Source organism: Lissotriton helveticus, chromosome 5_1 (assembly GCF_964261635.1).
Source record: "Lissotriton helveticus chromosome 5_1, aLisHel1.1, whole genome shotgun sequence".
NCBI classification, from domain to species: Eukaryota; Metazoa; Chordata; class Amphibia; order Caudata; family Salamandridae; genus Lissotriton; species Lissotriton helveticus.
This window is the reverse complement of record NC_136065.1, coordinates 407,326,771-407,398,859: the sequence shown is the minus strand read 5'-3', so window position 1 is coordinate 407,398,859 and position 72,089 is coordinate 407,326,771.

The following is a 72,089-nucleotide window of genomic DNA, read 5'->3' as shown; positions in this document are numbered from 1 at the left end:
CCATCCTTATTGCAATACAAATCACAACAGTCCTAGATCCAAGGCATGTTCATATCTAATGTAATTGATACAGCCATTCTGCACATGTGACATGTATCACAAAAGCATACAGGTCATTTTATGTACCAATTTTTTTAATAAAAATTGTCTTACTTATACGAAATAAAGCCCTAGTGCGCACAGAATGTTCTGTAGCACCTATATCCTTTGTTGTCGCCCTGACCTTCCAAAGTGCAGTCATAAAATAACAAATAAACTCTGCAGTCTGCGACAAGAACCCAAAGTAGCACCTAAGGAAAAAAACAGAAATTGAAATGAAAAAGTTTGTTGTTGGAATTACTATCCAGTGGAGTTCGTTCAGCGCTGGGGTAGCAGGTTCAAATTTAGGCAACTTTTTAAGCATTCTATCTGCAGAATTTTGTACTGTTTGCAGTTTCTGCATTAGATTCGCATGAAAGTACTAATGCAATGACTACTGTTTTCAGAAGGTCTAGAGGAATCAGATGTTTGATTTTCTTCAAGGTTTTTAAGATAAAAAAGGAGGAATACATTACTTTATTAACCTGGTACTTATAGGTTAATCTGCTGTCCAACAGGTCTCCTAGGTTCCTGACTTTATTCTTAGGGATGCGAAGAGTTCCCATCTCTTGGGGCCTGCATGAAGGGGTCCAGAAGGAGGTGTTATGGCTAAACAGCATCACCTCCATTTTAGCCAAATTTAATTAAAGGGAACAACAAGCAGACATGCCAACCCTCCCGATTTAGGCAGGAAACTACAGATTTCAAGGCTTGTCTTCCGCCTCCCGATTCCTACATGAAAAAACCTGATTCCTCTGCAGGCTTCAGCTGACAGGCCTAGTATTGTGTAACTCTGTGTATGCACTGCCAGTAACATGCTCCTGCAGGCCAGTGCACAACACTTGCAACACATTCTCTCTGCCTGCCATATAGCGCTTTCTCCATGATTCTGACAGGTAAGAAAAAAAAGAGTACATTTACATTTCTAATATCCGATCCTGCAGCAGTAGACTTGCAAAGCCCATGCATGACAGTAAACCAATTCAGGCCCCAATAGAAGTCAATGGAAGGAAATACATTCTCCTGATTTATTTATAGAAATCTCTCACTTTTCTCTTCTAAAATGTTGGCGTGTATGCAACAAGCTCCAAGAGGCCTTTGAGCAATGTGCAATTGCTCTTCTGATCAGTGGTACCTGAACCTGTACTGGACTCTGTCTGCCACTCTGTAAGTCTAAGTGCCTCCCCTAAGATCTTGGGGGACTTTAAAAGTGATCTCCTGTGGTGGATTTAGAATCAAAGGATTAAAGTCAGAACGTAGCATTTTTTACCAGGATGAACCTGGTTAGTGTTTCTGACCCATGCTCATCACAATCTGCATCAAATTGTGCTTATATCCTGTTCTACCACGACCAGTGACAATCATTGGCACGTCATGATGTTTGGCACTATTTCTACTTAAAGGTAAAAAAAATTCATGTCTCCAATTCCCTTTACTGAATTTTTGCTATCTTGATGTCATTTTGTTTATTAAACTTTGCCCTCATTTTCTAATTCGTTTTGGGACTATTATTGTTGTTTAAGGAATATTTCTTTACCTGCTTGCCTCAGTGGCTGCAGAGGTAACTCTTCCCATGTCAGACCCACGGGGGCCCCAGTCTTGGCTGTTCTCAACCTGTGCTTTGGATGGTAGGGCTGCCTTAGATTGCTTGTAGCCATTTTCTCTTCTTGTGCATCTCAGGCGGTGCATAGGTAATTCTGGGGGGATTTCCTCTTCCCATGCAGGCATTTTGGAAATGCCACATGCAGGGACAATTCTTTTACACACACTGTTTTATTTGGCTTATGGATGCAGACTATTCTGAGGCAAACAAAAGTTATGTTACTAAAATTTCGAATATATATTCAATAATGATTAAATGTATTGATATTTTTATCTCAATTCAAGATGTCTGAAACCAATTTGAAGTACAACAGATCCTGTTAGTTTTTTATAAAAAGCAGTCCATCTGGAGTCCAAGTGCATCTCAGCTGTTCTTGATAGATTGGTCTCATTACAGCAGTGGGGAGCCGAATAGGTGATTTGCCACACACATCCTCCTGATGAATGTGTTGTGGGGTGAGCCTTTTCAGAGGATCACCGGTGCAGGGGTTCGCCCTTTTGCGCACTGGTCCTTATGACTGATAAAGTAGAGATTGGCACGGAAGCTGTAATATTAAAGAGATAGTTTATTAGGACTCATTAGTGGAACTACATCGATATATAACCATCAGGCAATGTATGAGGCAGCACATGGAGTACAGAAACCATGGTGCTTTTATACACCTTTTACTGCAGAGTAAACATGGAGGTTCAAAAAGAGGCAGAACAAGTGTGCTCACAAATAGGCTTTTACATACAAGGGTATATGAGAATCACTTAGTCAACAGAGTAGGAGGAGTTACAATATTGCTGACATTAGTTAAAATAGCCTGACAGTAAAGTGTGTAACAGGTGCATCCCAGCAACTAAGGCCTCTCTGAGCATGCGCAGTGCTCAGGTTCAGTGCTGCAGGAGCTAAATATAGATGATGACTCAGGTGTAATAGAGAAGCAGGCAACAGAGAAGATGGGGAAGCACATGGCAAGCACATGGCTAACTAAATTGGATCTCAACAACAAAAGGTACCAGAGGGTCTCGAGGAGTGTGCCCAAAAGAAACAGAGAGCCAACCTTTCCCAGCAGACCAAAGTGATACAACACAGAAATTTCTCAACAGGATGAGGAGAGTACCCATCAGTCACCATACGGATCCGCCCTTCATCATTTGGGATTTTATCCGTCCCACCCGTCTGAGAAGCTCGGTGCCACACTGTGAGGTCAACCCGGTGGTAAGGGGGTTCCTCAAAGGGGAATGGCAGTGACAGTGTGGTAGACCACTCGATATAGGTAAGTGGCCCTGGATGTGGGACTGGGGTGTGCAGTGCTAGAAAAGGTGATAAAGTGAAAGAAACCCATAAAGTGTATGTTTAAAATTGGTTTGAATAGGCACTTGAAAAAAAGTTTATTCCGTGTTTGCCTAACATACCAACAGTATAAAAACAATATAACCTAAGGCCTTCTCATAAGGTAGACTGCTCTAGGTCAGAGTAGGTCGACTAGTTTCTGCAATAATGGGACTATAGTTCCCTTGCATTCTTCAGGACCAATATAAATAAAAACTACTGCACCAAGTGAATTAAAAAATAGTAGGTGAAAGATGACACCAGGGTAACAGTGCAAGTGCTAATAAGTCACCTGAACGCTCCCGGTGCCCTTACAGTCTGTGTTGATCACTAAGGAGAAAAAAGTGGGTTAGGTATGGTTAACAGTATAAATTGGGCTGACCAGAAAGTCCAGTTTATGTGGATCAATTCTTGCATCACATTAACTATGTTGACATATAGGCAATAAATGATCATATGGCCAGAATTAGAATTTATTCGGAAAGACAATTTCATAAGCCGAATATATCGTCGTCCTTACCTAGATCTGTAAGGATGACTAGCCTCACCCCACCTGGCAGCGGCTCAGGGGAAAGATGAAGCACCGCTCTATAAAACATGCAAGGAACACGTAAAAAACACAACACACACACCAGACATAAAGCATTTCCTCTGAAAGATTGCCGACGAAAAGTGGTATCTGTATCTATATCTCATGGATATTTATAGTATCCATCATTCGCGGAGCCAGGACTGTGTTTGAAGGCTGCTGTCGTTTTTTAGAAAAACGCGGCTCTGCGCGTGTAGGGGCAGCAAGCGCGAGATCTGAGCTCAGTTTCAGAGTTAAATAGCATAAAATAAAGTAAAGGGAAAGAACGCGGAAAAGCGCGTGCAACAGCGACATGCTTCTCCTACCTCTCCGTCGGTACTCCGTGCCGGCGTCCTGGCCGACTGGGGAGGTGACGAGAAGCGGGGTGGCGGAAGTATATAAGCCTCGCTCCTATCGTTCGCCGGGTCACATGGGGCGACTAGCGGACCTATAGGCATCTAGCAGAGTTAGACGGGCCCTCTCTTCTCATTGGCTGATGCGGCATAAATCGTGAGCGTACATTGGCCAAACCCGCGTGAAGTAGTCATGGTAACGCGGGTCCGCACCAAATGTAAACACAACTCGAGCCGTATCCCACAGGGCGGGTGAACTACAAAACGTCATAGAGATAGTCTAATATCTTTCAAAAGACGATGAATGAACTAGTTTTTTGTGACTGCCGCCTACTCAGGCGTCCACGGAGGAATTAGACACGATGGTTACTGCGGTTAGATCTAACCGTAGGTGCTTCTAGTGAGGCATAAGAGATACCTAACATTACTGTTTTTAGTGAAATAACCTAGACACAGTAATCCATCCATATTGCTAGGATCAGTATGGTCTGGTCCTGTTTATGGGGACTGCATCCCAAGTAGGGTCACGTGGTGATAAGGATGGACAAAATCAGCCACGAGCTGTGGCTTAGCCAAACTGGCTACATTTAAAAGGGAGAGAGATAGAATGACGACAAACTTATCATTCGTCATTACAAGCCAATAATGCGGGTTGGAACATCGGGGCCCTACACTATTATTATGGGCAGAGTCAAAAAGAGGACCAGGGGATATCATCGTTCAGACCCCCTCTGTGTGTCTTCAATCTCAGCACCCACCTTTGCTCTTTTTTCAGGAGGTACCTTGTCACATCAGCTGTGTGTTTCGGAATAAATGGTTGCTCCAAAATTGTCCATTGGAAATCCGTGGCTGAGTGCTTAGCTTCAAGAAAGTGAGCAGTTAACTTAGTGGCTTGTCTGGCACACCTGATGGTGCTTTTGTGTTCAGCTATGCGTATGCGGACCTTACGGGTAGTCATGCCCACATACCTGTAGCCACATGGACAAGTAATCAAGTAGATCACATGGTCACTGCTGCAACTCGTGAATTTGATTTGTTTCCACGGTCTGGCCGTGCCAATATCTATCTCCTGTGATTTACTGGTTTGTGCACAAGCCTGGCAATTCCCGCAGGGATGATGCCCCTGGACGGGCGGAAGGTTCCAAAGTGACCCTACCGGCCTTGGTGGTTCCTCATGTGGCCTCGTGTGTACCAATCTGTCTCTGAGATTTGGGCCTCTCTTAAAAGACACCAAAGGACGAGCAAGTGTAAGGCTTCCAGAGTTTAGGATAGGCCAGTGTTTCTTAACCAAGCTTTGAATGTTGTTAGAAAGACTCCCAAAAGTCTGGACAAAGGTGAGGCGTTTTAACTCGGGCTTCGGAGGTCTGGGTTCCAACAATGCCTCACGATTATTATTCATCGCCCTTTTCAAAGACCTCTTCACAAGTTATGGGGGGTATTTCCGGGCCACCAGTTGCATACTTAAGTCCTTTGCATGTTGTTTGAAGGCTGTTGTCGTGGAACAGTTCCTCTGAACCCGTAAAAATTGGCTGAAGGGTAGACTCTCTCTCAATGCTTTTGGATGATTGCTATTAAATAGCAGTAGAGAGTTCCTTGCGGTGGGTTTCCTATAGAGCTCTGAACGTAGTCCTTCCGGGCCAGCAGAGATCAATAAATCTAGGAACGCCAGTTGGTGGTGCCCGATTTCGATGGTGAATTTAAGATAGTTGTTTCTTCCATTCAACCACTCCAGAAATTCAAGGCAACTCGCACTTGACCCTCTCCACACCACAAAAATGTCGTCGATATACCTTTTCCAGGTCATTAGGTTATCGACGAAAGGATTCTCATTGTTCAACACGTGACTCTGTTCAAATGAATGAACATATAGGTTAGCCAGGCTGGGGGCATAAACGCTCCCCATGCTGGTACCCGATGTTTGCAAGTACACCTGTTCTTCAAATTGGAAAAAGTTCTGTTTCATGGCCATGGTGGCACAAGCCATTATGAATCTAACGGGAGTAATGCTGTCCAATTCCCTGGATTCTAAGAGTTGGTGCACTACGTCCAACGTCTCATCCTGAGGGATGGAGGTATATAGTGCCTCCACGTCAAAAGACACTAGGAGGTCCCTCTCTGTGTCGAATTCAATGGCAGGTAGTAGCCTCAATAAGTCGGTGGTGTCCTTGAGATAAGTGGGCATCTCCAGTACCAGAGGTTTCAGGAAGTGGTCCACGAAGCTTCGTCTGAGGGATGGATCACACCAGCTGAAGCCCTTTACTTGTGCACGGAATTTCCTAAAATGCCCTACTTTTATACCTTACCTAAGGTTCATAAAGAGCAACGACCGCCCCCTGGGCGCCCCATAATCTCGGGGATAGGATCAGCCTTGGAACCCCTTTCCACCTTCGTGGACCACTTCCTGAAACCTCTGGTACTGGAGATGCCCACTTATCTCAAGGACACCACCGACTTATTGAGGCTACTACCTGCCATTGAATTCGACACAGAGAGGGACCTCCTAGTGTCTTTTGACGTGGAGGCACTATATACCTCCATCCCTCAGGATGAGACGTTGGACGTAGTGCACCAACTCTTAGAATCCAGGGAATTGGACAGCATTACTCCCGTTAGATTCATAATGGCTTGTGCCACCATGGCCATGAAACAGAACTTTTTCCAATTTGAAGAACAGGTGTACTTGCAAACATCGGGTACCAGCATGGGGAGCGTTTATGCCCCCAGCCTGGCTAACCTATATGTTCATTCATTTGAACAGAGTCACGTGTTGAACAATGAGAATCCTTTCGTCGATAACCTAATGACCTGGAAAAGGTATATCGACGACATTTTTGTGGTGTGGAGAGGGTCAAGTGCGAGTTGCCTTGAATTTCTGGAGTGGTTGAATGGAAGAAACAACTATCTTAAATTCACCATCGAAATCGGGCACCACCAACTGGCGTTCCTAGATTTATTGATCTCTGCTGGCCCGGAAGGACTACGTTCAGAGCTCTATAGGAAACCCACCGCAAGGAACTCTCTACTGCTATTTAATAGCAATCATCCAAAAGCATTGAGAGAGAGTCTACCCTTCAGCCAATTTTTACGGGTTCAGAGGAACTGTTCCACGACAACAGCCTTCAAACAACATGCAAAGGACTTAAGTATGCAACTGGTGGCCCGGAAATACCCCCCTAAACTTGTGAAGAGGTCTTTGAAAAGGGCGATGAATAATAATCGTGAGGCATTGTTGGAACCCAGACCTCCGAAGCCCGAGTTAGAACGCCTCACCTTTGTCCAGACTTTTGGGAGTCTTTCTAACAACATTCAAAGCTTGGTTAAGAAACACTGGCCTATCCTAAACTCTGGAAGCCTTACACTTGCTCGTCCTTTGGTGTCTTTTAAGAGAGGCCCAAATCTCAGAGACAGATTGGTACACACGAGGCCACATGAGGAACCACCAAGGCCGGTAGGGTCACTTTGGAACCTTCCGCCCGTCCAGGGGCATCATACCTGCGGGAATTGCCAGGCTTGTGCACAAACCAGTAAATCACAGGAGATAGATATTGGCACGGCCAGACCGTGGAAACAAATCAAATTCACGAGTTGCAGCAGTGATCATGTGATCTACTTGATTACTTGTCCATGTGGCTACAGGTATGTGGGCATGACTACCCGTAAGGTCCGCATACGCATATCTGAACACAAAAGCACCATCAGGTGTGCCAGACAAGCCACTAAGTTAACTGCTCACTTTCTTGAAGCTAAGCACTCAGCCACGGATTTCCAATGGACAATTTTGGAGCAACCATTTATTCCGAAACACACAGCTGATGTGACAAGGTACCTCCTGAAAAAAGAGCAAAGGTGGGTGCTGAGATTGAAGACACACAGAGGGGGTCTGAACGATGATATCCCCTGGTCCTCTTTTTGACTCTGCCCATAATAATAGTGTAGGGCCCCGATGTTCCAACCCGCATTATTGGCTTGTAATGACGAATGATAAGTTTGTCGTCATTCTATCTCTCTCCCTTTTAAATGTAGCCAGTTTGGCTAAGCCACAGCTCGTGGCTGATTTTGTCCATCCTTATCACCACGTGACCCTACTTGGGATGCAGTCCCCATAAACAGGACCAGACCATACTGATCCTAGCAATATGGATGGATTACTGTGTCTAGGTTATTTCACTAAAAACAGTAATGTTAGGTATCTCTTATGCCTCACTAGAAGCACCTACGGTTAGATCTAACCGCAGTAACCATCGTGTCTAATTCCTCCGTGGACGCCTGAGTAGGCGGCAGTCACAAAAAACTAGTTCATTCATCGTCTTTTGAAAGATATTAGACTATCTCTATGACGTTTTGTAGTTCACCCGCCCTGTGGGATACGGCTCGAGTTGTGTTTACATTTGGTGCGGACCCGCGTTACCATGACTACTTCACGCGGGTTTGGCCAATGTACGCTCACGATTTATGCTGCATCAGCCAATGAGAAGAGAGGGCCCGTCTAACTCTGCTAGATGCCTATAGGTCCGCTAGTCGCCCCATGTGACCCGGCGACCGATAGGAGCGAGGCTTATATACTTCCGCCACCCCGCCTCTCGTCACCTCCCCAGTCGGCCAGGACGCCGGCACGGAGTACCGACGGAGAGGTAGGAGAAGCATGTCGCTGTTGCACGCGCTTTTCCGCGTTCTTTCCCTTTACTTTATTTTATGCTATTTAACTCTGAAACTGAGCTCAGATCTTGCGCTTGCTGCCCCTACACGCGCAGAGCCGCGTTTTTCTAAAAAACGACAGCAGCCTTCAAACACAGTCCTGGCTCCGCGAATGATGGATACTATAAATATCCATGAGATATAGATACAGATACCACTTTTCGTCGGCAATCTTTCAGAGGAAATGCTTTATGTCTGGTGTGTGTGTTGTGTTTTTTACGTGTTCCTTGCATGTTTTATAGAGCGGTGCTTCATCTTTCCCCTGAGCCGCTGCCAGGTGGGGTGAGGCTAGTCATCCTTACAGATCTAGGTAAGGACGACGATATATTCGGCTTATGAAATTGTCTTTCCGAATAAATTCTAATTCTGGCCATATGATCATTTATTGCCTATATGTCAACATAGTTAATGTGATGCAAGAATTGATCCACATAAACTGGACTTTCTGGTCAGCCCAATTTATACTGTTAACCATACCTAACCCACTTTTTTCTCCTTAGTGATCAACACAGACTGTAAGGGCACCGGGAGCGTTCAGGTGACTTATTAGCACTTGCACTGTTACCCTGGTGTCATCTTTCACCTACTATTTTTTAATTCACTTGGTGCAGTAGTTTTTATTTATATTGGTCCTGAAGAATGCAAGGGAACTATAGTCCCATTATTGCAGAAACTAGTCGACCTACTCTGACCTAGAGCAGTCTACCTTATGAGAAGGCCTTAGGTTATATTGTTTTTATACTGTTGGTATGTTAGGCAAACACGGAATAAACTTTTTTTCAAGTGCCTATTCAAACCAATTTTAAACATACACTTTATGGGTTTCTTTCACTTTATCACCTTTTCTAGCACTGCACACCCCAGTCCCACATCCAGGGCCACTTACCTATATCGAGTGGTCTACCACACTGTCACTGCCATTCCCCTTTGAGGAACCCCCTTACCACCGGGTTGACCTCACAGTGTGGCACCGAGCTTCTCAGACGGGTGGTACGGATAAAATCCCAAATGATGAAGGGCGGATCCGTATGGTGACTGATGGGTACTCTCCTCATCCTGTTGAGAAATTTCTGTGTTGTATCACTTTGGTCTGCTGGGAAAGGTTGGCTCTCTGTTTCTTTTGGGCACACTCCTCGAAACCCTCTGGTACCTTTTGTTGTTGATATGCTTGTTGGGGATTGTACCCAGAGCAAGGTCTGTAAATTTCCCCTAGGTCCCCCCCTACCGTAGTGTTTTGTTTGTTAACTAAATTGGATGCCACAAACAAAAATGGCTTCAGCTCATGCTAACAGTGATCTCTGCCAAGTTTCCACAGACAACCCTTTTAGCATTAGCTGAAGACATCTATGATTTGAAGGAACAAAAAAAACATCTTGCACGTCTATTTACATCATGTCATTAACTTCTTGGTCTAATACATATTGGGCGTTTACATTCTTACTGTTGAGTTTGGTAGGTATACAAGCAGTGACACAAAGGGAACAAAGCAGTGGACCACATTGTAGACATAAGCAACATAACAGTAGGATTGCAAACAATATACATAGAATCGTCAACAGTTTCCAGCCCCAGGTAACAAATAGTGTCCACAGCCAACCGGCTAAAGTCTATGTCCCAGTATCAGGGTGAATCTCAGCAGCGATTTTATGCAGTTTAGAGATTGCATCAAAAACTGAAGGGGCGTGATCAGGGATATAAACACAATTACTGCTCACGATGATGCGACATGCACCACCTCGATCAGCCAACACGACATCAAGGACCATTCTATTTTGGAGCGCCACAATCCTCGCAATTTGCAGTTCTTCTGTGATGTTTCCAAGTGCCATAGCTGTCTGGTTGGTCACAGCCATTACAACACGTGTCAAGCGTCTGATTTTCCTGCTGTTCAAAGCGACACCAACAAAGAAAAACAATCCCAAATTAAAGTCAACATATTGCTGCAGTCTGATCCACTTCATCATGATTTATTGTCCTCTTATATCGGTTCATGGAAATGTCATTAAACAGTTTATAGTCTTTATGATAGGATGCAGGAGCCAAAAACAAAGGTGGCAACAAAAAGGACACATAGCAAGTTCCTGACCATCCAATGGGTAGATGGTAGTATCCTTTATTTCCGCAGATGAAGTAAGTATTGTGTGAGGACATACAACTGCTGTTGTTAACCCCAGTAATGTTCAGTACCAGGGTACAGTCGCTCTTCCCCACAGGAATTCTTCCAACACTGTTCACACACAAGTCTGCTCGAGCTCTAGTAACAGTTATAACAGGAGGTCCATTACCCTTGGAGGTTCTGGTGTTTGAGAAAACATAGCGCATAGAAGAGTTTCTTCAGCGATACTCCTCCATTTCCCATATAGATCCATTAGCCTGTGGATCTCCTTCTTTATCAGGATAGCACACTTTATTAAGATACAAATTCAGTCTCCCTACTCCAACATCAGTAATATTAGCAACCTCAGAAGCCCACAGCAATGCGAACCAGGCTTGACAATAACCATTGTGTGAGAATGGGAGAGGAATAAAAGGTGTTCCTCCCTTTCTCTGATGAGCTGGCATCATTCCAAACACCCAACAGTTGGTGATGTTTGTAGCATTGTGGGTGTTGTGCAACATCTGAGTGAACGTAATATTGAGGTAGGACATTCTATGCTACTGCTCATGATAGGGAAGGTAGAAATAATGGTGCTCAATGGGGGCTGGAGTAGTGGCATTCAGCGTTTGTCGAACAGGAGCCACTTCCTCTACAACCCAAGCTATTACTGCCATAATAATAACGATGAAAGTAAACCCAGCAATGAACATAGCCTTCTTGTCGTAGATTCTCGCAGCAGTCAATGTCTTTTCCATAGGCATGTTTATCTTGACGTTGAAATAACAGACCCCCTCTCTCACCAGCTCAGTCTTTCACTAACCCAGGACGGTTGCTCAACCAGTCTTTTTCATCAATGCAGTCTCTCTCCGGGGTCGCAGATATTGAGATGCACCAGGGATCGTGTGGTCCGGGAAGACTTCCTCAGGTCCTGCAGGTGATATGGCTTGGCCTCTCTCTCTGTGTCCAGGATGTCTCGATGGTCGGTGAGTGCAGCGGGCTCCACCAGGGCAGACGGCACTTTCTTGCAGTGCGTGGAGTGGATCCAGTTCTTCCGATTGGTCACTCGGACTGCAGTTTTGGTCACCAGGAGCACCTGCTCAGGGCTGCGCCACCTCGATTCCAGGCTATTCGACCTCTGGAAAGCTTTCACCATAACCTGCTCTCCAAGCCGTCGATCTTGGCCCTCACCCTTCACCTGTCAGGAAGAGCTTCTCGAACCTGTTGATGAATAGAAAGCAAGCTTTTAGTCAACTGAGACAGGTAGTCACTACTCAAGACACAAGGTACATCCTGTATAGAGCGTGGGTTAGGAATACCCCAAATGTTCATGGGCCTTCCAAATACCACCTCATACGGTGTGAGGCCAGATCGGGTATGTGGCACCAATCTAATGGAAAGCAGGGCAAGGGGTAATGCATCAAGCCATTTCAGGGATGTGGAAGCCAGTATTTTAGCCAACTTAATCTTGAGGGTGGAATTGTACCGTTCCACTAACCCTGCTGATTGTGGGTGGAAAGAAGCATGGAACTTCTGCTTGATTCCCAATCCTTTCAAGACATACTCAATAACTTGCCTAAAGAAATGGGGTCCGTTGTCACTACACAAGAGTCGGCAATCGCCAAATCTGGGGAAGAACTCCTTTAGAAGCACCTTTGCTGTAGTAAGAGCTGTATTATCTTTCATAGGGTACACTTCTATCCACTTACTGAAGGCACATACCACTAATAGAACATACTTTAAGTTGTTACAGCATTCAAGCTGGATGTAATCCATTTGCAGAACCTCAAAAGGTGCGGTTGGTGTGGCAAACCCTCCTGTTAGAGTTTGTTTTCCCTTTCCAGGATTATACTGGAGACAAATCAGACAAGTCTGGACTATTTGTTTAGCTGTGCCGGAAATTTCTGGATGATCCCACACTTGCATAAGTAGCTTTGCTATTGAGGATGCTCCATGTGCTGGCCCATGTGCCATGTGAATCATAGGGTGTAAATAGGCTGTGGGCAATCTCCATTTGGTCATGTCTATATTTCTTCAACAGCCCACATTATCCAATGTTCCCTCCTTAGACCATAGGTCTAATTCTTCAGCAGAGGCAGATTGCTGCATATCTAGCACTTCTTGCCTGACATCATGCCAACGTTCAGCCTGTGACTTCACCACATACATAGTGTAGTGCTTCGCTGCAGTGCAGTCTCACGAGATGTGTGATCTGCGAAGGCATTGCCGTGTCCTATTTTATCAGTCCCTTTCTTATGTGCACTGCAGTTAACAATCGCTATTTTCTTAGGATATGTCAAAGCCGTAAGGAGATTATGCACGAATTCTCCATGCACTGTTTATGTCCCATGTGATGTAAGAAAGCCTCTTTCCTTCCAGAGTAGCCCAAAATCATGGGCCACTCCAAAGGCGTATCTTCTATCGGTGTAGATGTTAACAGACAAATCAGTGCTAAGCTCACACGCCTTCGTTAATGCTATCAACTCAGCTGGCTGAGCTACCTTCTGTGGGATGTGAGCAGTCTCAACTACTGTCTGAAGTGTTGTAATTGCATATGCAGCTGATGTCGTGCCATCTGGTAGTTTCAAACTAGACCCATCAACCCACAATTCCCCATCAACATTTGAAAGGGAGTGTTCTTGCAGGTCAACACGACCCTTTGTCTGCTCCTCAGTTAGGAATATACAGTCATGAGACTCCTGTGACTGGGACTGAGTAGCTGGGAATGGCAATAGAGTAGCCGGATTAAGAGTCAAACATCTTTTCAAGGTGATATGAGGGGCCAAAAGTGTCAATACATATCCTGTCAAACGAGCACTAGTTAAACGCTGCGTTTTGGTTTGGTTCAAAAGGGCATCAACTGCATGGGGCATCAACACAAGCAGTGTATTTGACAGCACTATTCCCTCGCTCTGACGTATGGTCACAGCTGCTGTTGCCACAGAAGGAAAACACCCAGGCAATGCATGAGGGACTGGATGAAGGACAGCTGAAAAATATGCACAAGGACGCTGCTTATCACAGTGTGTCTGGGTTAAGACTGAGAGAGCGCAGCCATCCCTCTTGTGTACATAGAGTGTGAAGGCCTTAGTGTAGTCTGGAGTACCAAATACTGGTGCAGAACATAAAGCTTGACGCAACTGTTGGAAAGTATTCTGGCATTCAGTAGTCCATGGGAGGGGCATTGGAGTGTCTTTAGTCAAAAGGGCCAACAAAGGTTTAACAATATGTGAAAAGCTAATAATTCACTGCCTACCGAAAGAAGTAAGGCCAATCGACGTACAAACCTCCTTCTGAGTATGGGGCACAGGCGTGTCTAAAGTAGCTTGAATGCGGTCTGGTGTGAGTGCACGTCCCTCCTTAGACAAGAGGTGACCTAAATAGGTAACCAGCTATCTACAATATTGCAATTTCTTCCTAGAAACCTTGTGATGGTGAGATGCAAGAAAGGAAAGCAATGACAGTGTTCCTTCTTCACACTGTTCAGGGGTATCTGCAGCCAACAAGATGTCATCGACATATTGTATGAGAGCCACCCCTTTTGGTACAGGGATAGAATCAAACTGTCTTTTCAATTCCTGGCTATAAATGCTAGGACTCTCTGTATACCCCTGTGGAGCTCTTCAAAATCTGAATGATCGATTGTTCAAAGTGAAGCGAACAAATAACTGCTGTCAGGATGAATAGGTATCGAGAAGAAAGCGTTCTTCAAATCAATTACACTGAATGTAGTGGCTGTCGAGGGAACCATAGTAAGAAGTGTTGTGATGTCAGAGACTACTGGGTATTGGGGCACTACAATCTTGTTAACCTCTCGCAAGTCAATAATAAACCTGTATATTTTAGTATTTATCGTTTTTCAAAATAGGAAGGATAGGACTATTGCAGATGTTGTAAGGGACTTCTTCCCCAACCCCTATTCCAATCAGATCTTGAACAATACGTATTAGTGCCTCTTCACCTTCCCGAGATATTTTATATTGAGGTAGTTGTGGTAATGAAGCACCTTCCTTTACTTGAATGTGAACTGGTGGGATAACCATTTGTCCCACATCAGTATCTGACGTAGCCCACAAGGTACCAGGTAGTGAAGCCAAAGCAGTATCTTCTTTAAGAAGACAAGCCCTCTCAGTAATAGGACAGGTGTCATTTAAAATAACGCACACACCTTCTGGGCAACAGTGTATCGTAACACAAAAGTGTTTGAGCATATCGAGAGCCACAATATTATCTGGTGTGTTAGGGGAAAGCAAGAATGGACATGCAGCAGTGAATTTATCAACATGAAATGCAAGTGACTGTGATAGTGGGATAAGCAAAGGTGTCCCATTGAATCCTATTGATGTTATTGTTAAGCCCTAGGAACCAATTGTTTAGACAGGGCACTACGAGTAGCTCCTGTGTCAACCAAAAACCGCTCAGTAGAACCAAAAATGTTTGCATTAACATAGGGACCCTTCTGATCTACTGGGATTTCAACTGTTTCCTTACCCCATCCTAGGCATTCCTATGCATAATTAGAATCCTTTAAATCATCAGACAAATAATCAGAAGTCTGATACTGATTTCGTCTGTTAAAAGTATTAGAAGAATTTTGAGTATGTGCTACTGCCTCAAACCCAGTACGTTTATCCATACCTCCCCTATTTCCTGAGTTCCCTGGGCGGCTTCTCATTTGCCCTATACCACGCTAATACTGCTGACCTTGCAAAAGTGGGCACTCAGAACGCCAAATGTCCAATCTCCTTACAATAAGCACACTGATCGGAAGGCAAAGTAGCTTGAGGGAAAGAGGGTGCGCCAGGACGAAACTGCACACGTCTGCTTCTACCACCACCTCTATAAGATCGACCATAGACCTGAGCTAACATCACCTTTGTTTTTAAATCCTTAGCCTTTTTATCCTCCTTGCCTTTTATCTCCAATTCCTGTTGTTCATAGTACTGGGCATATTCAAAAGGGAAACTGGGGAAGATGTAGTCCATGAACTCTCGCTGGCCTTTAGGTGACTAGTTATTCCTGGCAACATGTTCGCGACAAATTTGTCAACAAGCAAATGCTGCTTGCCCATGTCATCTGTCAATGACTGCCCACCAAAGTCATTAAATGTCTCCTTAAAACGCGTAAAGAAATCAGAAACTGACTCATCCGCCTTTTGCTTACAGGATGCTAAAATTGTCCAATCTACCTTTTTAGGAGGTATAAGGGTTTTCTATTCTATTCTATTCTATTCTATTTAAAACATTTATAGAGGGGGGCGTGGTCAAGATGGCGGCGGAGTAGGACGTCTCTGAGAGTCCCTCCGGCGCCGACTTCTGCTTAGCTTTGCCCAGCACCTGGAGCGCAGCCTGAGCGGCACCCCTACTGCTTCCCGAGCGCTCCGAAGCGGCGGTGAGCGTTCCGGTGAGGTGCGCCTGGTCACCGAGTGCTCGGGAGAGACGACTGACCGCCCGGCGATCCTAGGCCCTGAATCCCCGGCCTCGAGTGCGGAATCGGGCCGACCCACTGCACCGCATCAGGGGTGAGCGGCGGCGGAAGTGGGCCGCGTGGACACGGCTCCCCGGAGACCCCAGCTGGTGGATCCCCGTCTGGGGGCACTGCCTTGGACCCCGTGGGGGCTGCAATACCCGGGACCTTCCTGACGAGTGGGGACCGGGTGCCGCCTGCTGAGAGCGGCGACGATAGCGGAGGCCCCGTTCTCCCCCGCTCTTCGTTCCTACCCTGCTTTGTTGTTGGGCTGCACCGCTGGAGAGCCTGGCGAGGAGACGTCTCACTGTGGAGGGCACCCGGAGGAGCCTGCCGGCTGGCTAGCACCTGCACGTACGATTGCGGAGGAGGACACCGCCATCTCAGGACCCGACAGGTGGGTCTGCCTGGTGCTGGACTGGGGTCTCTTGGCGGAGGGGGTCGCTTGGCTCCCCTGGGGCCCGTCCTGGACTGTCTTGCCACTGGGGGCCGAGTAAACGGGCGGCCACGATATCGAGGCGGGAGGAACGGAGGAAGGAGCTGATTCCCGGCCTGGTGGTGCGGGCCCGGAGCCACGTGGGACAACTCTCCCCGTCCGCAGTAGGCCTCGCGGAACAGGGGCCCCTGGAGGTGCGGGGCCACGCGACAACAGCGCTGCCGACGAGGGGTGGCACAGTGTGTTTGGCCTGGACCTGATCGGCTACCTTTGGCGATACTTACTGAGAGGCCTGCTCTACACCTTGCATAGCTTCGTAACCTCCGCGGAGAAGTGCGCAGTTCATCGGGGGCCATCATGTCCACGTCCCTACATAAGGGGAAGCCAGGCAAGGAAGCTCCGCAGAGGGAGGCTCACCCACCAGCGTCCCCTGGGGCCGGTGCGTCCTCCGGACAGTCTGACGACGATGCTCCCGCCACCAAGGCCTTCATGAAGGAACTCTTTGGCGCTATCAAAGACGACATCTCAGAACTTCGTGCTCAACTAGCCTCTGACCTTCGCGAGGTGCGGAGAGATGTCGACGGCATTGGGGAAAGGTTGGCCACACTGGAAGATCACGACCTCAGCACGGCTAATGACTTGCACCAACTGCAGCAAGAGGTACTCCGGCTCACGGAACAGAACCTGGATCTCCAGGCCCACACCGAGGACTTAGAGAACCGCTCCCGCCGGAATAACATTCGCATCCGTGCGGTGCCATGGGATGGAGAGGCTGGAGACCTGGGAGGATATGTTGAAGAGCTCTTTCTACAGGTTCTGGGAGACGAGGACGTTACCGTCATCAGAATGGACAGAGTTCACAGAGTTGGCCTACCCCGGCGAGGGGGGGGCCGACCCCGACATCCTGGTATGCGTTCACGATTTTCAATTGAAGGAACGCATTCTCCGGAAGGCCCGGGACATCCCTTCTATACTGTTCCGTGATCATCGACCCCAGTTGTTTCACGATTTGGCGGCATCCACTCCCCAAAAGCGGCGGGAATTTCGACCTGTCACCGCTCGCCTCCGGGAACTTTCAATATCCTCCTCCTGGGGACATCCCTTCCGTCTCATCTTTCGATGGCAGAATAGGCTGGTGCAGGTGCGGTCACTTCAGGCTGCCAAGGACATCTTGGGCATGGACCACGCGGATCCGGAATCCATGGAGGAGGATGCACCATCGAGGCGGCGACATAGATCATCTTCCTGGCAAAGAGTGGGGCGGGACAGGAATTTGGGTCGGCCTGATCGCACAACCAGCATGCAGGAGCGGGGAGCGGCTGTCGCCTCCGTTACTTCTGTGACGGTGCCCTCAACGCAAAGTAGCTCTAGGGCGGCCTAGGCCTGGTTCTTGTCAGATGGCGCCGGAGGGGCCCCCCACCTTCAGGTACTGTGGGTAATTGTACTTTTTGGGAAGTCACCATGGACCGGCCACAAGAGGACTCAACCTTGGGCCCTTTTCCCCACGAGTGAGACAGCTGCGTTTCCACCGCGTGGAACCTTGGGGGTTCATCTGTCCACTTACGGGAGTTATCTTTGAGATGGGGGGGAGTTGGATGGGGGGGGGAGATTGCGGGGGAGGGTGGGTTGGGAGTTGGGGGTTCGGGGGGGGTGTTCGGTGGGGTGGTGATGACAGGAATGCTTGGATTGTCGTGCCTGATGACTTTGTATGGGAGCCCATTCCTTGCCCCGAGAGGTTGAGATTCTATAGTGGTTCGGGTCAAGCCCTTGCCTCTACTGGTCCTGCTCTGAAGGGGCTCTTGAGGCACCACGTGAGGAGAGATGGGGAGCAGGTTTTGGTGCGGCGGATGAGGAGGAGGTGTCATACTGGCGGTAGGGGCATCGGGGCTTGGGGAGAGGGGGGGACTCGGGCTGGGATGATGGATGATGCGGGGAGACGAATGGACGGGATGACTGCAAAGCGGGTGAATCTACTCTGTTGCAATGCCACTTAACTTAGCTACGTGGAATGTGAAGGGCTTGAACTCTCCGCAGAAGCGCCAGAAAGTTTGGAAATACCTGACTGACGATCAGCTAGATGTGGTGGGCCTTCAGGAAACTCACTTGGCGCGTAAGGACGAGCTCCGTCTTAAGCATAGGCACTTTCCCCTCATTTACAGGTCCTCGGCCCTCACCAAACACAGAGGGGTGGCCCTTCTGTTTCGAGCGGCCCTTCATTTTCAGCCGACAGGCATGCAAGGGGATAAGGAAGGCCGCTGGCTGATGGTCAAGGGATTGCTGTATGAGAGGCTGTGTACGTTTGCGGTGGTGTATGCTCCTAATTCAGGGCAGAATAGTTTTCTCCAGGATTTGCTGCGTAGAGTGGAGAACTTTGTTGAGGGGCATTTGATTTTCCTAGGAGATTTTAACTTGGTGTGGGACAAGACCCTGGACAGTTCCGGCACTCTTAGAGCAGACGCCGGCACGCTTTCCGCAGCCACGCAAAGGGGGTTGGGAGAATTGGGTCTGATTGATAGCTGGCGCGCGCTACACCCCACCTCCCGTGACTACACTTTCTTTTCTTCTGTCCACCGCTCTTATTCTCGCCTGGACCACATCTTTCTAAGCCAGGCCCTTCGGGGCGATGTCCGCGACTCCATGATATTTCCACTCTCTGTCTCAGACCACAGCCTATTGGTCCTGGGGTTGCGCTGGTCGGCGAAAGGGGACGGTATGCGCAAATGGTATTTCCCAGCTGCCTTAGTCCGAGATGACAGATCGTGTAAGGCATTGCGGGCGGCCATCCGGGACTTCCTGACTCTTAACCCCGTATCGGACACGTCCGTTTTCAACACTTGGGACGCTTGCAAGGGGTCCCTGAGGGGCACGTGCCTCTCCCTTAGCGCCAATCTTAACAAACTGCGGAGGGCTGAACGAGAGGGCCTGGAGGGGGAGCTTGCCACCCTGGAAGCGGCGCATAAATTGAACCCTTCCCGACTCACCCTTCGCCCCCTCACGGCAGTCCGGGGTAAACTGCGGGCCCATTACAATAATAGGGCGGAATTCACCCTGCTGCGGCTGCGGCACATCTCCTACGCTCACGGGGACAAGGTGGGGAGACACCTTGCCCGTCAGCTGCGAGATAAAAGGGAACAAGAGTATATTGGGGAATTGCGGAGCGAGACGGGAGACCCGATCCACCGGGATGAAGAGAAGGCGGCCTTGTTTGGCCGTTTTTATGCCACCCTTTATAAGAGCGACGACCTCGATCATGAGACGCAGAGGAGATATCTGGCAGGCTTGCCACTGCCTCAAGTCTCCGCTGCCCGGAATGAACTCCTGACGGCCCCCTTCTCCCGAGAAGAGGTACTCGATGCCATAAAAGCCCTGAAGCCTCACAAGGCGCCAGGCCCAGATGGGTACACCGCCCTTTTTTATCAGACCTTCTCCACTGAGATTTGTGACTACATGGTTGATCTCTTCAACGCGATGGCCGAGACGGGTGACATCTCTGGCTCTATGGCTGAGGCGGTAATCTCCGTCATCCCTAAGCCCGGGAAGGACCCCTCTAGTTGTGCCTCCTACAGGCCGATTGCCCTTTTGAATATCGATGCGAAACTGTATTCAGCAATCATTGCGCAACGCCTCCAGGACCTGATGCCGACCCTCATTCACCCCGATCAATCGGGCTTTATCACGGGACGGCAAACTCATGACAACCTGCGACGGGTGATTCACTTGATTGAAAAAGCCAACAGATTCCGCATCCCAGCTGTACTGGTGGGACTTGACGCGGAGAAGGCTTTCGATCGGTGGACTGGGGGTTTTTGTTCCGTACCCTGGCGGCCTTTGGGTTCTCGGCTAAATTTATCACAATGATCCGGGCGAACTACAGTACTCCACGCTCCAGAGTGACGGTTAACGGCCACTTGTCCCCCGCTTTTTCCCACTCCCGCGGTACCAGACAGGGCTGTCCCCTTTCCCCACTGCTCTTCGCGCTGAGCATTGAGCCACTTGCATTGGTGGTAAGGGAGCATGAGGGGATTCGGGGTCTCCCCTTTTCTGGGGAACAACACAAGATATCACTATTCGCGGATGATGTTCTGTTGTCCGTTGGGGATCCAGCCCGCTCGCTCCCTCATATCCACTCGGTCCTCTCCGGGTTTGAGGAGGTGGCCGGATTTAAGGTTAACTTTGGAAAGTCGTACATCCTTAACCTTACCCTCCCAAATGCTGAAATGGAGCGGGTGCGAGCTTTGACCCCTCTGTCCTGGGCGACCGGTTCCCTCTTGTATTTGGGGATCCACTTGACACCTACCGTAGGGGGTCTGTTCGCTGCTAACTTCCCCCCACTGCTGACTTCCGTGCGAGCTGATTTAGCCCGCTGGAAGCCCAAATACATCTCGTGGCTGGGCAGAATACATGCTCTCAAGATGGATCTCCTCCCCAAATTTCTTTACCTCTTTCAGGCCCTCCCCATTCCACTGGATCTAGATTTCTTTCTGCGCCTTAAGACTCTGATGCTCCGCTTCATTTGGCAGGACGGGCGAGCCCGTTTCTCTTTTTTTACTTTGCGTCGACTGCGCTCAGAGGGAGGGGTGGGCCTACCTGATATGCACCTGTACTATAAGGCGGCTCAATTACGAGACATTGTGGAATGGTCCCAGCAACTTTCAGAAAAACACTGGCTGCATATGGACAGGAGCGTTGCAGGTCGGTCCATATGGGACCTGGCCTGGAAGCCTAAAAGGGATAGGCCCAGGAACGCCTATATCAGTACCCCCACTAGCACGGTGTTGAAAGTGTGGGACACATTAGCTGGCGATGACCGTTGGACGACATTCCCGTCGCCCTTCACCCCCATTCATTTCAATCCGGTCTTCCCTCCGGCTATGCAGGAGGGTCCCTTCCGACTCTGGCGGGAGGGGGGCTGTAGAGCACTTACACATCTGATCCACGGTACTGTCCCACTTACCTTCGCCAACTGCATGAGAGACTATGGGGTTCCCCAGTCCGAGAAGTATCACCATCTCCAGCTTCTTCACTGGGCTACTTCTGCCGGGGTGGGGGAGGCGGCCATTAGGCCGCCGTCCACTTTTGAGGCCTTCCTCCTGCGCACCACCACCATGAAGGGGGCCATCTCCTTCTTCTATAAGTTGCTCCTCGATACAGCGGTCTCACCCCGCCCACGTTATATGGGACATTGGGAGGAACTACTCGGAAGAGACGTCGCCGATGCAGAGTGGAAGGGCCTCTGGCGTGACATCGCGAAACATAACCGCTCTGTGGCGCTACGGGGAGCCCATCTCAAAACGCTCATGGACTGGTATTTATACCCATCCAAATTGCACCGTATCTTCCCGGCTTCCTCGGAACGCTGCTGGAGAGGCTGTGGTTTCTTGGGGGATTTTCGCCACATCTGGTGGGACTGCCCGGTCATTCGCCCTTACTGGGACGAGATTCTGTCCCATATCAAAGACATACTTGGCTACCCAATATCTGATGCACTAGAACATGTCCTGCTCGGGCTTCAAGACCCTGCTCTTGAAAACCAGACCAGAGCTGACAAGCAGATTCTCTGGCTCTGCCTTGGGGCAGCTAAACTCACCCTTGCGGCGGCATGGAAGAAGCCAGCTGCCCCAGCGATTTCCCTTTGGCACGCTAGACTATGGAGACTTCTGAGTGTGGAACGAGTGGCGGACATCTTTCTGGGCAACTTCAAGAACTTCATCTTTCGCTGGGGCCCTCTGGTCCGCTTTCTTTCCCGGGGTTTGCCATCGGCAGTCTGCCCTTCCTCGGTACGCGCGCTCCACCTGTTCCAACTTTAATTGTGCAAAGTATGTATGCATGAATGAATGGCTGTCATCACCATGGGGGGGGGGAACGGGAGGGTGGGGAGGGCTCTGATACTTGGTTCTGTTGTGCGACACCCCTGGCATATTTGGAGGGACTCAGTGATTTATACATGTGATGCCTATTTCGGATTTGGCTGCCTCCCAAGGCAGGACTTACACTCATGATTCTGGATTTCTTTTCTGCTGCACTCTTTGAGACTATTCTACCTGCAAGATGCTGCCTCCTGTGTTATTTTGCCCATTAGTGGAAGTACTGCGGGGGTGTCGCTTGTTGTATTGTTTTCCTTTTTGTTCTCTGTTGCTATACAAAAAATGAAAATAAAAATTTTATAAAAAAAAAAAACATTTATAGAGCGCGACAGCTGCCCCACGCAAGGGGCGTCCCGGCGCTAACAGCAGAAGGTAGCAACACCACAGACGGCAGCCTACATATTGGGGAAAAGAAAAGTTTTAATAGCTTTCCTAAAATCAGTAAGATTGTTGCGGCCACGAATATGGGGGGGCAGAGAGTTCCAAAGAGTCGCTGCTCTGTACCGGAAGGAACGACCTCCGGCCCGGGTTTTCCTAACTGGAGGGACCGACAACAAATGTTGGCGCATGGAGCGGAGCTGACGAGAAGGAACATACAAAAAGAAGCAAATTTGTCAGAACATTGGGGGATGCGAGCTTTCGAATTTTGACGGCAATACAGAGAGTCTAAAACTCGATCCGCTGTGCCACTGGCAACCAGTGGAGGCGGCGGATGGTACTGGGCACTGAACAGACTCTGCGCATACCCACAAGAGCTCTGGCTGTGGCGTTCTGTACTCTCTGAAGCCTCTGTATTTCTGCCTTGTTCACCCCTAAATACAGAGAATTCACATAGTCAAGCCTAAATATAATCAATGCTTGAATAATGATCTGTCTAGTTGGGGCATCAAAGAAACCTAAAATGGGTTTAAGCCCACATAGTAGACCGAAACAGGTGCCTGCTACCTTCTTCGTCTGCGTCTGGAAACTGAGCGAGGAGTCTATCCACACCCCCAAATTCTTTACATCCTGTTTAGGAGGGGGGGTACCTAAATTCCTGGGCCACCAATGCTCGTTCCATAGCCCTTGGTCCCTTCCCACCAGCAACACCTCCGATTTGCTAGCATTCAGCTGGAGGCAGTTAGCTGTCATCCAATTAGCAACTGCCGCAAGATCACCATGAAACTTAGCAGCGTCGCCATCGGAGTTGCTCGAAAGTGGTACCACCAGCTGCGTATCGTCGGCATAGGAAACCACCCTCAGTCCTCTGCTCTTGGCCAATACAGCCAAAGGTTGTACATATAAAGTAAAGAGCAGAGGACTCAAGGAGGAACCCTGTGGTACAACTTAATTATGATAGCCTTTGGGAGGTCTAAAATCTCTTGTGACGGTTTCTGCGCGGGTGAACTTTCTGCATCTTTTCTCTCTATTTCAGTCCAAATATCTCCAAAAGTTGTTTGATAATCTATCCTACGAATCAATCTCCGCATATCAGGGGATAGGATAAGCCCAAAAAACATGTCAATATCAGGCAAAGTCATAGTCCAAGAACTAATAGCCCCTTCAACTCCTTCATAAAAAGCAGCCGGATTTTTCCACGGAACTGGCAAAGCAGCTTTAGGCGCCATGACATCCACTATATTCCAAGGAGTACAAACACAATTGTAAAAAAAAATCCCTTTGCATCTGCTGAATCTTTAATGTCACTCGTTCCCGCACCCCTAGGAGGAACATATAAAGGCGCAGCTTCACGCATTGGCTTCCCATGAACTACAGTATCCTTATCTGTCCCTGGAACTTCCTCCCTGTGGCACGAGGGTCTGAGATGTTTGTTCAGCTGCAGCAGCTGCCTTTTTCTCCTCTCGCAAACAGATCGCATCAGTTCATAGTTTAACCACACGTCTAATTAAATCGGCCATATGAGAAGGTAGAAAAAGACCATTGCTCAATTGTTTATGATCAGTTTTTTATATCAAAAGGCTCTAAGTCTGTGGAATGTTTCCTAAAATTTGCAATTACTTCTCTAGTAAATGACTCTGTAAAATATAACTGCTCTGACTCCGGCCATTGCTGAACATTTGCTATAATGTCTGGAGCAGAGGCATCACCACGAGCTGCTTTACGAGAAGCATATCTGAGAGAGGCCACACAGTCAGCAGTCAAAATTGAACAAGTGTGTTGTTTAGGGTCTAACTCTGTCCTTTCTGATCTGGGGAAGATTTATCATCATCAGAATCATACTCGGAAGCAGAAGGAGAAGTATATGGTGGTGGAGATCAATCTAGCAAAATTGAATTGTCCTGCGGATTATTAAATAGAGGATAGAGAGGGCGCCGGTCAGGGTATTGGCCATTTACCTGTAGATGGCGCTCCCTATCATCTTTCTCCTTTATTTCCTTCATTTCTTTATTTTTCATCTCTAGCGCTTTTACATAAATATTTCTGCGCTGTTCTAGTGCTTGTTCTCTCTTCACTCTCTCATGCGCTTCTTTCTCCCACATTCGTACACAGTCAAACATATCTTGTCTACTTTTGCGCTTAAACACACACTGTTCCACATACTGAATTTTTCTAATATCGAATGACCCATGTATTGGCCATCATAAATCAGGATCCTTCCTAGTATGTTTATTCCACAGTGCACTATACATTATGGAAGAAATAAAAATGTTTATGTACATGTGCCAATTTGATGTTCCCTCAGGGGGAGACGGGTGATTTCGTTCTAAATCTATATTGGTACCTCCAAGAAAGCAACACATCCTTCGAAGAGTGCTTGAAACAGGCATGGAAAAAATATTATAGTATATATAATATTATAACAAAGTAGTACTTAACGCAAATATTGTACCGTTCAAGAATTTAAAAATTAGAGAAAAATCTCCACATTGCCTGCCTATATAAATTGCAATTTATATATATTAACCCAAACCAAACCAGAATCTTGGCCAAGCAACTCAAAAAGTGTTGCATCTAACGACTTTACCAAACAAAAGTCTCTAGCTTCCAACTGCCAAGCTCTGAATCGACCAAATGGTCACTGTGAGACGAACGCCAAAAGGGATCTCACTCGGAGACTGGCGCCACCTAGAGGGTCAAATCGGGAAAATCGGAAAAGCACTTCAGCCTGCAAAGACAAGGGCCTCCTCATGCAGTGTACATCCTTAGCGAGATTCCAAACCTCCGTCAAGACCACACTGTCGGGCATCCGAGTCGCCGATGAGCCCGACGTTGGGGGCCAATTTGTGGGGGTGAGCCTTTTCAGAGGTTCACCGGTGCAGGGGTTTGCCCTTTTGCGCACTGGTCCTTTAGACTGATAAAGTACAGATTGGCACGGAAGCTGTAATATTAAAGAGATAGTTTATTAGGACTCATGAGTGGAACTACATCGATACATAACCCTCAGGCAATGTATGAGGCAACACATGGAGTACAGAGACCATGGTGCTTTTATACAGCTTTTACTGCAGAGTAAGCATGGAGGTTCAAAAAGAGGCGGTACAAGTGTGCACACAAATAGGCTTTTACATACAAGGGTATATGAGAATCACTTAGTCAACAGAGTGGGAGGAGTTACAATATTTCTGACATTAGTTAAAATAGCCTGACAGTAAAGTGTGTAACAGCTGCATCCCAGGAACTAAGGCCTCTCTGAGCATGCGCAGTGCTAAGGCTCAGTGCTGCAGGAGCTAAATATAGAGGATGACTCAGGCGTAATAGAGAAGCAGGCAACAGCGAAGATGGGGAAGCACATGGTAAGCACATGGATAACTAAAAGCGTAGCAATGTCTATTCCTGTTTTGGGATCTATGGGGACACCTCTCCCTCTTCCTTGACTGGCTGCACCTGGAGTGCCCTGAGCACCTCCTTGGGCATTCCCTTGATTAGGACCTACTGTTCTTCCGATTGCCTGCCCCCGCTCTATCTTTTATGTGTTTCGCCTTTGCACCAGCATTATCTGTTCCTTTATCCTCCTCTGCTTGGAATCCACCGCATCACTGCTATACCTGGCATACCGTAGAATTTCATCGACTGACCTCTTTTGCCAGCAGATCAAATGTTGCTGGATCATGAGGCTAATCTCCGGTCTGAGAAGAATTGGCCCATGTGTCGAGTGTATCCAACTCACTGTATTGCTTGAAGGCTTGCAAAAGCCTCTCATAATAATCATGTACTGATTCTTTAGGCTCCTGTTTCGTTCTATCTATCTTAACCCAATCGATGTCTTGTGGGGCTATTTTAGACTGCAGCCATGTGATCACCTGATCGTACTTTTTCATGACCAAGTCGAAGGACCATGAGTTACAGGGTCGCTCTCTGCCTCCTCATCAGGACACTCAATTGCGATTATACTTGCAGACCATAGATCACTAGGGACCACAATTTCAAACAGTGTATTCAAATCAATCCATAACACCTTCGAGATTTTAAGAAAGTGGTCAACTTGCTTGTACCATTCAGCAGGTTACTCCCTCAGCCTAGGAAAATCATTTATGAATGCAGCTAACTCACCTCAACTCCAAGGAACGTGCACAGGCACCTCTCGTAGTGGATACGCCTTAATTCCCAGTGTACCCCCTCCTGGAGGTGGCGTTTTCCCTGTCGCCTTCCTAACACTTTACTTCTTAGACCACCTTCCCTCCTACTTATCAAGCATACTCCAAGCCTGAATGCCTACAACCAATTCTCGGATTTATGTTTTCACTCCTGTCACTCTCTTTTCCTCCAGCTCCTGGTCATTGTAGTTGAGTTATGATTTTCTGTATCATTTTTGTTCGCAACAAATCTACATCATATCTCTGAGCTAGTTCTGACAACTTCTCATGTGGTCGTCTCGCTTTGCGGGTGACATCCTTCGCTATAAACAACAGGTCATCTGGCTCATAGATCTCTATTCTTTCCAAAGGTAAATTCCTACTGATAATCTTATTTACCTCACCACATCCAATAGTTTTGTCTTTACTTCAGCCTTAATCGTTCCCTGACTCGAGGTTCTGTTCTGACCTTCCCTACTGTTGTTATGATCTCTCAGCCAAGTCTCTAAGTCTGTAGCATCTAAAACATGCTGATTACCGGTAGCTTCCTGACGCCACACCTAATGGTCCTCCTCACTGGATTGTCCCACATCCTCAAGTCTGAGGTCGTGTTCACCATGGGTATAGATCGTATAGTACTGGAACCAACGCGTATTCCCAAATGATCAGCAGTAGCTGGTAAAGGGGCACTAGGTTCCACAGACACTAGAGATGGACCATGTCCAATTGTACTCCCTGGTCTTTCCAATCCAGTTCCTTCTGCTGATACAGGCTGTCGCTAACTACGGTTTCCACCTGACCTAGGGCCATACACTGAGACATGTCAGTCAGTCAATTCACTTTATTCAATACTTATGTAATAAGATCATAAAAGTACATGTAAACACAGTTAAAAACAGCCATACAAAATGTATTTCAAAAACCAGTTAAGACAGTAAAAAAGTTTGCAACGTAGCAGTTAAAAGACAGTTAATAAAAACCCAGCTGAAAAAAACAAGGTTTATAATTCATTCTTGGGTATTATGCAACTGCCTGATCTTCCGTGATTAAATTAAAAAAGACGCCACAGAATAGAAACCATAGGATCAGGCAAAGATTGTAAAAAGTACATTGCTACACGACATTGTTTAAAATAATATTTACACATCAGTGGCAATATAAATCTTTTGCGGGTTCCATATAAAATTTACAAAAGAAGAAAATGTGCAAATTTGATTGTGCAGAAACACCATCGCAGGGACAGAATGGTAAATTCCAACCGAATGGGCCAACATACAAGGAAAACAATTTTGTTGAAATCTGATTTTAAAAAATCTATGGCGTGAGTTTGTCACAGTGAATAAATATAAAGATGACCCTTCCCATGCCAGTGGTCCCTCTAAATTTAATTTAACCAATACTTTTATGTAGTTTGTCTTCAGTCTTTCATTGGCCCTTTGATTAAGGAAACAGGATTTTATCTCCCGTTTTGAAATATTGGAGCAATCACTGGGGGAAACAAATAAACACTCTAGACCAAGAGAAGAAAGAGTGGATTTAATGTAAGTGATCTATGGGATCCTATGGGCATATTCCAGAAATAGGCAGTCTTCAATTAACTTTTGGGTGACATGAATAGATTCCCTTCTCTAGATAGAGTGCCACAAGATGATTGGAGCCAGACTAATTGTATCAGTAAAAAATGGGACATCTAATTCTGCGTGGGAAATAAACTTGGAGCAGCTTACAGGGAGGCCTACTAATTATTTACCGGAAAATAAAAAGTCATCTATGGACTGGAGGGCTGAGGGGTTAGTATAACCCATATGCCTGCCCCGCAGGTTGCTACCGACACTGATTTGGCTGGGTAAACTTTTTTAACCATGTTAATGGATTTAGCACCCAGTTTTTTAATAAAAGAATGAAGATAAATAATACTTCTCTCAAGTGATAGGCCCTTTGTGGTAATCATATTGTACCTTGATAGTTGCCTATCAAATGTTACACCTAGGTAGGAAAATGTGTAGATATGGGCTACTTTCTGACAAGATATGTGGAAACGCCCTGGTGCACTCCCCCTGTCTCTCTTATCTGACACTGGCCGTGGCTGAAGAAAAAGCTGCCCGATAAAAAGTGTAATGGCCTCATCTATGCCCATTTCTTCCATTATCGTCCATAGGTGTTGGTGGCCACGCAGTCAAATGCTGCTGACAGGTCCATAAACGCCAAGTATAACTTGCCAGGTTTAGCTTGGGTATACTTGGTGATTAGGAGACTTAAATTAAGGCACTGGTACTGGGTGTCCATTTGCTTTTTGGATCGGGATCAGAACCTTGTTACTGGCTGCCCATACCTCGAGTCTATTCAGTAATACCCTACCCATAGGTTTTGTTGTGCTATCCATCAGCGAAATTGGCCTATATTTTTTGGCCTTGGATTTGCCTCCTTTCTTATGGATTGGGATTAAAATGCATTTCTTCCATGAGTCTGGTGGTCCCACCTTGTTAAAAACATTTGTCAGCACAGGTCCTCATAATTCCGGCTGGTCAATTAAAAAATCTATAGGGGTACCATCTGGTCTGGGCATTTTGTTGTTAGAGCACTGCATAAGGGCTTCTCTAATCTCATGGTGATTAAAAGTCAAAAGGGGTTTGGTGAGAGGGGATATAGGTACATTCTGTGCTATCACACCCTCAGCATTTGGATCGAATATTCGGGAAAGGTATGAAACCCAGGAATCCTCATCTACATGACAATCCAATGTTGGTGCTGTAGTTTGTTTGAGGAAAGGGGCATTTATGGTGCTCCAAAAGTCCCTGCCATTATATGAGATAGCGGCTAGATGGGGTTGTTCCCGCGCTTCTTCCTTTAGAGTTTTAATTCTGATCTTCCTGGCCTCTTTATATTGGAGGCGAAGAAGCTTAAATAAAACCGTATATCTAGGCGTAGATCTAGGGGCCTGGTGTGAAACTGCTAGAGACTTAGTACATGATCGATCAAACCATCTGGGACCTGATGTTTTAGCAGTAGGATTTTTTCTAGTGAGATGATTCCTGATCTCCGATAATTATGACTCAAATGCGGTAGTTACCTGAATTGGATTAGAGCTGTTTCTAGGCATGTTAGGTTGTTATTTTGCCTCTTTGCAACCACAATCGGAACAAGGGATTTTTTATCTGCTAAAGCCCATTTTAGAGTTATCCCATTGGTCCTTGTTATCACAGGTTTAACATGTCTTGACTGCTCCAAGTGGATTCCTACCCAGTGAGGTTCCGTAAAAATTATTACGACGTTCTGGGCATTTCCGACTATGGACGAGTTTGGTATCTACGAACCGTAAATGGCGAGTTCGGCAAGTGTGTGTATTTTCGCTACGCTACCTGCCAGGGTTCGTCTAATATTACGCGTTCTTCATCTGAACCCTCGGTTTCCATTTTAGATACGGCATCCATTTTGTTTCTTGCCCTCATGTAGTCAGCGAGCAGGTAACTGTTCGCCCTCTGACCCTCTAGTTCCCAAAGCCTTGCGGAAGACGCATATTCCTTTCATGCGTCTTTATGGCCGGAGGAATGACACAGCGAAGGCAGATGGCCCAGCTTGAGGGTAATCTGGTTGTACCGGTCTATTGTGACAGCCTTGCAGGCGATGGATCCAACTCTTTGATCCTACGATCATGCTTCCAATATTACCCCCACACTCTTTTCTCTACACGTGTCTGACTTCCTTGCAGCTGCTCTTGTCTCTTCTTCTTTGTCATTTACAACTCTAAATAGGTATGCCTAATGGTGAGAAGATGTACTTTTACAGTTGGGAACCGGCATTGCTATTGTAATTATGTTCCGGGATTCTGAACACATGAAAGCGACCTCTTTGAAGTTTACTGTGGGAACTGGATTGTAATCTTTTGTCCACATGTTATGCAATGGCAACATTATGTATAAAGGAGAGCGACCTACAAACACAATTTGAAGCAGACTCGCAGAACCTACATGTCCATGTACTTCTTATGACTCCTGTTTCCCTGCAGTAATAAAAGCTGATCTTTGACGCCGAAGGAAGTGTCCCGTGTCTCTGTAGTTTGTGCGCCGAAACAGGTATCCCATGAAGGTTATAGGTGTTGTTCCCTGGCACCGCTGGTACTGTTAAAAGTCCAGTCCTTCAGTTGGCGCCCAACGTGGGGCGACTTCAGCGGTACCGGTCCAAAGCCTGATGATCGTGAGGAACTTCGTGTGAAATCTCCGAGGGAAGGTGCACCCCGCTTCATCGATCCTGTTGTCGAAATAAGTGGCCCGAAGTTTTTCCCTGCGAAGATTCCCGCCTCCTGACGGCTGCGACGGACCGATGCCCTGACTGTCGACCTGTCTTCGACGCCCGGCACAGACCTTACGTACAAGCGAGACGATAGACGGGCCTTCCTGGTGACGCCATTGAAGTTCTGAGTTAAGTATTTGTGGGTCGCTCCCAGTCCTTAGTGGTTGTTCTAGCTTCTTGAAAGCTTTGTTGTAGCCTTTAAGGCTTTGTTGTAATAGCTCACTGAGCTTTGTTATAGCCTCCTCAGGCTTTGTTGTTAGCTCTCCGAGCTTTGTGATAGCCTTAAGGCTTTGTTGTATTGCATGGTTCCATTGCATTTGTGGTTCTTAGTATTGGTTCTTAGTATTATTTGACAGTTGCAATTGCCAAAAACCGAGGGTTTTGACTTACACGAGGTTTAATTACTTCGGTAATCCTTGAAGTTTGATACTAGGTTAGTGTGCACGATGCCTAGCCATAGTGGTTTGTTTCGTATTTTCCAATGTTGCGCAATGGATTCCCGGTTGGAGGACTCGTGTCCGATACCTCCAGTTGGAACTCCGATACATGATCTTTATAGTCGACATGGTGTGGGTCCTATAATATATAATGATTACTGGGTTCGCTATACAAAGAAAGACGGTGACCTTAGATGGCCACCACATGGAACTTTTGAACTTTCGATTTTAGATAATCTTGAGGCTAAATTATTTTTAAAGAAAGCTAGGCCAGCTATGTTTGATTCCTTTCGGATATGGCGTAAAGAGGCCAAGCAGAAAGAAATCAAACAACTTAAAAAGGATCAAAAGCAAGGGTTTGTTCCGATAATGCAAACTATACGAGAATGTAAACAGGACAAAGAAGAAAAGGAAATGGAAATCTCTACTAGATTGCATCACATGAAAATAGATAAATGTTACCCGGTTTTACCGAATAATCTAGAAAAGAAAGAAGAAGATTTGAAGGAGGATTCCTTGTTGTCATATTTGATGAAATCACCACCTCCTTATGTACAGGGTGCTACTGCTCCTGTAGCTGCTCCTGTTGTTCCTCCTGTTGTACCCCTTGTTGCTCCAGCGGCTGCGGGTCAGCCCGTTGTTAACCCTACGTTTGTTCCACCACCTGTCCTTGTTCCTACTGCCCCTATACCTGTACCTTCGCAGACTGTTGTTTCTGCTACTCCGACTACCTTGTCCGTTCCTACTATGCCTTCCTTCACCTCCAGTGTTGTTGCCCCTGTTTTTCTTTCCCCTTCTGTTCGTAAGCGTGTTCCTAACTCTGTTGCAACCCTTTATTCACCTCTTTCTGGTCCATTATTTTCGTCTAATTTATCTGAAACTCCTCAAAGACGGAGTCAGATCCCTAGTGGTAGGGAGAAAGAGACGTTAGTAACCATGGTACATAGGTGGATAAGACATCCTGCTAATTACACTCCACGTGTGGTCTTCGACACGTTTTCTCAGTTTAATGAGCCTACGCAGAGATTCGTATTTGAAGAGATGTGTAACTTTTTGAGGGAAGAATGGTATAATGATGATGTAGATAATGTACCGTCCGACATAATTGAACTTCAGAATCACTTTTTGAACGGTATGATTATAGGAGAAGATGTACGACGTGCCGTGGAACGCTTATTAGCGTTCAGACCCACAGCACATTCTCGGGTGTCATCAGATGATACCACTGAGAACTGGAAAGCGGTTCCTGGTCAGTATCCCATGAGAGAGGTTCCGCCACTTTGGGTGCCTGGTGACCCTGCTGCTAACCCTCCGGTTCTAGCCCATTTTCGAAGGGTATGGATACATCTTCCATGGAAACGATCGGAAGTTTTGCAAGTGAAGCAATCCTTACCCGATCCGCGTAAAAATCCGGCTGGTTATTATAAGGAGTTATCGCAACTGGTGGAAGCTTCTATTATGAACCTTGCCGATATCGACATGTTGTTTGGCAATGTTGTACCGCAACCAGTTTGGGCTAAAATTCGTCAAGCCGATCATGCAGTTGAATTAGGAGGTGATTGGGCTGCACTGATAACGGCTGATGGACTACAAGTTGGTGGGGCTAAGCCTGACCAGCTAATCTTAGATTTGCCTCAGAAAATACTTACGCTCATGAAAACTCTCATGCCAGCGATGAAGGTGAACTGGGATAAGTTATCAGCTTGTAAGCAAAAGAAAGACGAGAGTGTCTCGGATTTCTTTACAAGGTTTGAGGAAGCGTTTGTCGACCACAGCGGCCAGGACATGGGCGCTGAGGGAGGCCAGCGGTTATTCGTTGACAAATTCGTGTCGAATTTGTTGCCTGAGCTAAGCAACAAATTAAAGAATTCAGAGAGTGCGTGGGCAGTTTCAACCCCTGCGCAAATACTAGCAACGGCCCAGTATTATGAGAATAGGGAAAAAGAAGAAAGTGATCGTGTAGAAAAGAAAACGAAGGAGCTCAAAACGAAGGTTTTGTTGCAGCAAGCATACCCTCCACGATCAAACCAAAATGATTCACAACAGCAGTATCGACCACGAGCACAGCCTGATAGGATGCAGCCGCGTTCTGACAATTTTGATTATAGATCTTCACTTGGGTATAATCAGAGCGCATATTGTAGGAAAGAGGGACACCTAAAATATGATTGTCTTGCCTTACGGGACCGTCTGAATGGTGTGTCGACACGTGGAAACCATGGTGGTGGTCCTCAACAGGCACCACGTGGTAGAGGTCGTGGTTCATCCCACAATCAGATTGATCGTCATCAAAATCAATCGGATGCGAATAATTATTTTGACCAGCGGAATGCAGGGTCAGTTCGATCTGCACAATATAATGTGGATAATTATTACGTAGAGCATGAGACTGTTGCAAATGACCATTACTAGGACAGCCAACGACAAAGAGAGGGAGTAGTGTCAATTCCGGTCGATCAGAGTGGGCCTTACGTTGCAGTGGCTACATCGGGTGTAGTTGAGCCTTTTCTGTTAGACACTGGTGCGACGAAAAGTTCCATCATGCATTCGAAACTCCCTGGCGCACCTTTGTCTGGCTTAACGAACATTTCTGTTGGATTCTCCGGCGCCCCTGTTAGTAACCCAGTCTCTAATCCTTTGCCTCTTATGATTGGACCTTGTGAGCTAACGGCTCCACTGATTCTATCTACAGGTTGTGGTGAGAATCTTTTGGGCCTGGATTTGTTGAAACGATTATATGCAACATTGTATTGTTCCCCCGAGGGAGTGGAGCTTACATTGGGACGGAGAGTGATCTCTCCCATGTATTTGTCGGTCGATAAATTCCCACCGGAATTGAGTTCCCTCCCTGCGTCCTTATGGGCCACAGGTCCCAATGATGTGGGCCTATTAGACATTCCACCCTATGTGATTCAATTGAAACCAAATGCGCGATTACCACGTTTACCTCAATATCGTATTTCTCTTGAGGGCGAACGAGCACTGTTGGCAATCGTTCATGATCTCATTGGAAAAGGTGTTGTTGAAGAAACTCGTGGAAACGTGTGTAATAGCCCTGTATTGCCAATTCTGAAACGAACTGACCCAACTAAACCTCCTGTGTATCGTTTCGTTATAGATTTGAGAGAGGTAAATAAAATAGTGGTTCCACAATTTCCTGTGGTTCCTGACATTACGGCCTTACTAACAATGATTCCGGCATCTGCCTCCTGGTTCACAGTGATCGATCTAAAGAATGCTTTCTTTAGCATTCCGATTGCCGAGGAAAGCAGAGACCTATTCGGATTCTCATTAGGTGGTCGCAGTTTTAGGCTAAAACGCGCTCCACAGGGCTACTGTGAGAGTCTGTCAATCTACAGCCAAGCACTTAAAGGTCAACTTGATGCCTTTGTTTTACCGACGGGTGCAGCTTTGATTCAATACGTTGATGATCTTTTAGTGGCAGCTGATACAGAAGCTATTTGCAAAACGGTTACGGTATCATTGTTACACTATCTACATGACTTACACCACAAGGTATCGCCTTCCAAGCTACAGTATTGTTGTCAAGAAGTTACCTATCTAGGTCACTTATTGTCAAGAGAAGGGAGAAGGTTGACCCCAGAGAGAATTGCAGCGATTACCCAAATGACTGTGCCAAAAACCCAGAGAGATGTTCGTGCCTTTTTAGGTATTACGTCCTACTGCAGACAATGGATTCCAAATTTTTCATTGTTGGCAAAACCATTGATAGCTCTTACGTGCAAAGATATTCCATCCCCATTGCCTTGGTCTGAAGAGTGTCAGAAAAGTTTTTCGGAATTGCGTGATGCGTTGTGTTCGGCTCCTGTGTTGGGTACTCCTGACTACAGTAAGCCGTTTACACTATACGTTCATGAGAGGGATGGTTGTGCGTTGAGTGTTCTGACACAACCTTTTGGCGACAAACAACGCCCATGTGCCTATTTTTCTTCGACTTTAGACCCAGTAGCAAGAGCCTTGCCGAGTTGTTTAAGGTCTACAGCGGCAGCTGCGGCGTCCATTCGACAGTCCGCAGGTCTAGTCATGGATAATATGCTTACGGTAATGGTTCCGCATGCAGTTGACACTCTATTGAATCGAACGAAAACTCAACATCTGACGAGCGCAAGATTGTCTGGATATGAGTTGACGTTGCTGGCCAGTCATATACGGATAAAACGATGTAATGTGTTGAATCCAGCAACATTGCTGCCGATCGACACAGAATCAAGTGGTGAAGCAGTACATGACTGCTATCTCAGAACTGAGGAGGAAACTAAGGGTCGTATTGACCTAAAAGATACTCCATTGACAGATCCCGATGGTACTTTGTATGTGGATGGTTCCTGTTTTAAATTGCCGAACGGTGATGTGACAACTGCGTATGCTGTAGTAACATTGAAAACGATTGTGGAAAGCGCAAGATTAAGTCAGAATTCGGCTCAGGCTGCCGAGTTAATCGCATTGACGAGAGCGTGTGTGTTGTCTAAAGATAAACGGGTGAATGTGTTTACAGATAGCCAGTATGCGTTTGGTGTGGCACATAGTTTTGGGCGACTGTGGAGAGAGAGAGGATTTCTTACGTCGCATGGCACGAAGATTCAACATGGTCAGCTTGTAAATGATCTTTTAGATGCACTCACATTGCCTAAACAAGTGGCCATAGTCAAATGTAGTGCACATCAGAAAGTAACAGATGATGTGGGTCGTGGTAATGCATTTGCGGATGAAACGGCTAAAGAGACGGCTAAAGATTTGACGAACAGAATGTATGTTACGAGCTCAGTGAGATGGCCAACAGAGACTGGTATGTGTGAAGACACATTTGAAAGTGTGAAAGGAATACAGAATGAAGCCACTGAGACGGAAAGGACTAAATGGAGAGAGAGCACGGGAAGATTGGATGAGAATGGATGTTGGGTTGATTTATCAGAGAAGCAGAGATGGATGTTACCGGATGCGTATGTGCTCGCTGTTGTTACAATGGCTCATGGTATGGCGCACATCAACACGAAAGGCATATGCAAGTTGTTGTCTCATGTATGGAAGAATGATGGGATTACTAAATGTGCAGAGAGACTGGTTAAGAATTGTATGGTGTGTTTGATGCACAACCCTGGTAAGGGCACCCCCACTCCACCTGGCCATTTTGCCCCTCCTACGTACCCTTTCGAAGTTATTCAATTGGACTTTATCCACATGGAGAGATGTAATAATTTAAAGTTTGTTTTGGTTGTGGTGTGTGCATTCTCTAGGTGGATTGAGGCCTACCCCCTTAAGGATAATACGGCTTTATCCACGGCAAAAATTTTGCTCAAAGAGTATTTTCCCCGCTACGGAATGCCTCGGGTCGTATGGTCGGACAACGGAAGTGAGTTTGTTGGGAGTGTGATGAAGAGTGTGTGTCGCGGTTTAGGGATAGTACAAAAATTTCATAGTGCAAATCATCCACAATCAGCAGGCTTGGTGGAAGGATATAATGGCACTCTAAAACTGAAATTGGCTAAAATTCAGGCAACAACTGGTTTATCATGGCCCGACGCTTTGCCTCTGGCTCTCCTGTCGACCAGGGCAACTGTACACTCTCGAGTAGGGCTCAGCCCATATGAGATTGTGTTCGGCCGTCCTGCTAATGTATGGGGAGTCCCAAGACCTAAAGAATTTGATAGAATCGAATACCCTATGTTGATTGATTATCTCTATGATCTGACTGCTAAATTGAGTTTGATTCATCAACAGGTCTTTGAGTCTCTGCCGTCACAAACAGAGGGTCCTGGTCATCGGCTCCAACCAGGGGACTGGATCCTTGTCCGAAACTACAGACGAAAACGAAACCTTGAACCAAGATTTGTGGGCCCGTTTCAGGTGCAGCTGGCTACGAGGACGGCGGTTCGACTACACGGACGCCGGAACTGGGTACACGCTACCCACACCAAAAGAGTCCCGCTTCCTTTGCCGTCGGACACCTGAATGAGAAGAGGTCTTTCTTCATCTGAGACCGACACTCCACAACGTTTCGTTCCATTCAGTGAAGCTCGGCTTGTATCTGACATCGTTGTTAATTCCCCTCAAACAATTTCCTCCACGTCAACCTTGGAAAATTTGACTGTTGAACAATCACCTGAACAATTGAACACTCCTTTGCCGTTCAATCCACTGTTTGAAGATCAGACTCACCCTGGAAGTAGCCGATATTTTCTTCGTCCACGAACAAGCCACAAATAAAAAGATTTTTTTTTTGTTTCTAGGTTCTACATTGCTCTGAAAACAGTGGATATTATATATTGTGTATCTTTTTCTTTTTTCGTACAGCCAAGAACATTATTTAGCTAGAACCTACCATCCAGGTTGACCGTAAGGCCGTGCGGGTACTTCCTTCTGTTTAGCAGCTATCGACACAAGGTCGGTTTCTATTATCAATTTCTGGGAACTCCTGGGAATTGATAACCGCTACTCAGAACGAGGTGCGTCAAGAACGTCGCGGACGGTCGTTAGGGGATGGAATCATCATTGTCTGAGCTGTCGAAAAGAGAGGAAATTTTGGCGCAAAGATCTGCATTGCATAAAATATTTCATACGAAATGGTTTTCCTTACAGGTGGTCATACTATTCCTGACTATATCTATGTTGCTGGTGGGAGGAGTATATTATGGGTCCCAATTCTTATTGTCTTCTGCTACATCCACTCTCCCATCTCGTGATCTATACTTCGTTTCTACTGTCTCTCCACATTCCTTTTATCTACTGCCTCAACACGAACAAGTCAGACGTGCGGAATTCAGAAACAACTCTTTTATTCAACTCTTGCATCAGCATCAGTTGGTGGTAAACACTACCAACTGTTGGGTGTGTGGGTTAATGCCACATACCATGGATAAAGGTATTCCGTACTTAGTTCTGCCTTATAGTGCACAAGGGTCAGCTCGAGCATTACAAACTATGTTCCGTAGCGCACTAGATTCCTACCCCCATCGAGAACCACGCTCAGCAAACTCTGGTCCTGGCCCGTACCACAAGACTCTGGCGAGAGCTATTGCAGACTTAGATAGAGATATTTTTGACGCATCGCTCATCCCAGAGGAAGAGGTGCGAGCATATAAGGAACTAAGTGAGGCTGAGTACAGCTTATCAGTGGGTGAGAGGCAGCTTAAAAGCTCGCCACCGATATGGATTGTACCTCACCTTGGTAATTTCTGCTTGAAAGGTCTTGGTCGAAATCCGAGAGCTCAGTTTGGGGAGAGTGCTTGTACCGAGACGTATGTCTTACCGACGCTCTCCTCCCCTGTCTTCCTGCCTGCCACGGGTACTTACTTTGTATGTTATGATCGAGCCTATACGTGGTTACCTCATGACTTCTCGGGTACCTGCTATATTGCAAATCTTTTGCCTCCGACTTTCACTGTGGCCTCTGATTATCACAGAAATAGAATTGTGAGAGGTGTGGTTAGCAAAGAAGATACTTCCGGACAAGAAGCGGGAGACTTCTTTAAGGGTTTCCTACCGTTCTGGGGACCGATGGTTAATAGCAGGAACTTGAGGCAGTTAACTCGTGTAGTAGAATCAACTGCCAACATAACTGCAAATGCCCTTGGTAATTTGACAGCCGAACTCCAGGCGGATAGACTAATGACGTTGCAGAACCGTATGGTTCTAGATATCGTTCTAGCAGATAGAGGTGGGGTTTGTAAAGTCATCCATTCGAGCTGCTGCGTATTCATACCTGATAACGCCCCAACGGTTTATCAAGCCATCTCTAAATTGCACAAAATTTCGGAGTCCAAACACGTGGACGAAGGAAATTGGACGCTTCTGGGATGGTTTTGGGGTCTGATATCGACTTGGGGTTGGAAGATTCTGATGATCATAGGGGTCGTTGTAACATTTCTGTTCTCATGTTGTCTTTGTGTGCAATGTGGTCCTGCCTTATGTGGCCTTTGTGCTACGACGTGTATAAGGCAGCCCGTTGTCACCAAAGAGGCATTGAAGGATAGAATAATGTATCAACAACATCTGGATGATCTGATGAGTATCGAAATCGATTATGATTCCGACTAGTGCTTGCCTACATGAGGGCAAAAGGTCCGTCTGAGGTTCCGTAAAAATTATTACGACGTTCTGGGCATTTCCGACTATGGACGAGTTTGGTATCTACGAACCGTAAATGGCGAGTTCGGCAAGTGTGTGTATTTTCGCTACGCTACCTGCCAGGGTTCGTCTAATATTACGCGTTCTTCATCTGAACCCTCGGTTTCCATTTTAGATACGGCATCCATTTTGTTTCTTGCCCTCATGTAGTCAGCGAGCAGGTAACTGTTCGCCCTCTGACCCTCTAGTTCCCAAAGCCTTGCGGAAGACGCATATTCCTTTCATGCGTCTTTATGGCCGGAGGAATGACACAGCGAAGGCAGATGGCCCAGCTTGAGGGTAATCTGGTTGTACCGGTCTATTGTGACAGCCTTGCAGGCGATGGATCCAACTCTTTGATCCTACGATCATGCTTCCGATATTACCCCCACACTCTTTTCTCTACACGTGTCTGACTTCCTTGCAGCTGCTCTTGTCTCTTCTTCTTTGTCATTTACAACTCTAAATAGGTATGCCTAATGGTGAGAAGATGTACTTTTACAGTTGGGAACCGGCATTGCTATTGTAATTATGTTCCGGGATTCTGAACACATGAAAGCGACCTCTTTGAAGTTTACTGTGGGAACTGGATTGTAATCTTTTGTCCACATGTTATGCAATGGCAACATTATGTATAAAGGAGAGCGACCTACAAACACAATTTGAAGCAGACTCGCAGAACCTACATGTCCATGTACTTCTTATGACTCCTGTTTCCCTGCAGTAATAAAAGCTGATCTTTGACGCCGAAGGAAGTGTCCCGTGTCTCTGTAGTTTGTGCGCCGAAACAGGTATCCCATGAAGGTTATAGGTGTTGTTCCCTGGCACCGCTGGTACTGTTAAAAGTCCAGTCCTTCACCAGTCCAGTCCAGAGCTTGTACTACAAAAAAACACTGCCTAGCAACTTATTCTAATGTTATGTTATGTTATGTTATGTTAAAATGCGTTTATATAGCGCACGGCTACTCTAAAAGAGTGTCCCGGCGCTTTCCACAACAGCTACAGTGTAAAACATAACACAGAAAACAGATCCCAAAAGCAGGAAAAAGAAAAACCACCTAAACAGAAAGATTAAAAAGCCAGGTTTTCAGATTCCTTCTAAATTGAAGCAAATTGGGAGTGCTGCGAAGTACCAGTGGGAGCGAGTTCCACAACTGGGAGGCCTTGAGGCTAAAAGAACGCCCCCCCCCCGTACGAGCCTTCCTCACCCGTGGGACCACAACAGTAAAGAGGGATTCAGAGCGAAGAGAGCGGGCAGGACAATAAAACACCAATCTCTTCTGTAGATATCCCGCACCTGAGCCAAACAGAGCTTTGTGAACCAGCGTCAGGGCTTTAAACATAATCCGTTTACGGAACGGCAGCCAATGCAACGTCTGCAGCAGCCCAGAAGCCCGTGTTCGTCTATGCAGACCAAAGATCGCACGGGCTGCGGAGTTCTGTGCCACCTGCAGGCGCTGAACCAGATAGTCCGGTAAACCTAGAAAGAGAGCATTGGCATAATCGAGCCTAGACCCGATTAGCGCCTGCACTGTAATCCGTCTGTGCTCCGCAGATAGTAAAGGGAGAAACTTGCGGAGCATTTTCAGAATACCGAAACAGGTGCCGGCCAGGCCGAGAACATGCCCTCTCAACGAGAGCTTGTTGTCAAGCCTAACACCGAGGTTCTTGGCAACCTGGGAGGACTGCACCGGAGGGCACATAGCGGTGCGGTGCTGATTGTCACTGAAATTAATGAATAAACAAAAATACTTATCCCTCCCACATCAAAACACACCGTTTCAGAGAGGTAGATTTGGATAACAGAACAAGATCAACAAATATATCGAAAATCAATGACATCAAATGTGTTATGTTGAATCACATAAGGCATAATAATGAAAAATAAATAACGATAGCAGATGAACTAGGCACAACCAAAATAATACCACACAACCATTCATTCAAACCAACACACTCATTCATTCCCACATATCCTAAAATGCGCACAAATCCAACAGGACAAGCTAAAAGAATGACATCTAGTAAATAGTCCACCCTCCAACAGAAAAGTTGTCAATATTAGAGAGCCACAAAATCCTGGATCCCTAGGTAGTGGCGTCAACACAATGAATGGAATTGTTTTGGGAGGGAGACAAAGAGACACAGGAACTCCAGGGCCAATGCAGGTTTCGGTGTGTGACCCCACTATTGGGTCTCACCTTCTTCAGGGCGCAGTATGAAGGGAGACAAACAAGGAAGCGCTTGGACTACAATAAACGGGGATTGCATCTGGGTTGGAAGAAATGAAAATCCGGAAAGAAATGCAAAGAACCGGTATTCTGAAAGAGCAATAATTCATTGGGCAATTCCCATGATTAAAGGAAAGATGGTCCGGGGTATGGGATCGCCCGGTAGGACCCCTTGATGATAAATAGGGGGACCTGAATTCGGTCGAGTGCTACGAGCAGAACCCGCTAAAGGGGAAAATGTCCTGATGGACAAGTATAAAAGCTGGAATGCAGAAGCAAAACTGGGATCTGCTCCTATACCGGCAAACAGCGAGATAGCGTGGGGTCGCGTATGGGACCCCCATTTATCATCAAGGAGTCCTACCGGGAGATCCCATACCACGGTCCATCTTTCCTTAAATCATGGGAATCGCCTTCTAGGTCTGTTAGTGCGTTGAATTGATAGTATGTAGGAAGAGAGGTGGGGTGCTAACCCAAGGAGTGTTGGTAGGAATTAAATCGCTGTTGTCCCCGCAGTGTATTGTGGTGGGTTTATAAAAATACCCCTGTGGTAAGGCAAATATTTGTGTAAGCGGAAATGGTCCAGTCGGTATAAATGCTGGACCGTTTTGGTGGGAGTTAAAATTAACCACCACACAGTCGCCCTCAATGCATTTCTCCGAACCTCACACCCAGCCTACTCTTCTGGCCATTAAAATTTGTGACAACATCGCCCCCCTACCCCCGCATGTTTATTGATCCAGTGACTTGCTTTGGACATCAATTGGTCTGTGGTTTCCTTTTGGGTACTATGTAATTTGGGAACATTTGCCAGTATTACAACATAGAGGCAAGCTGCCGGGGGGAGTGTCAATTTCATTTGGTAGTCATTTTTGCCCCCTTTTTCCGATGCAGTCTTTCGGTCTTGTCTTGTTTAGGGTCTTGTAGGTGGCAGGGTCGTATCCTTAGATGTTCCTTGGAACGAAGTGCAACTATGATTGTCGCTGGTTGGTTTCAACGCCAAGTAGTTGGAATTTTCTGCAACAGGTTGGGCCTGAATAGTGGAGGGAACTAGTGGCGTACCCCCTGAAAGGAAATTAGTGTCCACTCTCAATAGACCCGGGTTACCTAAGCAATTAGTATGCAACCTAAATTATGGTGATTTTGATCTTCACCCGCTGAACGAAAAGTTGCTACGTTGGCATCGATTCTGGAGAGTCTGTCTATCAATGGTTGAAGTAAAACTGAAATTGACTGTTCAATCATTAAAATCAGGGAATCCAAGAAAGGTGAGGTGAGTGCAGTGGGATCTTGGGATGCAATAATGTTTGCTTTAGTTGGACTACCCCCTCCTTTTTTCCTCTTTGAGGGAGGTTCTGATGGTACCGGGGGGAGATTAGGACATTGACTGTGCGGTTAATCAGGCATTTGGGCCGAGTAGTGGTTAACTCTGGGATTGGGAATATGGTATCTGGTACAGCCACAATGAGGGGCACACTAGTTAAATGCTCAGTCAGATTGGCGGATGCCCCCATGTCCCCCATTGATAGCCTGCGTTCGACGGATTTTATCTCCTTATTCAATATCTCGGTGGCTCTTAAAAGGAAGGAGTCTAAGGTATTCGTGGACTTACCTCGGTGGGTTGATATGGCGATTTCCATTTCCCCATCAAGAAGTCAAGTTCTGGGCATCCTAAACTGCTTGGACTGCACATGTTAGAGGGGGGGCCTGCCCAGCCTCCTCAGGGCTCTGATGGGCGCAGACGGGCCGCACTGAGACAACAGAACCAATGGTGACAGGTACTGTAAGAGCTACTGATAACCATGAAGCAGCCTTGACTCCACTGTGTTCCGCACCTTCCAAGGCAGACCCTCCTGTCCCCCCCATCTGCTGCGGATATCCTTCCTACAATTCCCATACTAGGATAAGTCTAAGATGCTGACACACTCTCTGCGTTCCCTGTATTCACCAACTCTTGCCTACCCTCCTCTGAGTGTGGCTTATAAGGTGGAGGACCTTGGATAACAACCTATACAACAAGCTGTCATCCGTATCACTCTAATTTTTTCCACTTTCCCTTCAGTTCCTATTCTGAGAATCGCCCTCTCTTACCAGCGTTAGGTACAACCTTTCTCCTTCAATGATATCCACTCTCCATCTCCATCTCTTAAGCTGTGCGTCCAATTGTGCTTCCTGACATGCTCTCAAAGCTTTCTTCATCTTCCCTTGGTATCTTTCCCTATTCTTTGCATGTGCGGCCCACATCCATGCATCTAGTGCCTCAAACTGTGTTGGTCCAGGTAAGGTTGCAGCGAAAACATCATCCCTCTCAACTGGTGTAACACTTCCAATCGAAATGAACCATAGCGTGGAAATGCCAATTCCCCCACTTTCTCTGTTATTTTGTGCCAATTTTGAAGCCAAATTATAGTATGTCGCCATATAATGTGCTGGAGTATCCTCCGGTGGCGCTTCTTCGCCCACTCAAGTCACGCCTCCTTGTTCACCCCTGAACAGATCCCGCAATACCATATACATTGCATGATTCAATCACGAGTTATTCCGATTTTTACGATGAACACATTTTTTCCCCCTAACCACAACTTCCTGATGACTGCCAACCAATCTCAGCAAGATGTTACACCAACTGACCTATCGCAGCACTGCACCCTGTGATGTCACCTTTACTCTTCGCAACGGCTCATCCTCCTTCACAATTTCTCCGTACACATTCACTCACACAATCATCTTAAACTCCATAATTGTCTGCCATCTAAAAGATCGATAACATTCAGTCATCCAAGAACATTCACACATGTCAATCCTCGAACTGCGCTGGTCACCTGAATCAGTATAGTTTACCTCTGTTCACAAGGTTCACCAAACGATTCCCATACGTCCCATTCACACAAAGTTCCCTGTCTTCGGTGGAACTGTTGGTGAAGTCTCACAACAACTCCTCAATTCTTCGGTCATACAATCACAATAACGCAGTGTCTTCTACACCATTTATATATCCCGGGATCTTAGTCCACTTTGGGGCCTGAAACTCAAATCTCAATCCTTGGACCACGTCCGGCCCGAAGCCACATTCACTCAACTCTCACAACAACTCCACCAGACAACACACAATCACTTAATTCCCGCAATCTATCACACAACACATCCCTATTGATACTCACCCCTCCGTTCGCCGCTGTTCTCGCCGCACCATCAAGCTCCGTCAGTCTCCTCCAAATTCTGTCGCTCTCGTTTTCGATCATTGGACTCTATTTTAGGGCTCTGGGGTTCTAGGTCTCCTTTACTTGAATAATTCTGGATTGCCCCTCGATTCATGTGAGAATCATCCTACACTGCTGCCAACTGAAAGGAGGTTTTAGATCTCTTCTAGAATCGCAAGTCGATGGAACTTTTGCCCAGCATGAAAGCGTGGAAAGAAGAGAAATGATTAACAATTTCAGCCAGTTCTAAAGCAATTTCTCTAGATGCATAGTAACCACAGATCACTAAGTAAGATTAGTTAATTTATTACAAAGCCAAAAATAACTGGACAGAAGACACCTCATGATGAGGGTGTAGAAATACATTGGAGTCAATATAAAGCCAAATATGCGGATAAAGTTTAGTCGGTGCAGCATGCACAAGACAATTAACTCAAGAAATAAAATGCTGAGGATCAAGAAGCTAGAGTCCAAATTTCCCTGCAATGTGGGCTGATGAATGTAAAGCATCAATCTATCCCTACATTAATACTAACCTGACATCCCTACTTAAGCATTCTTCGGGAAAGGGTATAGTAGGTGTTAGCATATGGAGTCTGCCTTAGAAGTCTCCCACAACAATGGGTCAGGTAGCATGAAGCTACTGAGACAGAGCTCATTCTAAGATGATCTCTCTCCAAAGGCAGAGAAGAAGCAGGGCTCTCTCTCTACTTGTAACAGTCCAATATCACAGGTATCTTCCCAGGATTACTTTCGGTTCACGCCATCCCCTCTGATCACATTTCTCATCTGTAGTTTTCCACAGCACTGCGATGTTCCTGAACTGCAACATAATGACCTTGATTACCAGGCCTTCTCTGTTGTAAAAATACAACTGTCCTTCTTATCGGTCTTAGCTATCAATATATCCTCTTCTCTCCTTGCCTAACTTGTAAAACAAAAACATTGTTCTAACAAACAAGGGCGCTTCTTCCACCTGCAACACAAATGTGAGGAAGAACGTAATCCAGAGCACACATGAAATTCAAAGTGTTAATTCTAAATTTATAGGAAATCACCAACTCTATACTGATACTGTACTCTATATATAAATGTAAATTGATACTTGTATAGCGCACTACTCACCCGCAAGGGTCTCAAGGCGCTTGTACGAATACCGCGGTGGAACCCATCCTGGCTTTCCCTGTGAGGTGTCCACTCCTGGGCACCCCCAAGGTGGAGGCCAGGCATCCTTAGCGTTGTGGGGGCCGTTGTGGAGATTAAGCAAGCTATTGCCGAGAGTTGCAGAGTGGGACTCCATGATTGGAATAGGCACCGAGGCGAGAATTATCAGGTCCGTGGAATTTTTAGGCTCAAGACCCGCCGAGGCGGGGAATTGAACCCTGGTCCCGGGCTAGACCTCTGCATCAGGGTCTGCCGCTCTAACCATTGAATGTGGGTGGAAGTTGCACTCAAATTTATTGGAATAAACTGTTCGGTCGGTGTGTGGGCTGTGCTGGATAAATGCCTGCCATGCATTAATGTAAGAACTGAAAGTGGCCTAACCCCAAATGATGTCTGCTAGGACTCCAGCACGCAACTACAAATTATATTTTAAGCAATCAACAATTTTTTAATTCAATTTTCATAACAATCCTTATGTATCATCAATTTTACATCATAACTTTTTTGTACTTCATCTTTGTTGCAGTTTCTGTGCATATAAGATCAATTATACACATTAATACAATAGGGAACCACATTAGCTGAGCATCCAATGCATTTCGGGACTTCCTTGTCCCTTCGTCAGGGGTTCCTGTCAAAAAGAAACAAAACAAGGAAACGTATTTATCCAATGCCTCTAATGTTCACTAAACTAACAAAAATTACTGCATGCCATATTTAACATCACTCACGGATGTTTGTCCTAAGTCCAACGTCAGTCTCAAATGTATGTCCTATTCCAACACAATCATATATCACCTTGATGTACATGTGGCATTACTGCCCTATAACCAGTACACTTCATACTTATTAGCCCTGTCTCACCTCTTAAATGCAGCTTTTGATTAGCTCCTGTCACTGAACCTTATTCAAAAGGCCTTCAGATCTGAAATGAAATAATGCAAAAAAATATCCATGTGCTTAGAAAAGCGTATCCTTATTATACTCTTTTTAAAGGTGAAATTTCACTAAATGAGTGCTCACCTATTCCTGTATTCGCCACTGTACCATTAACCGGACCTGTCAAGAGCACATAAATACTCATGAGTTCTGTGCACATATCGAAAAATTGCTACCAAACTAACTGAAAGGCATTCATTGCTTTTAACAAAATACGAGTCTCACCTGCTCAAAAATATTCGAGCTCAGGCACGTCAGGAGTAAAGTTCTCCAAGCGTCTGCGAAACAAAAAGCACACCGCTGTTTTACAAAAAGTGCTTACGAACGCTTCCCGGGTAACTCGTGACCAAATATTATACAAAAAACGCTTACTGAATTGACCGCCCGATCCGGACTCTTCCTTTCACGTTCTACAATGGAGGTGGATGCACTTCCGTGTCATCCTCCTCCCTTAAGAACCAAAACTTCCGCTATTCCACCACTGAAAACAAACAACGGACTATGTTCCCGGCATATCTGTTGAAAACAAAACTTTATTCCACCTCGCTGTACCCTGCTTATCAGTCATCAATTGTCAGGCTAATACTGAAACGTCATAATAACTACTCAAAAATGAGCGTGAGGTTGAGTTCTTATATAAACTTGAATTCAACAATACAATATCAAGAAACGTAGTCTATTGTGCATCATTTTAAAAATATATATAAACAAACATAAAAGCTGTTTCATGCATTTGTAGTGTTTTTATCTAGGAGCCTGAATCGATATTTCTATTTTATGCCCTTGTCCGGTTATAATCAATAATATCCATACAACGGCATAGTAATCATATCCATAATTCAGTCGTAGCACATGCTGTCACATTAAGCAAGGCTACTTCCCCGGCCCCCTAGAAAGCACAACGAGTTCTCTAAACAAAACAAAACCTCCAGCAACCTGGGAAATCCCCCTTGCTTTTGTTTTGATTTCGTCCTAGAACTCCTGTAAAGCACTGCAAGAAAGGCCAGTTCTTAGTGACATCTTTATTGATGTCTTATGTCCAACCTTACGTCAAACCCGGCACCTTTCAGGTATAAATATACCAACGTTGCCTTAAGCAAATACACGGTGGTGGTTTTGGAGCAGAGAGGCTATCTACTTGCCCGAGAGCCCAGCTGATGCGAGAGCCCACGGACGCTGCCCCTCCTCTTTGACGCACTGAGAGAGACGCTGTCTTTTCTCCTGCCGAGAAATCCAGCTCCGGTGTTTCCAGATACCTTCGCGGGTTACTGGGATATCGAGTCCTGAGAGAGAGAGATACACGACCTCCTGCTTTCTATTTACCCAGGTACGGAGCTTACTAAACCCTTAAAGACAATTCTTGAGTCAGATTCTTGGCAAAACAAACTTAACTTAAACTGCTACTTACTTACTCCTTCCCACGTATTAGGCTTAGGTCAGGTACACCGGGGTAGGCGTATTTAGAATCACCAGTTGAGTACGATTAGTCAATGTATATATGTATGTATATATTTTATCTATTTTAAAGTATCATATGGCTAAGAAACCATATCAATGTTTTTACAGTATTATTTTATAATCCTCCTTTTACTGTACGCACTTTACTTTACTATGAGTATTGCAATTGTGGCAATTCATTTCTCTTGCATGAGGAAGAAGACTGCTCAATAAATTACACCTTTTATTGAAAACGCCCGTCTTGCTTTTCTCTGCATTCTGGTGAAACTAAGTACGCACATTTGACTGAGTGAAATAGCTGTCTTTTGTTTTCACACGACTCTAAAGATACACTCTTATTCTGGGAGAGCAAAGTTGTCATGTTTTATGGTTGTCAGAAGCTAATCCCTTCTTGTCTATCCAGGGAGGTTAAACTCTTCCTCGTTTATTCGAGAAAGTTTCTATTGACCTCTGAGCTAGCTGGCAAACCTTAAGTCTAATATAGTCAGTAGAGACCTAGTCGACCTCAGTCCTACGTCTACACTGCTGAATATATCATTCCAATGTGCAGAGCCTATTGGGAATATAGGAACTACACTACATGGCGCCCAACGTTTGGTAAGGCGATAAATCTAACGCAAGACGTTAGAGTAACTCAGTCGTGCTTTTTCACACAGACCCTTTTTCCCGTAAATACTCCAAAAGACGTCTGGAGTGGGTAAAAGGTTAAAAATCCGCCAGGACTTAGTAGGAAGAGATTTCTATGTATAGTTTTTGGTTTATTCAACGTTGAAGGCTACAGTGTTCCAAAATATTGTGCACCTAATCTTTGTTTCCTTGAAACTTGATCTGCAACAAAAACCTTTCTGTCAGTAAAAATGTCAGAAAGTGATGACGAAAGGGAGGCAGCTAGAATAGCAGCTCGACTCCTAGAGGATGACACTAGTCTCCTACAGACCGACCCGAATGCCATACTCATTCTGGTCAACATAAGAAAAACTATAACTCTTAAACTTATAGAGAATGGACTAACATCAAGAGGTGGAATAGTCGTATTCGTAATTGACGCCCATGAATATCGGCAGACAGAGGTATTCTATTCATGGATAAACTTTCCAGCAGCAAACGCTGTCACACACGAATTCCACTATTACAAAATAGAGGAACCTCCGGAAGAGTACACTCCTTTCGAGGAGGTGGAAATCCCATTAAAATACCAAGAGCACCTGCTCTGGTTTAAAGGCGCCCTAAAACATAATAATCACATCACCAGGCTCGGTCCACTAGGTAGACCAGGAGCAACGTGGCCGGTTCTAGCCAGCTACACACCACACCCAGACATTGATAAAATATCAAGCGAAGAACTCTTAGTTAAAATAAAAGAATTAACAAAGGCATATAGAGAGTTGGTTCAATTGGCAACGGAGGATATAACTTTCCTCCAGAAATTGAAAGAAACAGATATAGCAGAACAGCCATTTGAATTTGCCAGAATCATAGAAAAATCCTATGAAGAACTAGGAAGAGATAGTTTGGGTGGGAAACCAGTAAAACCCCAACTAACTGAAAATCCTGAAAAAATATTTATTAAAAATAATCTAAACTCTCCAAAAAAGAGCTGGGATGGAAATAAACAATCCACTCCCAAAGAAAAAAGATTCCAGTCCAGGGGAAGGTCTCCTCGGCGGAGAGAAAGGTCTCCGAACCAAGGACACAAGTCTCCCCAGAGGGAGCCCTCTGAGAAAAGATACAACCTTAGAAATAGGGATAATTTAAAGAAACCTGATAGATATCAAGATATTGATACACGTCCCTCTCGATCTTTTCAGAATTCCTCGCAGAAATCGGAAAGAAGAGGACGGTCAGAAAACAGGGAAGAGCACGTCAAGTCCAAAGACAAGGAACCTGCTCATCAAAGTAAAAAATTACAATTTCCAAAAAAGAAGGTAGCCAGTATTAAAATAATCAAACATGCCGAGGATACTGAGGACACAGCTGAAAAACGGAGAGTGGGCCCAGACAGTGCTAGACAGCGCAGCAGAAGTGACCATAGCTTGCAAGATCCTGATGAATCATCTGGAGACAGTGGACACGAATGAATACATTCAAGTGGAAACTGCAGATACCAGAGTTAGCAAACCCCATAAAATATACGAAATAACATTACGTACAGAGGGAGATAAGACTAGGAAAGTAAGTCTATTTTGGGATAACCTTTCCAAAGGCTATGACATCCTTTTAGCAGAAAAGACTGGCCACCAGAGTTTGTCAGGGAGTGCCCTCATGGCGAAGAAATGATTATGCCTGCCTTCTCAAATCATATTCCAATTCATAAAAAATATACACTTGCAAGAAAATGGGCAGTAGCCCAAGCTCCTGCATTATATAAAAATCATGTAGGATGGGATGAGGACTCTCCTCCTCACAAAATCCAGTTAAAATGTCAACCAACTGCACAGAGGCAGTACCCAATTAAGCAAGAAGCAAAAAACAAGCAAAGGAGATCTTAGATCAACCTGAATACCAAGGGGTGATTGAAACATGCACCTCACAAATGAACAATCCTTTGTTTCCTGTCTCCAAGCCAGACGATTCATATCGTCTAGTTTTGGACTACAGACACCTTAACTCATGTTGCAAAACTTTTGCAGTACAAAACTCACACAATGCAGCACTAATGAATAACATCGTGCGCAAAAAATACAAAACGACATTAGACATCTCTAATGGATTCTTTTGTCAAAACATATCACCTGAAAGCAGGTATTTGACCGCTTTCTCAATAAAGGGTTCGCAGAAATTTCTGTCGACTCCCACAGGGGTTCAAGAATAGCCCACGTTTATTCTCAGCAAGGGTAACAGAGTTACTACAAATGTATGATGATGAGGCATTATCTTATGTCGATGACAACTATCTAACAGATGACGACTTGGATACTCACTTGAAAAGAGTGAACACCATAATACTTGGGTTCGCAGCAGTGGGTTACAAATTCAACTTTAAAAAGTCACGAATTGCCCATCTAACTGTCCTATTTTTAGGATATGAATTATCAAGTGAAGGCAAAAGCCTAGCGGACAATTTCTTAGAGAAATGCGCTGTACTCCAAACACCAAAAACGCTGAAGAACTTACAATCAATACTAGGTTTCCTGAATTTCGGAAGAACTTATATTCTAAATTATGCAGAGAGGGTTAAACCTCTCTATGAACTAATAAAACCTGATTTTAAACCAATCAATTGGACTCAAAAACACACAGAAATTTTGAGATCATTGCAAACAGACATGTTAGCAAAAACAAAATTACAAACTCGCGATAACACACGCAACCTTGTAATCCGAGTCATCCCAGGAAGATGCGGATTCACGTACCTGACCTCTAATGAGGGAGAAACGGTACCAATAGCTTACAAATCACATTTGTACACAGAAGCTGAAAAAACATTCAGTCTTGCAGAAAACATTGTAAATGCGGTTCAAACAGCTGTAGCAAAAGAAAGAGCCCAAGCCCAAGGCAGACGGATTACTGTTTTAACAGCAGAATCAGCCTTTGAGGCATTAACAAACCCGCGCAATTTAACTACCGTGGCACTAGATCCAAAATGGATACAATGGGAAAATTCTCTTGCTACAGATAAAGTGAAATACTATTTTGACCCGAACATGAAAAAACTGAAAGATCTAACATATGAAAAAGAATATCCTCTGCCAATCGAAATTCTGCCCCTACAACAGTACGCCTATGTAATATATACAGACGGATATGCACAACCCTCAGTTTGGGGAAAACAAGCTTATAATGCTACGTGCGAGGTTGTTAAATGCCGGTGGCGCGGAGGTAAATTGAGACCACTGGTAACAATGTCACAATCTGTAAAAGACAATTCAGGTCAACAAACTGAATTAATAGCTTTAAAAATGGCGCTCGATATTGCCGATCGCGAATTCCCGACACTAATAGTGTGGATTCGCATTCCTGCGTCAAAACATACAATAATGACTTGCAGAAATGGGTTCAAAACGGTTACAAAGATGACACAGGTGCCACAATCAAGCAAAAATCGCTCTGGGAACAAGTAGTTCTTTTACAGAAAGAACTACAAAAGACTCACGTGATACATACACTGAGTCATCAACGTGATGGCGTTCACGTTGCAGGGAATACATTGGCTGAGACAGCCACAGCGGAAGCAACTGATCCGGCTTCCGTAGCCACAAAAAAGCATTCAGATAAATACATAGACGGGGAAACCATGCTGGCGGTAAAAACGTCTTCAAAAGGCGACTGTGCAGCACTACCCGTGAACTATCCACTCAATTATACATACATAATAGATGCAAACTCCGTTCCTTTTGCTCGAATCCCTGGAGTGGGGGATAGAGTAATTCCAAACACGAACAGGAGAATCTTCTTGATTCAAGAAGCACACATGGGTGACGGTCTAAGACACCAGACGATCAAGGAATCTCTGAAAGAATTGCAATCAGAATACTGGTGGCCGGGGATGAGCCTGCAAAATTACAAATTTGCAGAGGATTGTCCGAACTGCAATCAAGATCGCAGTAGTGAACCGGCCAGAGTAGTGCCTGGACCCCTATTAGAAAGCATAAGGTGATCTATACGCATAATCAAACAGGAGAAATGCGTCCCAATGTATATTATTTAAGACTAGATTCACTTAAAATGTAGACCCCAGCGCTCGGCTGACGCCAGAACTGTTATAAAAGATTTGCGAGTCTATATCGGCACATACGCAATTGGCATGCTACATTCTGACCAGGGTCCTGCTTTTAGCTCTCGAGCTTATAAGGAGGCTATGACCAGCATGGGCATTGCATTGCGGTACTCTTGTCCCTTCCATCCTGAGGGAAACGGGATTGTGGAAAGAAAAAACCGAGACATAAAGCAATCTATAACGGCGAGGTTATTAGGTTCGGGTGATGGGTGGGTCCAACATTTAACAAGTGTTCAACGTAGTCTTAACAATCTGCCAAGAAATTCTCTAAAAGGTTTCAGTCCGTACAAACTATTGTTCGGTACTAGAATGCACATTCAGGACTTAGATAGTCAGACTTCAGTGGTAGAAGAAAAATGCTTTGATATCAAAGATCGTTTGGCTATTTTACAGGACTTAAATGAAACACGAAAAGACCTGAGCAACATAAAGCTAAAACAACAGCCAACAGCCACTGAAGAAAAACCACCTGTCCCAGCAAGGCCTGCCTGGATTCCAAAGATTGGGGATTGGTCAGAGAGAAAATCGCGGTGAAGAAGGACTTTGGGCCTTCTTACAGAAAAGCAGTACCTGTCTTAGCTGTCAACGGAACAAGATCAGTTGTACTACCGCCCCTTGCTGGTAAAAAGGAGAACCGAGTTGCAAGTCACCTCCTGAGTGGAAAAACCATAAGTCGAACTCAAGAGGAAGGTGCATCTGGATCAAATGGGAGTGTGTCTTTTTAGAGAAAGGAATGGATCAAAGCAAACCTCCAGATCCTACAACATCCATACCCACAGAAAAAAGACAAGACTAGGCAAAAGAAAAAGAAAAAGAGAAAGAGACAGGATTGAGGAGTCAAGGGAAAGTCTCATAATTAATATTTCCCATAAAACACTCACCAGATTTGAAGAGACATTACTCAACAAAGGAATCTCATTTGTCAGTACCTATCATACGACCGAGCTTGAGACTGAAGTGTCTTTCTTTAAGTTCATGCGAAACCTGCGTCTTAAGCATTTTTTTACATTAATTTGTCCATCTGAAATGGAAGAAGACCCTTCTCTCAAATTCAAACCAAAAAGTACATTCTCAGTACCAGTATCACATAAGACTCTTGAGACATTTGAAATTCTGGTAAAAACGGATCTGAACAAAATACAATATAAACAGAGAGTAAAAAAGTTGACTCGAGCTGAATACAGTGCCTTACAAAATTTAGCTAAAGATGAAACAGTGATATTCCAGAAGGCGGACAAAGGAGGAGGATTGGTTCTGATGGATTCAGAATTTTACATTAGAAAAGGAACGGAACATGTGATGGATCAAAATACTTATGGACGTCTAGAAAAGGATCCCACCATGGATATTTCAAACACATTGAGTGAATTGCTTGACCAAGCAGAGAAATTTGGATGTATTGACACAAAAAAGAAGCGATATCGTCTACAGACATTTCCAAAGAGGCCCAAAATATATTTTTTACCTAAAGTTCACAAAAATCTTGATAACCCACCATTCAGGCCTATTGTTTCAGGTTGCGAATCTATTTTTGAACATCCAGGAGTATTCATAGATCATTTTTTGCAATCTTTTGTACAACGTTGGCCTACTTACATAGAGGACACCTCTGATTTCTTGAGGAGTTTAGCTGAAATATCAACAGAGTCAGTTGACACTTGGATCTTGTGCTCAATTAATGTTGTTTCGCTTTATACCTCAATTCCCCATGCATCTGGATTGGAAGCAGTGGAATGGGCTCTTCTGCAAGAGGAAAGACCGGAAAATCTGAAATGTTTTATTCTACAACTACTGGAATTTTGTTTAGTCAACAGCTATTTTGAATGGCAAGATCAATTCTTCATTCAACTAAACGGTACCTCTATGAGTTTTCCAGGAGCTCCCATGTACGCGAACACATTTATGGTGAAATTCGAAAATGACAACATCCTGACGAATCAAATATGGAAAGAAGGTCTAATTTTCTTTAGAAGATACATAGACGACATTTTTCTAATTTGGAAGAATTCGGAAATAGCGTTGGTTAATAATATTCAGAGTTTAAATTTAGTTGACCCCAGAATCCAATTCACTTTCAACATGGACAAGCAGAGATTACCTTTTCTTGACGTGATGGTTGAACTAAAAGAGAATCAAATCCAAAAGCGTCTTTTTAAGAAACCTACAGACTGAAATAATGCATTGCTGCACCAAAGTTTTCATCCCATGAATCTAATTCAAAATTTACCACTATCACAATTCATGCGCATTAAGCAAATTTCATCAGAAGATAGAGTATGTGAAGAAACAATGGAGGAAAAAAAATGCGCTATATACAACGAGGTTATCCAAAAGTACAACTAGAAAATCAGATTTGCAAAGTCAAGGCTCTACCAAGATCACAACTTCTGGAGAAAAAACTAAAAAGGAGCACTAAAAGGATGGTGTTCGTTTCAAAATGTTCATCCTCATCCAGGGATATTAAAAGAATCATCACTAAAAGATGGGAATTACTGGAGGCAGAGAGCGACTTTGGTGTACTGTTTAAAGAAAGACCTTTGTTCGCCTACACACGGGCGCAAAATCTGAAAGAACTTTTAAAGAAACGCACACTCACAAAAGTGACTGGAGGAGATGAACCCGCACGGGGGACTACAAAGTGTTGGAATTGCAAGAATTGCAATAATGTAATCCTGGGAAATGTTTTATCACACCCAAGAACAGGAGAAAGCATCAAATTACATCACACGTCTACCTGCAACTCCGAACACCTTGTATATATGATTAAATGCCTGTGTGGGCTGCTTTATGTGGGCAAGACAGAGAGGAAAATCAAAATACGTCTATCGGAGCATAAGAGCCATATTAGAAACAAAAATACGACATCACCACTGGCATTGCACTGGATTGAGCAGCGTTACACTATAGCGCAAATCAAATTCCAAGTCATTGAGCAAGTTCCCAAAATGGAGGGCAGAGACAACTCAAGAACCCTCCTCCAAAGGGAAGTCTTCTGGATTAAAAGACTTAAAACTTTGATGCCCTTCGGGCTTAACGATAAATTAGAAATTAGCTGTTTTCTTTAGAGAAATAATTGACTTTTAGCTAGCAAGGCACACACGTGAGACCCAACACGCCTTGGTTCTTCTAAAACATGTATACATTTAAGAGCATTGGCCAACACCACTATACCCACTGAGTAAATTCACATACGTCTCCCACATTGTGCAAGTAGGCTCTGGGTAATATGTTTATTTGGGCACTAGAGGTACATTTATATAATTTTTGTCATATGTGGTTTTATGTACAATGCATGAAACAGCTTTTGTGTTTGTTTATATATATTTTTTAAATGATGCACAATAGACTACGTTTCTTGATATTGTATTGTTGAATTCAGGTTGATATAAGAACTCAACCTCATGCTAATTTTTGAGTAGTTATGAGGACGTTTTAGTATTAGCCTGACAATTGATGACTGATAAGCAGGGTACAGCGAGGTGGAATAAAGTTTTGTTTTCAACAGATATGCCGGGAACATAGTCTGTTGTTTGTTTTCAGTGGCGGAATAGCGGAAGTCTTGGTTCTTAAGGGAGGAGGATGACATGGAAGTGGATCCACCTCCATTGTAGAACGTGAAAGAAAGAGTCCGGATCGGGCGGTCAATTCGGTAATCGTTTTTTGTATCATATTTGGTCACGAGTCACCCGGGAAGCGTTCGTAAGCACTTTTTGTAAAACCGCGGTGTGCTTTTTGTTTCGCAGACGCTTGGAGAACTTCGCTCCTGACGTGCCTGAGCTCGAATATTTTTGAGCAGGTGAGACTCGTATTTTGTTAAAAGCAATGAATGCCTTTCAGTTAGTTTGGTTGCAATTTTTCGATATGTGCACAGAACTCATGAGTATTTATGTGCTCTTGACAGGTCCGGTTAATGGTACAGTGGCGAATACAGGAATAGGTGAGCACTCATTTAGTGAAATTTCACCTTTAAAAAGAGTATAATAAGGATACACTTTTCTAAGCACATGGATTTTTTTTGCATTATTTCATTTTAGATCTGAAGGCCTTTTGAATAAGGTTCAGTGACAGGAGCTAATCAAAAGCTGCATTTAAGAGGTGAGACAGGGCTAATAAGTATGAAGTGTACTGGTTATAGGGCAGTAATGCCACATGTACATCAAGGTGATATATGATTGTGTTGGAATAGGACATACATTTGAGACTGACGTTGGACTTAGGACAAACATCCGTGATTGATGTTAAATATGGCATGCAGTAATTTTTGTTAGTTTAGTGAACATTAGAGGCATTGGATAAATACGTTTCCTTGTTTTGTTTCTTTTTGACAGGAACCCCTGACGAAGGGACAAGGAAGTCCCGAAATGCATTGGGTGCTCAGCTAATGTGGTTCCCTATAGTATTAATGTGTATAATTGATCTTATATGCACAGAAACTGCAACAAAGATGAAGTACAAAAAAGTTATGATGTAAAATTGATGATACAGGGAGGAGGAGCTTCGCGGGCATCCGAGATGGTCGCGTGAGCAAGGAGCTCCCGAGACCCGCGCCGCCCTTCGCACATATCCTTACAACATCCTGATTTTGTAGATGGACTTTTGAAGACAAACTCTGGCTGATCCCAACATTCTTGAAAAAATCGAAATCGGACATTGGGATCCACTTTTACATCGTCTTTAACTTTTGCGGCCCGCCCCGAGACGAGACCGGAGGCTCGGTTGCTCTGCAGGCCGAGGAGTAGTTGAACAACAACGGCCAGAGGGGTTTCTCCCCCAGACGGCCTCTGCCTAACTTTCAGTTTCGCTTTCCTACTCCCGGCTCGGATCGACTGAAACGCCGCTCGGATCTACCCTTGCTCCTGCTTGGTGTTACCACACTGCTGTGTGCTATCCCAGCGGATCGCCTTGTTTTCAGCATTGTTGGCATTTGCGCTAATTTGGTCCAGTTACGTTGTTTTTTTTTTTAACACATCACGGCCGGCCATTTTCACCAGGTCGCGCGGGCCCCTCCGGGGTCCCTTTTTCAACATGGCCACCAGACCCGATGCGGAGAAACGCAAGACTAAGACACCTCTCCGTGGGGGACAAACCCAGACGAATATTATGGATCACTACTCCCAATTAAAGGGATCCCCCAGTGGTGCTTGCCGTATGCCTGATGACCCTAAGGCTGCTTCTGCTGCGACCTCGGAAGTATCGCTGCAAGATGTCATGAGTGCCATCACCAGTATGAAGGCCTCCATGGGACAGCAATATGAAGAACTTGCCTCCAAGATCGACACGGTGGCCGTTGATGTTACGCTGATTAGAGCGGACCTGGCAAAGACCAACGAGAGGGTCAAGGCGTTAGATCTGAAGACTTCCAGCCTGACTACAGATGTTACGGACGTTCAGACCGAGATCGGGAACTTGCGTTCTTCCCATGACATGATGGCCCGTCGTCTGGAGGATTATGAAAATAGGGCCCGTCGCAACAACGTGCGCATTATCGGGGTCCCTGAAAATCCCAAGACCTCTGCAACCGACCTCCTTGTGGAAGATCTGATCTCGAACTATCTTGCTCCCGCCGGACTTACTAAATTCTTCGCGGTTGAGCGGGCACATCGAGTTCCAGGCGGGAAGGTTAAGCCGGGTGCCCCCCCGAGACCCATTATTGCTAGACTATTCCTCCGTAGGGATAGGGACGCTATCCTGCAAGCTTCTCGGGACAAGGGCCCTGTGAAGTTTGAAAATACTACCGTGAACTTTTACCCTGACTTTACCCCGCTTGTTCAGAGGCAGAGAATGGGGTTTCAGGGAGTCAAGAGACGGCTGCGGGACCTGTGCCTCAAGTACGCCATGTTGTTTCTGACCAGACTTTGTATCGAGTATGGGGAAAAACGTTTTTCTTTGATCGCCCGGACAGTGTCAGTGACTGGCTTGATTCTTTGCCAAACAGGGATGATCGTACTGAGCATCCCGGCGGCGCCGATGGCGGCTCGCCGGAGCAGGAGTGACACTGTGGATCTTGACGTCTGAACTTTCCAACTATTTCAGCTGAGTCTGGACAATGGTTCTCTTGTTCTTATTTTAGATTGGCCTGAGGGTGGCGGGGGTGAATGGGGACTCTTCCTCCTCCTGGGTTCTTTGTGTAGAGTAGTTTTATGACGGGGCGACAGGCACACTGCAAGTTGGGGTGGCTTCTGAGTCGTACGCAGGGGTGCAGGGTGGGGGGTGTTGTAACGGGTTTAAGTTGGGGGGTGGTGGGGGTGTGTGTGTGTGACTGTTCCTTTTCACAAGGCATCGTATTGTTTTTTCTGATTGCTCAGGTCACTGGGTTTCGTGTGTGGGGTGCTCTGCTTCCCTCTCGGGGATGGGGGTGGTGAGTTGAGACTGCTATCCTGGAATGTTAATGGGTTGGGAGACAGGATAAAGCGAGGGGTAGTGTTGCAGTTCCTCAGACACCATTCCCCCGATATTGTTCTTCTGCAGGAGACGCATCTGATAGGTAACACATGTCAAGCCATGAACAGGCGTGGATACCGACTAGTCGCTCACTCTGGCTTCACCTCTGGTTCCAGGGGGGTGGGCATTCTCATCCGGTCTTCTCTCCCCTTTGAAATTGATGAAGTAATACTTGACGACAGAGGGCGCTATGCTGCGCTCACGGGTAGGTGGGAAGGGAAGGCACTGTCCATACTCACGATATATGTCCCTCCGGGCCTACAGGCCTCCACCTATGCTGATTTGGGTAGGGTTATACTAGGGCTGCCTGAGGGTCTCCTTATCCTCGGTGGGGACTTTAACTCCGTTGTTTCTGGCACTGCTGACCGTTTTCTCCCCAGAGATCTGGCTAGATCTCATATGTGGCTGAGTGACTTCCTGGAAACTTTTGTGCTGATAGATGGCTGGAGGTTGATGCACCCCACACAGCTTCAATATACCTTCCATTCTGGGGCACATGGTAGTCTCTCCAGGCTAGACTATTTTTAAATGCCATCAGCCCAATCCTCCTCCATCAGTGAGGTTCATCATTTTCCCTGGGGTATTTCTGATCATTCCCCCTTGTGGCTTCGGTTTGGGGTTGGGGTAGGCAGTGTGGGTAGAGTGGCTCCCATTAACCCCTGGTACTTCCGCAATCCTAAAACCCGTTCTGGACTTGTGAAAGCTATGGACCATTACCTCAATGACAATGTGGGGGTCTGTTTCTTCTTCTGTTTCACTGTGGGAAGCTTTCAAGACAGTTATCCGTGGGCATTCTCTGTCACTGATTGCTGCTGCCAAGAAGGCTAAAAATTAGAAACTTGTGCGCCTTGAAACCGACATAACTGCACTTGAGAATGATCTCGATTCTGGAGTAACTCGTTTAACACTGCATTCCCTCAGTCTGAAACAGGCCGATTACAGAGCCCTTGCGTGGCTGGATAAGAAAGAAAGAGTGAATCGTGTTGTCCCTGTGATTGAGAGGCTTGATGGTGAGTGTGTTACTGACCCAGTCGGGATTGTTGAGTGCTTTGTTGACCACTTTAAAAACGTATATGCCTCGGTCTGTGATAGAGACGAGGATGATTCCCGGTTGTTGCTTCGGGACATTGCATTACCCTGCCTCTCTGACGATGACAGAGACCTCATGGACGCTCCCCTTACGGTGGACGAAGTTGCGGTGGCCATACGTTCCCTCCGCTCTGGCAAAGCAATGGGCCCCAATGGCTTACCCATTGAACTGTGTAAACTGCGACCCAACAAAATGGCGCCCTACTTAAAGGGGATGTTCCTGGAGGCTTTGGACTCTGGTTCCCTTCCCTCTGATCAGCGACTCGCCACCATCGTGGTCATCCATAAGGAGGGTAAGCCACGTGACCGCTGTGCCTCGTACAGACCTATTTCACTGCTTAACGCCGAACCCAAAATTCTAGCTAAATTGTTAGCTAATCGCTTGATTAAGGTGATCGGGGACTTGGTCCATCCGGATCAGTCAGGTTTCATCCCACATCGAAACACCGCCCTTAATCTTCGGAGACTCCACGGAGTTCTCGCGAGGGCTGAGACTCTCACTGAGTCGGCCATTTTAGCTCCCCTTGACGCTACCATGGCTTTCGACACCATTGAATGGCCCTATCTTTGGGCGGCCCTCTCAAAGTTTGGATTCGGCCCCGTTTTCATCGCCTGGGTGAAACTTCTTTATGAAAAGCCCCTGGCTCAGGTGGTGGTTAATGGGAAGGTGTCCGGTGTTTTTACACTCGGGCGAGGCACTCGGCAGGGCTGCCCGCTGTCTCCGCTGCTCTTCGCCCTCGCTTTAGAGCCGTTGGCGGAATGGCTCCGTTGGGAGCCTTCTATAAAGGGCATTCGGTGGGCTCCCGATTTCGAGGATCGTATCTCGCTATACGCAGATGACATCCTCCTATATCTTACCTCCCCTCAGAAATCCCTTAATGTGCTCTTCGATGTTCTGACTTCCTTCGGAAAGAACTCGGGTCTCGTTATTAATTGGACTAAATCCTGTGTCTACGTTTTGGCTGGAGGTCTCCCCCCATTGCCTCGTAGATTTCCAATTCAGGTAACTGAGACTGGTTTTAAATACCTGGGGATCTATGTCTCCTTGGATTCCACCGTTCGCTATGAGCGTAATCTGTTGCCCCCTCTCCAAAGGCTGAAGCTTGATGTTACGCGCTGGCGACAGTTGCCACTGTCACCGCTTGGTCGTGCTGCTCTTTTTAAAATGATGTCGCTGCCTAGATTTTTATACGCTCTCCAGAACTCATTTGACCCCGTTCCTTCGGGTTACTTTCGAGAGGTGGAGAGTCTACAGAGGCGACTAGTCTGGGATGGACGTGCACGTATCGCCCTGTCTAAACTCACGCTTCCGTGATATGACGGAGTCATTGCCCTCCCTGACATCAGGCGCTACTACTGGGCTTCTCAATTAAGTGCGGTTAATCACGCAACATATGCTCCCGGTCCTGCCCCGGCCTTTGCGATGGATAAGCACCTTCTGCCCGGGGGGGGACTTCAACAGGGCGCTGTATTCCAAGAGGCTCTGTAAAACGCTGGCCGGACCCACTAAAATTGCCGTACGTGTGTGGCACGACGCGAAATGCGGCTCTTGGATGGAGTGATAGACTTACCCATGCGACCCCCTTGTATGACTCTGAAGGTTTGGGTAATTTGTGGCGAACGAAAGGTTTTGATAAATGGGATATGATTGGTATTAGCAAGGTGGGGGATCTATGGTCTAAAGGCGACGTTAAGGCCTTTGAGGTGCTAAAGGCGGAATACGAACTCGGGGACAGAGAATTCTTCAGGTCCGCCCAGGTCCGTCATGCCCTATTGTCGGTTTTTGCTGTGGGTACAGATGTCCCTGAGTCCTCACCTCTTGAGGATCGTATCCTAGACGGACATGTGCCCGATAGCACAATTTCACTGATTTACAAGAAGCTGATAAACAATAGGGCTGATCTGCTTGTACGCCTACGGGCTTCGTGGACCGCCGACGGTCTAGAATTGGATGATGAGGACTGGCAATCCGCCCTGTCCTCGCCCAAGGAGGTTACCATACCCGCTCGCCTTAGATTCGTTCAACTTAAGATCCTCCATCGGGTGTATGTCACTGGTCCGAGTCTGGTTCGTATGGGTTACTCTTTGGATGATTTGTGTAAGCGTGGCTGCGGTATGACTGGCACCTTCCTCCACATTCTATGGGAATGCCCTGAGGTGGTTGAGTTTTGGTCCCGTGTGCATGGCGTAAAGGAAAGGGTCACTGGTGTGGCGCTACTGCCCGAAGCCAGGCGCTGTCTCCTGAATGTTTGGGAACCCAATGATTGTAATACGGCGCAGGTCAACTGGGTAACCCTTGGTAATATGATCGCAAAAAGGGATATTGCACAGCTCTGGGGTTCCCATAGGCCGCCCACTGTATCATTATGGAAGGAGAACATGGACTGGTGCATGTTTAGGGAGAAAACTGTGTTTCTGTCACGGGGCAGGCCCAAAAAATGGAGTAGAATTTGGTCACAATGGAACTCATATCGTGGAAATATATGCACCCCCCCACATGATTTGCTTCCCGATGTTACCCTGTCCCCCTAATTGGCATTCCAAGTATTAACTTTTACTGTATTGCTAATGGTTTCCTCGCTACCCCCCCATTACGGATATCAAATGTATTATATATGTTGCAGTGCTGGAGCGCCGACTGCATGGACCCATGACCATGTATCTACCGTATTTATGCCTTGTGTAGTTTGTTATTTTTACTGTTAATATTTCAATAAAAAAAAATTTAAAAAAAAAAAAGAAATTGATGATACATAAGGATTGTTATGAAAATTGAATTAAAAAATTGTTGATTGCTTAAAATATAATTTGTAGTTGCGTGCTGGAGTCCTAGCAGCCATCATTTGGGGTTAGGCCACTTTCAGCTCTAACCATTGAGCCACACATACTCCATAACCTACCTCAGATCACTGTATACTATCGTACTGTACATTATGGAAAGACGTGTATGTAATATTACTGTATTTCATGGTGTGTTAAGCGCTCTGATACCTAAGGGTCTTGTTCGTGCTATAGAAAACTTTTAATAAATAAATAAATAAATAAATAAATAAAATGCATTTCAGGCCTACAAGATTCAGCTAACATAAGAGAAATGGAGCAAGAACGTTACAAAATAGCATAGAAAATAAGGCAAATTTGGTTAATATTACTACCTACATATAAAATTACACGATTAATAAACATATTCAATAATAACAGGCCGTCAGCTGCACAACACGAATTCTTCATGTTAGTGTTTTCTGCTAGGTACATTTGATTTCCACATTAATTCTTCACGTTTTCTTTGTAACGGCATAAATACATCACATTTTATGTTATTACATTTCTTAGATCCTAACACTTTATATTAACACAACATATGATTCTATGTCAGGACGGAGGCTCCGATTATGCTTATCTCAATTTCTTTACTGAAACACAGCAGCCAATAGAAACACAGTAAAGAAACGAAAAACTACATTACCCATAAACCCTGGGTAACCATAGAGTACATAAACCATATATAAAGAGTCATAGAGGTCACCACTTCCTCTTTCTTTGCTGCTCCGCAGCCAGTTAAGTGCTTTTCCTTATTATTATTGCATTCCTGTGTGTTTCAACTTTGATAAATTGCGCGCTTTTATTGTATTGCTAGCGCTTTGTTTCTTTCAACTTTCACTATTGTTGTATACTATTTGGAACGCTCCGGTTCCTTTGCTCGCGCTGCTGCTTACCGGCCGTTTTTTCTTCGTGCCGCTTGGTTTCGGGGGCGTGTGTTCACCCCTCGTTGCAGGCTTGCTATTTGCGCCTGTAAATATATTTGGTGGAGCGGGAGCGGGGCTGCGAGACGCGCGTCCTTCACGCGCGTCTCCCATTGTCGGCAGGCGAGATCCGCGCATGCGCTGTTTCTCCGCTTGTTTGCCTCAGCGGCCGGCGGGGGAACTGCGCATTAGTCATTGTTTTGCCTGCTGACAGGACTTTGCGAGCGCTTGGAGCAGTCTCCGTGTAGAAAGGAGATAAGTGAATTTGGCTGTCTGCCTTGCCCATTTTTGCCTGCCGATAGACCCCAGACGCCCTAGATTAATATAAAACTGGGGTTGTAATAATTTTGCATAAGGCTTTGCCTAGAGTGTTTTTAGCAAGCCCTCCCTCCACACTTTAAATAATTTGACAGGTTTCTTCCTGCTACTTTTGGCTTGCTTTGGGGTGTACACTCCCCCTGCATTGCCCTTTGGGTGTCAATACTTTTCTCTCCTCATTGGGCATATTTTTCCTTTGAAAAAGGTCATAATGAGTGACTATTATGAGGACGAAGAGGAATACTATTACGCTGAGGAAGAGCCGGCTGGCTCTGAGGGTGCTGCATATATGGACCAGGCCTTGTACCACGCTATCGCCCCTCTGAAACGGCATTTATCAGAGTATGCCACTCAGCAAGGCTGGCTACCTAAGTCTAGTCGCTCAAAAAAGTCAACCAAGAATCCTCATATGGCGGATTTTGTTAAATTGGCCAAGAATCTTTCTTCTTCAAAGGCTTCCAAAAAATCCTCCCCTTTTGTTGCAACGCATCAGGTTTCTCCCAATACAGATGACTCTTCCTCTACTGATACTTCTTCGGACGCTGCAGTTCCACCTCCTAAGAAGAAGGCTCGCAAGGAGCATTTCGTGGATGCTTCTTCCGCTCCCCAGGTGCTGACATTTGATCCGGATGATATTATCCACCCCAATTCTTCTGCCTAGCTTCCCTCTCCTGAGGTGGCGGACTATGTTCAATCACACATTCGTAAACCTTTTGAAAAAGATGTGTGTGCACGCTTGCGCTCTGAGTGTCCCCGTCCAGATCTTGCGGATAAGTTGACGGATACTCCGGAAGTTGATCCAACTATGGTAACATACATGCGCAAGTATTCTAAGGATCCCATAAAAGGTCTGGACAGATCCTGGAGGTCCTGCCAAGACAAATTGTTGGATCTTTTGGGTCCCTTGACTAAGATTTTGGATTTGGCATATTGTGCAAAAAATTCAAATTCTATGATTGATCCTGAGGAATTAGTAGGATAGTCTCAGAGGGCCATCTGCATTCTAGGCAATGCGAATTGTGCCCTTTCCTGCGAACGTCGCCGTTCCATTCTCATGAAGTTGGATCCTAAGTTGACTGATCTCGCCCCTTCCGAGTCAGGTTCATTGGCGCAAGGCTATCTCTTTGGTCCTCCCTTTTTGAAAGAATTGACAAACTTTGTGGCAACGTTCAGTGGCCTCGACAAGGCGCAAGCCAATTTGTGCCGTGCCTTCCGTCCGGTTTTCGGACGGGCCGGACGAAGGGGACGTTCGTCCGGCCGGGGAGGTAACCAGCCTAACCAGCGCGGCGGTCAGTCCCACCGAGGAAGCGGCCACGACAACTATGGTTCTGGCAAATCCAGATTCTACCCTTCAGGCAAGGGCAGAGGCAACTTCAACAAAGGCGGCTATGGAGGACCCCAAGGAGGGCATCAGGATTCCTCCAACTCAGGTGAGCTTGATTCTAGCTTCCGAGGTTGTTTTGGGGGGCAGACTAAAATCTTTTCTCCACAATTGGCGGCTAATCTCCAGCGATGCCTGGGTGTTGGAGACGGTGCAAGGTTTCAAACTAGAGTTTTACGAACGCCCTCTCCAACACCGCCTTCCTGTTCCCCTTGTTTTTTCCCAACTCGATCATGTCTTCATCTCCAAAGAAGTCGACTCTCTTCTAACGAAAGGGGCCATCGTTCCTTCTTCCCGTCATCCCGACGGCTTTGTCAGCAACATTTTTCTAGTAGAGAAAAAGGAAGGTGGTTCACGTCTGGTCCTCAATCTCAGGGATTTCAATGGAGGAGTTGTATACCGTCATTTCAAGATGGAGGGTATCCATCTTCTTCGAGATCTTCTTCAAGAAGTGGACTGGATGGTCCGTCTAGACCTGAAAGACGCCTATCTGTCTGTGCTGATCTATGCCCCTCATCGTCGCTTCCTTCAGTTTCAGTGGCTGGGCAACTGGTTCGAGTACACTGTCCTCCCTTTCGGTCTTTCTTCCGCTCCATGGTGCTTTATGAAGCTCATGCGCCCCATTATGGAATCTTTGCGGGCCCGTGGAGTCCGTTTGATTGTCTACCTAGACGACATTCTTTTGATGGCTCATTGCCCTCTTCTTCTCCAACTTCATTTACGATGGTCCATAGATCTATTGCAGTCTCTGGGTTTTCTTATCAACCCTCTGAAGTCAGATTTTCAACCCTCACAGAAGATGGAATTTCTCGGGTTCAGCATCGACTCGGTGGCCTGTCAGCTCCTTCTTCCCGGCCCGAAGATCAGAGCGATCAAACGAGAATTGCGCTTGGTCTTGTCCAAACAGGTGGTCTCTTTGCGATCAGTGGCTCGGATCGTGGGTCTGTTGTCCTCTTCCATCCAAGCCATCTTTCCGGGTCCCTTACATTGTCGCGCTCTTCAGCGCCTCAAGATCAAATATCTTCAGCAGGGCCTTCGCTACTCAGATCTCGTCCCTCTTTCGGAGGAGGCTCGCTTGGAAATGTTGTGGTGGCTGGACCACATGGAATCCTGGAACGGAAGTGCTCTATTTGGAAAGACTCCGGATGTGGTTATAGAGTCCGATGTGAGTCTTTGGGGTTGGGGAGCCCGGTGCGGTTCTCTGACGACCGGGGGTCGTTGGTCACAGGAAGAGTTATCCCTCCATATCAACTGCCTAGAGCTTCTTGCGGGCTCTTTCGCGATTCGTTGTCTCTCCCCTCAGGCGACGAACTGTTGCATTCTCCTCCGCATGGACAACATTTCAGCGGTAAGGTATGTCAACAAGCTCGGGGGCACGAAGTCCAAACTCCTGTCGGAAATTCCGAAGGACTTCTGGCATCTGTGCCTCCAACGCCAGATCACGATTATTGCCGAGTACCTTCCTGGTCGCGACAATCGTATTGCGGATTGGAACTCTCGCCATCTGCGGGACTACAGCGACTGGCGTCTTAACCCTCGGGTGTTTCGGACATTGTCCCGGATTTGGGGACCATGCCACATGGATCTCTTTGCCTCTCGCCTGAACAGTCAACTTCCCCTGTTTTACAGCTGGCGTCTGGATCCGGAGGCCCTTGCCACGGATGCTTTTCTACAGACTTGGCCGTCTCGCCTGTGCTATGCGTTTCCTCCCTTCATGATGATTCCCAGGGTTCTGGCCCGCACAAGGCGGTTTCTCTCGGAGATCATTCTCATCACTCCTCTTTGGAGAGCTCAGGCGTGGTTTCCAGTGCTTCTGGAGATGAGTTGCTCTCCGCCGCTCCTTCTCCCCAACAGGTGGAACCTGTTGCTGGACCCTCTTCTGGAGCCTCACCCCCTCATACTTTCGGGTCATCTCCATCTCGTGGCGTGGCGAATTTCAGGGGACGCTGACAAATCCCAGGCCTTTCTTCAGACGCTGCCCGATTTATCGGTGAAGCTTGGGCCCCCAACACCCACAAACGTTATGCGTCAGCTTGGAAACGGTGGTGTGATTGGTGTACTCAATGGTCAGTGGATCCCTCTTCTGCAGATGTCACGTTAGTTCTGAATTTTCTAGCTTCTCTTGCTTCTTCAGGTTTGGCTTACAGAACGATAAATAACTTCCGTTCTGCTATTTCTGCTGGTCATGTTCCTGTGGATAGTAAGCCTATTGGGGAGCATCCTTTGGTATCCAAATTGCTCAGAGGTGTTCGGATGGTAAAACCTCCTTGCCCTAAGTATGTCACCTTATGGGATGTCTCCGTGGTTTTACGTTTCTTGAGTTCCTGGCCGGCTAATTCCTTGCTTTCTCGTAAGCAACTTTCTGCTAAGCTCACTATGTTGCTATGCTTGTTATCCTGCAAGCCCGTGTCAGATGTTCGCGCTCTGGATCTTGCCGGACGCACTTTTTCTCCGGAAGGTGTTTCTTTTGCCATTTCTCGCCGTACTAAATGTAACACGACTTCTGTGTCTTATCCTTCATTTCCGCACAATCCAAAACTGTGTGTGGTTCAATGCATTAAGGATTACGAGGTGAGTACTGCACCTTTTCGACATGATTTGCAGGGTCAACTGCTTATAGCCTTGCAAAAGCCTTTTAAGCCTGTCTCTCCCGTTACCCTGGCACGTTGGGTACGCTGGCTCATGTTGGAAGCGGGCATTGACGTTTCCGTCTTTGGGGCCCATTCTACACGGGGGGCCATGGCTTCAAAGGCTTTTTCATTGGGGGTTGGCCTCCAGGATATCAAGAAGGCCGCTGATTGGTCTTCCGAATCTGTATTCAAAACATTTTATTTCAAACCTATTGTTGATGTTGCTTCCGTTATGGTGAAAGAGCTTTGAACAAGCATAATCGGAGCCTCCGTCCTGACATAGAATTTAAAATTTGCTAACATTCGTGCCAAAAATTTTCAATTCTATTAAGGACAGGAGGCGAGGATTATCCCACCCTTATTTACAGTTTATATTGCATTTATTCTGCATTATTGCTGTATCATTATGTTGAATTTTCTATTACTTTTTTTCCCGCCCTGTTTTACATTTTGGACATTTTCCTTTGGAATGGCCTTTACGGCTCTGTTTTTTCTTTCCTCCAGGCTCCGACCTTAAATGAGGTGTGTTGCGAGTTTCTTCTCTTCATTGGTTTACTGTTGTTCCTGTGGCTTTGGGAAGTTCCTTCGCCCCTTCATCCAGATGATGACTTCTCCTTGGGACGTCCTTAATGGATTGCTGAACTTGTCGTTGTTATTCCTTTTGGTTCTGGACAAAGAAAGAGGAAGTGGTGACCTCTATGACTCTTTATATATGGTTTATGTACTCTATGGTTAACCAGGGTTTATGGCTAATGTAGTTTTTCGTTTCTTTACTGTGTTTCTATTGGCTGCTGTGTTTCAGTAAAGAAATTGAGATAAGCATAATCCTCGCCTCCTGTCCTTAATAGAATTGAAAATTCTTGGCAAGAATGTTAGCAAATTTTAAATTATATGCGGATGCACTCTACTGACGTGTCTTATGTTGTTACTTTGAGTCATGTGATGTCATCAGTTATGCTAATTATTACTCACTCCTAACAAATTCTCAAACTTTAGAGGTCTGCTATATACCTGCAACTCAAATTTCATATTATTACCACTATCACTATTTGTAAAATGTTCAGAAAGCGGTAAAGGCAAATTCGGTTTAATGAAAGAGTTATTAAAGTGTCTTTCAGAATAAAGCACTGATGAGGCGAAATACTAACACAATTAACATGCAAAAAAGACTTTAATATGTCCCATGCAAGCAGTAGATCATATTGTATAGAACCTCCATGGGCTTTGTTTTTCACGGCGGACACTTGGGGGCCCGTGCTGGTTCCACGCTGCAGTCTCCCTGAGCGCCGCTTCGTCCACCACGCGGCAGGAGACTACAGCACCCAGGAGGCTCGGCGGTGACACGCCCACCGGCAAGCGCGCCCGGAGGCGCTGAAAAGGGAGAGGGGAGCCCTGACAAGCGGGGGCTTTGTTTTTCACGGCGGACACTTGGGGGCCCGTGCTGGTTCCACGCTGCAGTCTCCCTGAGCGCCGCTTCGTCCACCATGCGGCAGGAGACTACAGCACCCAGGAGGCTCGGCGGTGACACGCCCACTGGCAAGCGCGCCCGGAGGCGCTGAAAAGGGAGAGGGGAGCCCTGACAAGCGGGGGCTTTGTTTTTCACGGCGGACACTTGGGGGCCCGTGCTGGTTCCACGCTGCAGTCACACTGAGCGCCGCTTCGTCCACCACGCGGCAGGAGACTACAGCACCCAGGAGGCTCGGCGGTGACACGCCCACCGGCAAGCGCGCCCGGAGGCGCTGAAAAGGGAGAGGGGAGCCCTGACAAGCGGGGGCTTTGTTTTTCACGGCGGACACTTGGGGGCCCGTGCTGGTTCCACGCTGCAGTCTCCCTGAGCGCCGCTTCGTCCACCACGCGGCAGGAGACTACAGCACTCAGGAGGCTCGGCGGTGACACGCCCACCGGCAAGCGCGCCCGGAGGCGCTGAAAAGGGAGAGGGGAGCCCTGACAAGCGGGGGCTTTGTTTTTCACGGCGGACACTTGGGGCCCGTGCTGGTTCCACGCTGCAGTCTCCCTGAGCGCCGCTTCGTCCACCACGCGGCAGGAGACTACAGCACCCAGGAGGCTCGGCGGTGACACGCCCACCGGCAAGCGCGCCCGGAGGCGCTGAAAAGGGAGAGGGGAGCCCTGACAAGCGGGGGCTTTGTTTTTCACAGCGGACACTTGGGGGCCCGTGCTGGTTCCACGCTGCAGTCTCCCTGAGCGCCGCTTCGTCCACCACGCGGCAGGAGACTACAGCACTCAGGAGGCTCGGCGGTGACACGCCCACCGGCAAGCACGCCCGGAGGCGCTGAAAAGGGAGAGGGGAGTCCCGCCTCGCGGGACGCGCGCGGGCAGTGCCGGGCTGAGCCCGGGCAGAGGGCGGGCCGTCTGTGGCCGTCTGGGGACGACCAGGGACGGGACGGGCCACCCCCCTTGGCCTCATTTGTGAGTACGTATACAGTTTGGCTGTGTTAGTGGAAAACTGTATTCAAAACATTGGTTGTGACCTCTGAACTACCCCCAATATGTCTATCCAATCTACCTTACCAGACAATTATCTATTGAAAGTAGTTAACAGAATCAATTGCGATAGAAGGAAATCGCTAGGTAAATATAATTTACCAGACCTCCCTCTGTCTTCATCCTCGGACCCCAATAATGTTGATATAAATATCATTAACGAGACTGGTATAGCAGTCGAGACTGATAACATTGGTATTAATGTTGAATCCACTGAGGCTCCTGATGTCTTGACTGTGGTGGAAGACACATCAAACACTTCTGAGATTATTGAAGGTACCCCTCAGCAGTCCACTAGGGCTACAAAATTCATGAGAGCATGCAGGAAAACAGCTCTTAAACGGGGAAGCCATTCTGCAAGATCACACAAAAAAGACACCATACTCAAAGAGAACATTGAGGAAAAAGGGGCACCATCTAAAGACAGTTGTGT